A 72089-nucleotide genomic window follows, 5' to 3' on the forward strand; every position below is an offset into this window, starting at 1 on the left:
CACCATTTTTTCGAATTGCATTTTTTTTTTACTTTTGCAATCCATTTTGTTTACAATTGTATCCTTTTTTACTATGGGTCCTTTCACACAGGCGTTCCGTATGTCCGTTTTTCCTCCCATCCGTTTGCGGATGAAAAACTGACATAATGTATGACCATCTGCTGATATCCGTTTTGCGTCCATTCCGTTCAGTTCCATTTTTTGAGATGGAAGAGAACCCTATTTTTCTTCCGTTTAAAAAAAACGTAATGGACGCAAAAACAGATGTCAGCGGTGTCATCCGCTAACGTTCGCAATCCCATAGACATACATTATGTCCGTTTTTCATCTGGATGGATGAAAAACGGACATACAGAAAAGACCCTACAAAAGTGTCATCCGTGTCCGTTTAAAAAAAAAAGTGCCTGAGCGGGAAAAAAAACTGACGGTGCCGTGTAAAAGGACCCTATTGCAATCTATTTTGTTTACAATTGTATCTTTTTTTAATTATTGCAATCTATTTTGTTTACAATTGTATCTTTTTTTAATTATTGCAATCTATTTTGTTTACAATTGTATATTTTTTTAATTATTACAATCTATTTTGTTTACAATTGTATCTTTTTTTACTATTGCAATCTATTTTGTTTACAATTGTATTCTTTTTTTTACTATTACAATCTATTTTGTTTATAATTGTATCTTTTTTTTACTATTACAATCTATTTTGTTTATAATTGTATCTTTTTTTTACTATTACAATCTATTTTGTTTATAATTGTATCTTTTTTTACTATTGAAATCTATTTTGTTTACAATTGTATTCTTTTTTTTTACTATTACAATCTATTTTGTTTATAATTGTATCTTTTTTTACTATTGCAATCTATTTTCTTTACAATTGTATTCTATTTTTTTACTATTACAATCTATTTTGTTTAAAATTGTATCCTTTTTTACTATTACAATTTATTTTCTTTACAATTGTATCCATTTTTTTACTAATACAATCTATTTTGTTTACAATTGTATTTTTTTTTTCAGTTGCAATCTATTTTGTAACATTCAACCAAAATGTTACATATTAAATCTCTCAACAAGAATGGTCACTATAGGATTATATACTTGTCAATATTTTTACTTTCCATCCTCGTCAAGACCATGGGCTTTGTGTGCTGATTCGGGGAAAGGGTTAATGCTGTGTGTCAGTGGAAAATCCACCGAGGGGATTGTTTTAATCAGGCTAAGAGGTGACATCACAGCTCTGGATGGCTTGAATTCTCATTGGCTGGAGATGACATCAACCTGAGTTATTTTTAACACTCCCACAACCCCCCCTTCTCCTCCCTCCCTGCACATTACCTCATCCTCTCTCTCTGCTGGCTCCAGTCACCATAACAATATAGTACAGAGCACCTGGGATACTCTGCTGCTGCTTTCCCTGCGACTGTCAGTCTATCCGTCCGTGCCTGCCTGGGCTTGTGCAGGTGCTGCTGCTATTATATCTCCTTGGCATTGCTGCATTGGGGCTCAGCAGCTTCCAAAGACCCTGCAAGGTAAGAGATGAGTGCTGATCTGATTGCTGGTGTATGCTGATGCAGTAGATTGCCCCTAGGCTTCTGTGCAATAGGGCAATCTGGGGTTCTAGCTGGGTGATCCATTCTGCTTTTCTCAGACAAGCTGGCCATATTTCCATGGGAAAGCCAGAGTTAATCCCTCCCAGCAGCTGTTCCTATCCAGTCTTGGATTGCCTTTCTCACTGACAGGGGGTATGCATTCTGCAGGCAGCGTGTGCCCTGCTATTCATTGCAGTGTTCAGTGTTGTGACAGCAACCCCATTATTAGCTATTGAATATGTCTCTTTATTATTTCCTTTTTTTTTTTTTTTGTAATATTTTCTACATGCTTATTTTTTATTTTATTTTTTTTAATCTCCTCTTTCCTGTGCATGACTGATTATGTTGGAATTCCATTTCTTTTGCTATTACTAGAAATGCTATAAACCTGCCTTAATGGGATTGTGTTCACGATTGCGTAGTCTGTGTTGGCTGATCTGCTGTAAGAAGGCCAGAAACGCATTGCGGAGGGCTGGGGATGGCTAAAATCATAAATAGCGCATGCATCATCGCAAATGATGAGGGGGGGGGGGGGATTTATAAATGAAGGGGATCCTGAAATAGATGGAATGTTCTTATTGGTCATAGGATCATGGGTAGGTTTTTCATGCAATTTAGTAAATTGAAGATTGTGGAGGTTGGAAGCTGTAGTAGATTGGGGTGTTTTATTGTTGTTTTAGGTCATGTGATAATTGTATTAAAAGCAGTGTGTTTTTATATAAAGCAGTCATGGCTGAGTATGTTCAACGTAGGTGCATGTCTTTGTCAGCATTGATGTTGCTTTATTTTCATTTCAATACTCCTTTTGGATTAATTAAAAAAGAAAAAGATTGAAGTGGTCATCTAATGACGCAGACACAAGGGGTAATAAATAATAGAAAAGCTTTATATATCTTACCTAGTAGGTAAAAAGGAAGTTAAGCTTCTCAAGCATCAAACAGAAGAAATAAAGAAACAATTATGGTATTTGGGGTGATAAAAGAAAATCATGATGATATTGTAGAGCGTAGAGTGCATAGTAAGGGGTAATCATTTAATCCTGACATTCTCAGCTAGGTCTCTGTAGAACCCTAGGCTTCCCTCAAAGGTTGATGGGGTTCCTTTAGTTATGGCTAATTGACATCTCAATTGATGGTGCCCTCATAATTCTGGGGCCAATGTCATTTGGCAAAGCCAACAGCATCACACGGTAAATCTTTTAAGTGGCCTTGCACTGTAAAGCTGGATATACTCTATACCACTTTCTTTAGATTTACCAAAACCATATAATAGGAGGTCAAACCTAAACACTTTTTTAATTTGTATGCAATCAGGCAGGCCCTTGCACTACATAGTTGAAGGTAAATCTAAAGTAAATCTAACAACAAAAGTTGTATAGTGTGTATCCAGGGTTGGAATCTTCTTTTTGACCACCAACATAAGGCATACTTTTCTCATTGATCCTGATGAACTGACTTTAGTGAGGCTTCTCTGCTACCTGAAAATTATTTCACGGGGTTAAAAGGTTAAGAAAGACTGGTTTATTCTGTTCAGAGCCCTGTCTTATTGTGGCCATATGATAATGGCAGGCCAGTATTTGGGATGCTAGACTAGAAACCATTTTGGTGCTGGTTTAACAAAGTCCAAAAAAACAGAGGAAAAAAAAAACTGTATAGCCTCGTAGCCAATCCTAGGCTTTTACATTTCATTTTCTATGGGAGTTCTTGCATTTTAGTGGCTGTCACTGGGCAATGCTGATGACTCTAACTTCAGACATGTTGGGTTCATTCGTTTGACAACCAGAGACCTCATAAGGATGTGCGATTGCAATGTGATGAAATGGGGCCTTTGAGGAGCCTTCTCACCACACCTCTTAAAAATGCTTAATGCAGCAGTTTGTAAGCAGACGGTCAATTGTACTGTTACACTTGTGCAGCAGTAGGAGTAATTCCACTGACTGCAATCCAGATATGGTTTCTCATAAAAACCTATGGAAAGGTGATTGGGGACTAAAAACTTTTTATTTTTTTTGGGCCCTATGAGGTTAAACTTGGAGACAGATATTCTTGGAAAGATTTTCATCACCGGAGCCTAAAGATGAACAATTTTTGTTGCCTGAAAGCCCCTTTCTGCTAGGATCACTTCCTCTTTTATACAGAACATTTCCTTGTGGATTATATGGGGGTTGGCCAGTACAGGTAATTGTGCCATTTGCCGGTAAGCACAGGCCTACTTTGGCTAATGGTAAACCTGTGCTTGCAATACATCACCCCATGGCTTTGTGTAAGGAGTATTCTCTTTATGCACAGTGAAATTCCTGCCAATGAGTCTTTTTTAGAAGTTTAGGGAAAGAAAACTTTATGAGCCAATATTGGCTAATGACAGATGTGCTGGAAGGCAGAGGTGACAATGAGCTGAAAATAGTGCATCACACAGTTTTTTTGTTGTGAAAACTTTATTAAAATGTCACAAAGTTGACTGCAGCATGGTGGGATGAGGTGGATTGCTTTGCACCACCCATGCGATGAAAATAAGTACTGCAAACTAGGGATCGACAGATTATCGGCAATGCCGATATATCGGAGGCCGATATGCACTTTCCCCGATATATCGGAATCGGCCCCTGAGGTTACCGATATTTCAGGAGAGTGCTATACCAGAGTGATGCCTGCAGCTAGAGGCATCACCCCGGTACTGGCGTCCATAGCTGACGGTCGGCTGTCTTGTAATGACAACCGATGCGGCTGAAAAGCCACATTCGGCTCTGATCGGGTCTCCATGTAAAAACCCGGAAGTGATGTCATGACATCACTTCCAGGTACTCGGCGCCAAATTCAAAAAAATGACAGCATTCAAAACAGCCAAACAACAAAACCCCCCAGATTCCTCCACAACAGTACCTGTCAAGAAAAAATTTTTTTTTTTAAATGTACAGAAATATCGGCCGATACCAATATTCAATGGCCAAAATATCGGTATTGGCTTTAAAAAAAATTATTTTGGTCGATCACTAGTGCAAACCATACTTTTTTTAGCATAGCGGTGTGAACTGTCATGATAGGGAACTAAGCTTTTTGCCTTTTCTAGATGATGGAACAAGGTTGCCCACTGCAGCCCAACAGTGTGAACAGACGCTAAAGATGGCTCAAAATTGTTGGCAATGGTCTAGTGAACTTAACACCATACAGTTTAACCATAAAAAAACAATGATCATAGAGTGAAAAATCTATTATAATAGGGTATTTTCTAACTCTATATGACTCCAAAATTGTGTTTCTGTTGGTTTTTTGTTTTGTTTTACGTTTTTACATATTTAAAAATTACAGAGCATTTAAAAAAAAAAAAAAAGTTAAAATAAAACAAACCCAAAAATAGAACTTGGGTATGCTCGGTCAACCGGACTTGTCCTGCTAAATATTGCAAATCATTTAAAGTGTAAAATAACTAGTTAAAAGCATGCTAAACCTAAAAACAATCTGACTTCTAGTTTGATTTAAAGAGTAGATAAGGAGAAACTAGCAAAGCAAAATGTTTTTGTTCAAGAAGATCCTGAAATTCTTTTTTTCCTTTTATATAAAACCACATTGTAGAATCTGGATTCTAGAGGTAGACCTTAACGTCTAAGTAGCTGATTCATATTGAACTACTGTAGCAAAGCTTATTTACAGCTATAACTCACCACTTTGGTATCCCATTACATCACAAGTAGCATGCCCAGCTTTCTGCATGACCTCACCCACATCCAGAGCTCAAGTGTGACCTAATAGGCACTCCAAAGAAGGCTGTTGCTGGGCAGTAACTTATGTATAGTACTTCTAATCACACAGTAGAAAATAGCTGGTCATTATGAGCGAATAACTTTAACGACTGAATAAGTTGACAAGGCAGCCATACAGGTTGAGATCAGCTGCATTGAATGATGTGCTTGGCAGTGCCACTTTCAGAGCCATGTGCTTTATTTGTCTGGTCTATTGTAAGAAATCCTGTATACCTTCAGACCACAATAGATTCAGTTCCGTAAGCTCACACACCAGGATGATATTAGAATTTTATAGTATAGAAAGATCGTTCTCCTGAAATCTTTGTGAATTGGCCTAATAGTGACTGCATCTGCATACACTTGTGTCTATGTCCATTACCGTTTGCTTTCAATTCCACAGAAGTACTAATTGGAATAATAATATAAATAGTGTTTTTTTTCTCTCTCTGTGTTGTGCATTTATATGAATCACATGTGGACATGTGCGTGCTCCAGCATTAAATAACATGCATGTACTGTATGCTGGCTACTTGTAGTGTGACCTCAGGAGAGCGCAGGAAAGGGTGACAACACCTCCAGTTAAACAAGTATGCCTGGTGTTCCTAGTAAAGGAAGTGAAAATACATGCACATTTTTAGCCATTTGGATCACTGGAAATTATTTTAATTGAAAGAAGAAAATACTGTATATAAAACAAACTTTTTGACGTTCCATGAACATATACAATATATATCTGCTTTATGTGCAGGTTTAAATACACTTTGTAGCCTAAGTTTGGTTATATCTTGTTTTTTTTTTTTTGTTTTTTTTTGTTTTGTTTTTTTAACACTTAAGGGACAGTCCTTACATTGAACCAGAAGTGTGCCTAGTGCTGGTGGCTGCATTTAGTTTTCATTCTCTATCTTCTGCCAACACCCTTGCAGCGTTAATCTTCTAGTGGGGTTAATATGAACCAGACCTGTCATAGGCACTCCTTTTTAATAAAAAAAAAAAGCCATGTTTGCCCGCCCTTTCCACCCCCCTTCTCCATTCATAGAAGCTGTACTATAGCTTCCAGGCAATGAAAAGTGCTTTATGAATGGAGGAGGTGGACCTTTCATTAATATGCTCGTCCTCCATAGAGCTCTTTTTATAGAAAATTTTAACTGGTTTTGTAATTTATTTTTATTTTTTTTCCAAAAACAGAAAGTTTTTTTTTTTTTTTTTTTTTTTTTTTATCCGTTTTTGCATTGGTAGTGGCTGTAAAAAAAAAAAAAAAAAGGGATACATTTTGACGTGACTGAACTGATGAACTGAACGGTCCGAATGTGTGAAAGGGGCCTAAAGCAGAGCTAAAGTATCTGTTATTAAAGTATTTTAACAGTATTTATCTTGTATTATACTTTTTTTAGTTCCAATTTAAAAATAGTGCATGCATTCTTGCAAATCTGTTTTAATTTTTGTTTTATCCATATTTAATGTTAGTCATGCCATCTTAAGGGCTGTACACACTTGACGGAAATCTGACTAAATATCCTCCGATTTTTCTCTGTCTTCTCAGCGTTCATTACCGTTTTTTAGTCGTTTTTTTTTTTTTTTTTTTGGCACATTTGTTCCTAGACTTCCGGGTTGTCAGCAACTTCAGATCATGCGCGGCCTTTCGTATCCGATTTTTCACGGACGTACTGCATACACATTAAACGAAAATCGGTCGTCTGGGGACACACTAGGCGAAAATCGGACGATTTCACATCGGGTGGGAATTTTCGGCAGATTTTCTACTAGTGTGTGCCCCATTTTAGTCTGTTCCATTACCTCTATTGGGAGGTGATGAAGACCATTGTCTTAGTTTCTACAGAGAACTTTCTGTAAAGGAATAATTATTTTAATTTTTTCCAGGAACTAGGCATGTGATGGGGTGGTTATATCCCAGACCTTATCTTCCCACCATCCTTCTCTTTTATCAGTCACTTGTTTTTTAAATGTAAAACCAATGAGAAGGCGGGACTGGGAGGAATTGCACTGTTCTGTGAAGTTAGGTGCTCTAATTCTTATGCAAATGTAGGTGCATAATGACACCAGCAGAGATCAAACCAAAAAGTCACAGAGAATCCTAGGTTCTATGCACCAGCACCTGGGAAGCACCTAAAAAACCTATTGAGAAAGATTTAATTCACATAGGGGTCTTTGTGTGTATGTATGTGTATGTGTGTGTGTGTGTATGTGTGTGTGTGTGTGTGTGTGTATATATATATATATATATATATATATATATATATATATATATATATATATATATATATATATATATATATATATATATATATATATATATATATATATATATATATATATATATATATATTATAAAGAAAAATGTGCTGATGGTGACTTAAGCACCAATGATTACCATATTTTTTGGTTATCCCTTATGATCATCGGCTTCATCTGTTAGCTACCATGTGCTTTTATTTTTTGGGCATTTTTTACTGTTAAAGTTTTACTATTCAACAAATTTTTCTTGTATTTACCCTAATTTTGTTAGATTTTTTTTCATAGCATAACTATTATAAAAATTGCATGGGCAAGGTGTATAAAAAAAAAAAAATACAAAAAACATTGACATAATGAAATATTATTTTGGAGTCAAAATAAATGGGACAGATAGCAGATTGAAACTAGCAATCAATATTTATAACACTTGATATTTTAAAATCACTGGTCAAAGATGGGAAAACGTGTATTTTTTCCTAAAGCTACATTTGTCTCAAAAATGCTTACCCTCTCCAATTGTAAGTAATAATAAAGTTATTGCTGAATAAATAGAACTGTAGCTAAAGAGGGAAAATGGCTCTGAAGCTGAACTGGTTATCGTTTTAAACGTTTAAGGTTAAAAACTTTTTTTTTTTTTCGATACATGTGGACCCTATCTCTAAACTATTTCCAGCTTGGGATATATATATATATATATATATATATATATATATATATATATATATATATATATATATATATATATATATATATATATATATATATATATATATATAGCAATGAATAAATTGAAAGCAGCCTTGGGTATTAGCAATCATATCTCAAACATCGAGTCCCTGTTAAAGTGCATGCAAACCCTAATAATGACCTTCTTTTATTTGCTAATTTTTGTCTGGTAAATATACCCTAGAAAGTGCTTTTTTCTGTTTAATAAAGTGCAAAAAATGTTATGAGCAAATAACTTCCTGTGTTCTCTGTCTGCGCTTTGCTCTTATCAGAATAATTGTTCCTGCCTTCAATCCAATCTCCCCCATGTGATAGGAGATAGGGGAGATGTATATTTCTGTCCTGGGGCGACAACTCTGCTTTTCTTTAAATACAGTGGGAGTGAGTGAGCGTTGTCACCCTGGGACAGGTAATGTGTTCCTGGCAAGATAATCTGTTGGAAATAAAGAAAAAGTAATAGAGCTACCACCTAAAAACTTGGTAAGATACTATACAATACATTTTTGTTCTTGGCTTTTGACAGTGTATACTCTATACTCTGTACTTACTCTTTCTGCAGTTTGCTATGCAGAGAGTATTTCCCCTATAAAATATTATATTTTAATTTCAGACACCATCCACTATGCAGGAAGCGGAAACCCTGCTTTTCTTTATTTGAGTACAAACTATTGTGCAACACACAAATTTGCAACATATATTAAAAATTGGCTATACTTTTTTGGTTTAAATTAGAGATCGACCGATTATCTGCAACACTGATATATCGGGGGCAGATATGCACTTTCCCCGATATATTGAAATCGGACTTTTGATTTTCTGATATTGCCGATATTTTGGGAAAGTGCTTGTACCGGGGTGATGCCTGCAGCTAGAGGCATCACCCCGGTACCGGTGTCCATAGCCGACGGTCGGCTGACTTGTAATGACAACCGATGTGGCTGAGAAGCCGCTCGGCTGTCATTACAAGGTGCGGGAGGGGACGTTCCTCCTTCCGCGGCTCGCCCCGGGTCTCCCGTCCCACCACCGCTGCCCAAGAGAAGACCCGGGTCTCTGGAAGTGATGTCATGACATCACTTCCAGATACTCTGCGCCAAATTAAAAAAACTGACCGCATTCAAAACAGCCAAACTTGGCGTTTTGAATGCTTTTCGGTGCTGAGGAGGGGTTTGGGGTCTTTTAGACCCCCAGATCCCTCCACAAAGAGTACCTGTAGAAAAAAAGAATAAAAAAGAAAAAATCTTTTTACATGTGTAAAAATATCGGCCGATACCGATATCCGTTGACCAAAGTATAAAAAACTATATCGGTCGATCACTAGTTTAAATCACCATTTTTATTATGATAAAAGAGAACCCTAGGAATTCAGTAATTCAAATTTTGTGCCAACTGGAGATTAAAATTGAACATCTGGCTTAATTCTAAATAAAAAGCTTTAATTTGTATACATGTAAAGTGTTGCTATTGGAGATTTTATCTGACTTCCTGTCTGGTTAAGCGTTGTTAGCAGAACAAGCAGTGAGTAAATCTCTCTAAGGCAAGCCATAGATTCGATTTTTCTTTCCCTTCACCATGCTAGATTTCCCAATCAACACAATCAGTATTGATAGGGGAATCCCACCTGCAGTGCTGTCGGCGGCTATGGTCGCTGGCAGTAAAATCATGTAAAGAAAATCAACCAACCAAAAAAAACTGCCTATGGAGATACGGGGTGCCTGTCGATAAAAACAAACTGAGCATTCTGACTAAAGTTGAATAATGCCTATACTATAGATGTAGGCCATTTACAGTATTTCACAAGTGAGTACACCCCTCACATTTTTGTAAAACTTTTTATTCTATCTTTTCATGTGACATCACTGAAGAAATGACACTTTGCTGCAATGTAAAGTAGTGACTGTACAGCTTGCATAACAGTGTAAATTTGCTGTCCCCTCAAAAATACCTCAACACACAGCTATGATGTCTAAATTGCTGGCAACAAAAGTGAGTAAACCCCTAAATGAAAATGTCAAAATTGGGCCCAAAGTGTCAATATTTTGTGTGGTCACCATTATTTTCCAGTGCTGCCTTAACCCTCTTGGGCATGGAGTTCTCCAGACCTTCACAGGTTGCCACTGGAGTCCTCTTCCACTCCTCCATGACAACATCACGGAGCTGGTGGATGTTAGAGACCTTGCGCTCCTTCACCTTCTGTTTTGAGGATGCCCCACAGATGCTTAATAGGGCTTGGGTCTGGAGACTTGCTTTTCCAGTCCATCGCCTTACCTTCCGCTTCTTGAGCAAGGCAGTGGACATCTTGGAGGTGTGTTTGGGGGCGTTATGTTGGAATACTGCCCTGCAGCCCAGTCTCCGAAAGGAGGGGATCATGCTCTGCTTCAGTATGTCACTGTACATGCTGGCATTCATGGTTCCCTTAATCAACTGTAGCTCCCCAGTGCCAGCAGCACATGTGTAGCCCCAGACAATGACACTCCGACCACAATGCTTGACTGTTGGACAGACACACTTGTTGCACTCAACTTCTTTGGTTGACTATGGACCACGGACTGTTCTGAGTGGAACCTGTCCTGTTAAACTGCTGTATGGTCTTGGCCACTGTGCTGAAGCTCAGTTTCAGGGTCTTGGCAATCTTTTTATAGCATAGGCCATCTTATGTAGCGCAACAATAATTTTTTTTTTTTTGATCCTCAGAGTTCTTTGACATGAGGTGTCATGTTGAACTTCCAGTGACCGATATGAGCGATTGACAGCGATTAATACTACATTTTTACACACCTGCTCCCCATTCACACCTGAAACCTTGTAACACTAATGAGTTGCATGACACCAGGGAGGGAGAATGACAACTTGGTCCCAATCTGGACATTTTCACTTAGGAGTGTATTCACTTTTGTTGCCAGCAGTTTAGACATTAATGGCTGTGTAATGGGTTATTTTGATGGGACAGCAAATTTACACGGTTATACAAGCTGTACACTCACTACTTTACATTGTAGCAAAGTGTCATTTCTTCAGTGTTGTCACATGAAAAGGTATAATAAAATATTTACAAAAATGTAAGGGATGTACACACTTTTGTGAGATACTATATGTACCTCCTGAAACACTCCCACATATGGCATCGTCCTATTCTGCCTCCTGCTAGGATTTTGCCAAGACACTTCCAGCTGTTACTTCTCAACCCCATCATCACAGAAGTGTGCTCTCAAACCCCTCCCACATGTGTAGTCCACAATTTCCTCCATCGTAGCATCGCTGAGCTCACAGCTACTGTCACAGGGGAGAGCAATATAGGAGGGAGCTTGAATCATCTGGGAGTGTCTTAGTAGCAATGCACTAGCAACAAGGCAGAATGGGATGCTTTTTCTGGGAGTTTTTTGCCTAGGGTGCGTGATGACCGACCCCCCCCCCCCCCCCTAAATGACCTACACCTATTTTTAAGGACATTATTTACTTTTGGTCAAAGCTACACAGTTTCTATATATATAATATATATATATATATATATATACCCCCCTTACCTGCATGGACTTTTTTTTTTTTTTAAAGGTTGACCAAACTCTTAAATGTTTGTCCTTCGGGTGAGTGCTTCTCTACCATTCAGGAGAGCCTTGTCATTTTACCAGTGAATGCAGGGCTGCTTCTGCTTGGCCATGGTGAGACATATGGATGACCTCACGATTTCCACCTCAGCCAAGTAAAGGAAGCCTTGTATTCAATGATAAAAATACAAGGCTTCTCCTGATCGTCAGAGAAGCACTCAGCTTGCCTATTTAGTTTCAGCAGCAACATGGCTGTGCTCACTATTGGTATCTAATGATGCTACAGTCCATTACAGCACATACAACGGCTGCCTTGTTCCTTATTAGTTACGATTGTTTGAGTCAGCTTGGCCCACACAAATTAAAGTGAAAATAATTCTGGAATTCTTCTAACTACATTTTACACTACCCTGTGCACTAGGTGACAACACAATTGTGTAATTTTACAGCAGAGCTAACAGCATTGTCACCCTGTAAGAAAATAATTTCCTGACCGGAGCAATAGGTAATAAAGCTGTTACAGGGAAATTCAGACAACAGAGACCCCTACACAAGTTTCACATTTTCTTTATTAAATGTATTTCTATCTGTCCATGGGTCAAAATACAGCTATGAAAATGAGAGCTGCTTATGCTTCTTGTCCCCCCTGCCACCAGCTCACAATTGCACAAATATATTTATGTCAAATTAGTAGAAAAAAAAGAAATTGAAAAGTGAGCCTGCCCCGTGTAGCAGTCATGTATTTGCATTATCAACACATCAGAGCTTCTTGTGTGATTGGAAAATAGACAGGTGAAAAACTTGGCGTATATAATTATGGCTACACTCCTCTACACCTCCAGGTCCCTTGTTGGGCGCTGACCTATTTTCCTCAGACTTTCTTTGGGTGTCGGTCCTTGGACGTCTTGATTGGCTGTCGGGAAATTATGTGAGCCAGCACACCGGCGCCATGCTGACATTTTTTTTTTTTATTTATTTATATATTTTTTTGGTTGAACCAGATGGACTTTTTCTTTTTTTTTTCAACCTGACTATGTAACTATGTCATGTATGCTGATCTACACATGCGCAGCTCAGTGTACATTCAGTAGAAGACTGGGGAACAGGCAGGTAAGTTCGTTTTATCACAGAAGTTTTTTAAAGTGTAGGCTTAGATTCCACTTTGAAACAGTTTGCTCTGTCTTAAGTAGCTTGGCTGCCTGCTCAAGATCTTTATGCTGAAAGTTTCTGTAGAGTTAACAACAGGAATCTGTTTGGGTTTGGCAAATACCTGTCAGCTTTATTGCTTTAGGTTTGCTCAAAATCCTGAACAGCAAGTCTGTTGCTGCATTATGTACAATTGTACAATGCAGAATTGCTAAGAAAAGAAGTGTAATGGTTTTGGAGTTCATTCACGCTTGTACGCTATGCGCATTAGTCCTGTGGCCATTCACTCTGAATAGCACCTCAACACAACTTGCAAAGTAATGCACTGGCCTGTTCAAATGAATGGCCTGTCCTGACACAGTGCACATTAACTGAAATTAACTGCTCTGCAGCATGTCCTGATGGTGTAAATCGTTTCTTTGGACCTTTCCAAGAAGCTAGGATAATACAGCGATGTGCATCAGCTGTCCTAAAGCCAGAACACATTATTTTCATGCTGTGGATGTTTGTGGGCTTAGCCCTAAAAACATTCTAACAATTTTTTTGTTCTTAATCCTTGCCAATTAGTTTTCAATGAATATACTGTCCTGGGGTCAAGTTGTCAACTTGTAAAACAATCAGTAAGTAGCAAACTAGAGGTTTTATCCTTCGAAAATTGGCAGAATTGGTGAACTAGCTTGAAAATGTATGTTGAAATTGGTAAACAAAGGCAAAACCGCTTGGAGAGAAAAAAGTAACATTTGGCAACAGGGTCTTGTAATTGTGATATTGGTTTTCTCATCTAAGAATAAACAGTCAACATCATCAATTGACTGGAAAAAGCTATACCACATACTTATTCAGCGGTAAAGCTTCACTGCAGTCTGGAACAAATATCCTTGCAGTTAGATCCGACTCACTAAAATATCGGCAATATCGGTAACATCTGGGGCCGATTCCGATATATTGGGGACATTTCATATTGGCCCTCGATATATCGGTGTTGTCGATAATCGGTCGATCCCTAGTTAATATTAGCTCTACACATTCTGTATATGTCTAATATTAAGCAACTTCCTATACTGTGAAGAGCTAATAACTAGGGATCGACCGATTTATCAGCAACACTGATCTATCGAGGGACGATATGAACTTTTACCGATATTGCCATTCTTTCAGAAACTGCTTGTACCGGAGTGATTCCTGCAGCTAGAGGTACCGGCATCCATAGTCTTGGACGCCGGTCTGAGAAGCCGCTCGGCTGTCATTACAAGGAGCGGGAGGGGACGTTCCCCCACGCCGCCTTCCGCAGCTTGCCTGGGTCTCCCGTCCCACTGGTAGACCCGGGCAACTAGCCTGCACAGCCGCCAAAGACCTGATCAAAGCCGCATTCGACTCTGATCGGGTCTCCATGCAAAAACCTAGAAGTGATGTCATGACATAACTTCTGGGTACTGGCGCCAGATTAAAAAAAATGACAGCATTCAAACAGCCAAACTTGGCTTTTTTTTTTTTTTTTTTTTAAATGTACAAAAATATCGTCTGATACCGATACGCGATGACCAAAATATCGGTATTGGCAGTGAAAAAAACGATATCGGCCAATCACTAATATTACCACTGATGCGAGCTGTCCCAATTGCCCTTACATTTTTCAGTGGCACTGCATCATTAGTAAAGCAATCCTCTCTGGCAATGAAAATGGCATCCGACATCCTTTTTTCTATTAAGAAGTCCATAAAAAAAGCTTGATCAAAATGGTGTTCTTTTTGCACTTCATAAGCCAAGATGGATCCCCTTCCTTTTTTTGTGTGTTTTTGACTGTTGCTTTCATCTAGGGGTTGATATTTGTTGTGGTGAACGGTTTGCTGTCTAAAGCCAAGTCCTAAAAGGCTGTTACATTTGGGTAGTTAGAACATTCTGAATAAACGCCCGGCATGTTTTGATTCACAATTCTGCTGTGGAGGCTGAGTGCTAGATAGTTTGAATCCTTTCTTGTTTTAAGCTGAAACAAGACCAGGCGTTAAAAGGTTCAAGTTCGTTCTTTCCAGGTAAATGTTTGCAAGAGGATACTATTTTGCATGTGGGATAGAAACCTGTCAGAGACAAATGGACGTTGTTATACATACCGGGCAATCAGCCAATGACTCAAAGAAAAAGTAAGATGTTCTTCAACCTTAAGTCAGAATAACAGGTCCTCTTCTTATACAGAAAATACTTCAGACATTTGGCAGGGAGGGTAAAGCATTCTATGACTTGTTTGCTTTTCTTTTTTTGGGATCAGTATCAGCAGTTCTGCAGCAGATTCACAGTAGTTCTTGAAAGTTTACAAGTAATCTAATTTTTCAGGTTAAAAAGCAACCTGTAGAAGATAAAAATAGAAGCTGTTCTACAGACCCTGGGAGAACAGCCACATGAGGAAGTAAGATGTTGTATTCACCTGTATTTCAGGCCCTCTTTTCATATACAGGAAAAAAGTCTTGTTGTTCAACATGCTACTTAGTGTACAGACCTGAATTTCATAGTTTCTACCAGTGGCGGCTGGTGCTCAAAATATTTGGGGGGGGGGCGCAAACAGAAAAATGTAATAGGCATTGCTTTGCGGCAAAAAAACGCTGTAAAAAATTGCGTGACTTTGAGGTCGCAAAAGTGTGAAAGGGGCCTTCAGTAAATAAGGTATAGTGTGCCCCCTTTCAATGCAGAGTGACCAGCGTACATGCCCCCTTTCAATGCAGAGTGACCAGCGTACATGCCCCCTTTCAATGCAGAGAGACCAGCGTACATGCCCCCTTTCAATGCAGAGAGACCAGCGTACATGCCCCCTTTCAATGCAGAGAGACCAGCATACATGCCCCCTTTCAATGCAGTGACCAGCGTACATGCCCCCGATGCAGAGATCAGCGTGCGTGCCCCCTTCAATGCAGTGACCAGCATACATTCCCCCAATGCAGAGATCAGCGTGCGTGCCCCCTTCATTCGCTATTGTCACACAATGGGTGGGCTCGGGGCGCACTGCTCTGCGCCTCGTTTCCACCCATTGCATCACCCTATTAGAGCCTCTGGCTCTAATCAGATGATTTAAAAAAAAAAAAACCCCATTAAGCTCCATGCGTCCGGCGCCCCTGCATGCAGATTAGGGGGCCGGACGCATGGATGGGGGGGCGGCGCCCCTGCGCCCTCAATACACCGGCCGCCACTGGTTGCTACAGTGACAATCAAAATGGTGCCAACGCCAATGGTAAATCTCCAATATTGCAAAGAATCAGCAGCATACTGTGATTAACTAAAGATTACTGTTGCCTGGAAGAGACTTTTTTTCTGAGGCCTTAACACCTTTAAGGACCACTTTTGCTAACCATGGCTTGATGGTAACGTCTCATACAGGAAACACATCACAGGCTGCTAGTGGAGAAGGCAAAGCTTTAGACCACTGGAGTTCACCTTTCTTTTTTGGGACCTGGCATGGTGGGACTGGGAGAGGTAGCTCAACTTGAAGGACAAGTTTAACTTGAGTATTTATTTGCCGATTCCAAAATTCCCTGTTGGGATACCCCATGATTGGCAGGCAAAATAAAGTAATGAGAGTGCATTTTTACTAACAATGCAAAATAATCTTTTTAGGATGGTCAAGTGGCAGATATCAATAAATATTTATAACATTTTCAGGCTTGACTGTGACAATATAATCTATTTGGATTGCAGCCCACTGGCCCAGGTCCCAAGGCAGGCAGGGCAAATACATATATAGTGATATGTAAAATAAAAATGGACTGACCAATACAGTACTAATATGAGGATGACCAGTGCCAGATACCTGCTCAGTAATTTACTCACTTTATGTCGTTGAAGAATGGCTAGATTTCCACTTAAACTTGACAACTGGATGCCAATTTAATCTATAGTCTTGATCTTAGTCTGGCGGGAAAAAAGCTTTTCCATGTAGATTAATCACCTAACCTGGTACCCCTGGCATATTCACCTTGCAATTCCTGTTGGAAAAAAACAAGCCAGAGTGAGTGGTTGTCTGTCAAACAATATTAAAAAGGGAACATAATTGATAGATGCCTTGGGGTGTGTGACTGTCTTTTAGTTTGCTGTTCCATTGTGACTATAAATACTACTTTATTGGTTGAACTACAGTAGATGGTCTTGTGTCTTATTTCAACCTGACTATGTAACTTTAATTTTTAAATCCATGATTTGGGTTTTTTTGTGTAACATGTCTACTTTTCATGGTGGTTAAACTCATGTGTTTTTTATTTTTTATTTCATATAGAATACAGAACAGGGAGTTCAGCAATTTCACATTTTATTTGGAATTATTTTTTTTTTCTGCTTGTAAATAGATGATCTAAATTAATGTTTTGATTATGTAAAGGTATATGGATGTAGTAGTATTGTAAAACTGTTTAAATTGAAACCTTTTCTATGGGTATTTTATAAACCTGATTTGACTTTAATTCTTCAAGTGGTATTAAACCCTAAAACAAACACTTACTATATTGCAGATTAACAATTCTTAGATGAGAGTGCCTATTATTCATGTAAAACCTTGATCCCAAAAGGAAAAATACTGTTTGCTGTAACTGCAGTGTGAGCTGGAGTTTGGGTGCTATATGTTGTAACTAAATTTGCTAGTACATCTAACATTCCCTTCTTCCCCTAGTCGGACAATGCTGCTGTTCAAATATGCACTCTATGCTCCTTCATCCAGAGTGGGGGCACTTTAATATAGGAGGTGTTTGGTAGCCAGATCACCAGGGGAAGTAATGGAGTCACCACATCTAAAGCTTGGTAAACAGCAATATATTACATTTTGGGTTTAATATCGCTTTATTTTGAGATTATATTTTAAAACACAGCATGAACTGCAAAGTGTTCCTAAAAATGGTTTTAAGAGTTTGGCAAAAAAAGCTTGCTATATTCCATATTTTTTTTTTTTTTTTAATCTTTGAACAGACTGTTCAAAATGGGGGGAGAGAAGAAGCCACCCCAGGCGATACAGGCCCAGAAACTGGCTGGAATCTTACGAGAGGACAGTGAAGGGGTCCTAGTAATTGACTGCCGATCGCTCTCAGAGTACAACAATCTCCATGTGATGGGTTCTGTTAATCTCTGCGGATCCAAACTGGCCAGGAAACGTCTTCTAAAAGAGCTTCTTGTCCTACCTCATCACCCTAAGGTTAGTAGTATATTTAATAGTGGTTCGTAAAGCCTCAAGGCTTCTTAGGGGACATTTCTTTTGATTCTAAACCAAGGCACTGTACTTCACTGGAAGCCAGGACCATACACCTTTTAAGTATGCTTAAGCTTGCATGCAGTACTTATGAGCTTTAAGTAGAGATGCCTTTGTTCATATTTGATAGTGCCACCAGAGTAGTTTGAAACGCTCTTCGAGTTGGATGCAGTGGTATGCCTAACTGTAGCTTTACAAAATGTTCAAATAAATCAGGCTGTGCTCTTGTTAGCACTACAGTAAACCCCCCTCCATTGCGGGGGTTACGTTCCGGACCCAGCCGCGAAAAGTGAAATTCCGCGAAATAGAAAAACCCTATTAAAATGCATCGTAGGCATGATTTTTTTACTGTCACTGTACGTGTAACAGCATTTTAAGGTCTTTAAACACACTTTTAAAACAATAGAAACTAATTTAAACACATAAAAGATACTTAGAGACAGAGCAAGAGCTATGAAAAACACAAAAATCTTTCATTTTTAATGATTTATATAGTAAAATAACATTACAAAAAAAAAACGCGAATTACCGGGACCGCAAAAACTGAACCGCGATGTAGCAGGGGATTACTGTATTGGTTATTTTTTTGTTTTGCTGGCAGGTGCACTGCTAGCTTAAAGAGGAAGTAAACCCTCCTCAGGAAGTTGTACCTATAGGTAAGCCTATGATAAGGCTTACCTATAGGTACTGTAAATATCTCCTAAACATGTACGGTTTAGGAGATATTTACCTTTAATGCGGCCAGTGACGTCACTGGCGCATGCGCTCTGAAGGAACGGCTGATCGTGCCGTTCCTTCAGAGCCCCGTGCCGTGACCGTCGGCTCCCGCGCGCGTGCGCAGGAGTGACGTCACCGCGGCTCCGGCCAATCAGATGGCCGGATGCCGCGATCCCGGAAGACGGGCGACTGAACATGTCGCTCGTCATACAGGTAAGAGAGCGGCACGGCGGGGGCTCGTTCTAAGGTAAGTATTTCATAATGAGCTAGTATGCGATGCATACTAGCTCATTATGTCTTTCTCTTGCAGGTTGCAAAAGAAAAAAAAAAACTTTTATCGAGTTTACAACCTCTTTAAGTAATCTTTCCCTCATTAGATTTTCTTCATGCCCCTGAGGGAGCATGGTCTCTAGGTCCACACCCCCAAGATGGAACATTGTCCCATACTCGTGTAACTCATGGTTATTTCTGATCAAATTCCACAGAACATTAATTGCTGTGTCCTCTCTACCCAAAAATGATAAACCCTATTTGAGGACACTTCACCAGTTGGTTAACAGAAGCCCTGCTTGCAAAACTATATCAGGGTTGGAGCAATAAAGTTATAAGGCTTTTAGTCCCACAAAAAAAGTTACCATTTACAGTTCTCCAAGTAAACAGTACATTTTGATAACTGCCTTCTTTTAAATGACTATGAATCATCTATCCTTAATATAGGCTAAGGCTAGCTAATTTAAAAATTGTTGTGGATTAAACACAGGGAACAAGATGACTTGAGTTCTGTTTAGGATCATGATCACTTTTCTATTTGTGGTATAAAATTGAATCGGTTTTTGTCCACCCAGGGCAATGCAACAGGCTCACATTAAAGCAGACCTTGCAGTAAAAAATAAGTCCCAATTTTCTTAAACTGTTTTTTTTTTTTTTTCTGTCTTAAAAATACGCTTGCCTTACCCCCGGCTTCCACCTGTGAGGTTTAGGTGATGTTCCAGGGCTTACGATGAGATCTCAGGGAATGCAGAGTATCCAAAACATCACAAGTAGGCTGTGTGCTGGAAGTGTATTCTTGCTGTATTTGAGATGTTCTGCATTCTAAGGGATCTTGCTGGAAGGATCACGATTTCACACTGTGCAGTACAGATGCTGAGGATGAGTGTGTATGTATAAATGTTTTCATTACCCTTTTTTCCATACATTTATTTTTTTTAAATTGTTTTATTACTTTAAAGTTACTATCAATGGAGGAGGAAGATGCCATGGTTCTTTTACTGTACCTGCTTAACTTGATCTTTCCCAGCAGAATACATTTTCCTGTGTATACTACAAGTCACTGGAGTCTAATCTTTCACAGGGCTATGGAATCCCTTTGTGACAGTACGGATTGTCCCAGTGCTGTACCAAGTGTTTGTGTGGGCTCCTGGTGCTAAAGAGTGCAGCAAGGGGAGCAAAGTAAGGGTTAAGCTGGCCAAACATGGCTTGAATTGCAGCTAAAATCTGAATCGGCCACAAATTAGGCCTTGGTTTGCCTTGTCAGCACCATTTGGCTCAAAAAAAACTTGATTAAAAAATAGAAGGAACTGGGCCTAAAATTGTCAGTTAACCCCTTACCGACCGCCGCTGCAGATATACTGCGGCAGGCTGGCTCGGCTGCGTGAACCGCCGTATTTGCGTGTGCCCGCCTCTTTGGGAAGCCGATCCACTGGACCGGCGGCCGTGGATTGCCGCTGGGCACCTGCGATCGCTCCTTGCAGAGAAAGAACGATGATCTGCTGTTGCTTTTATGTTCTGCCTGCTATTTTTCAAAGTTATAACACTTGTTTGTTAGTATCTACATAGGTTTTTTTTTTGTTTCAACTTTCTTTTTGGTTCATCTAAACAGATTGACCCTTCTTTTGAGAAGCAAGTTGTGGTATATGATCAAGGCAGTCAAGAGCTATCTGCTGGACATTTTGTCTCATTGGTTGTAGGGAAACTGGAGAAAAAATACAGCTCGGTTTCTCTTCTAGAAGGTAAGAAGTTTCTAAAGCCGTCTTTTTTAATTACAGTAATAAAATGCTAGTGATGGAGATATAAGATAAAGTCTATTACAATGTCCTTTTTTTTTTAAATCCAAAATGACTTGTAAGACATGCTATGGATGGTCAATATATACTAGGGCACAGCTCTCCTCTGGAGTGAAGCCGACTCTGGATATAGCTTAAAAAGGAAGACAGCAGAGCGCCTCTAAGTGTAATATTTTAATGTACATAAATGGAGCAACCTGCCAAATAAAAACTCACATGGGGTACAAAAATATAGGCTCATCTAAGAGTGACAATCCAGCAGTGGGGAGATCCGTGCATCCAGTCCAGAAGGTTTAAAGCCGCGGTGTAGCGTGTACTCGCCAGCGAGGATGGAGTAATTCCTTGTGAGAGAGAAAGGAGTCTTGGGGCAAGTAGAGATATATAATCTATAATTATAACAGATTATGTATACACTACTGACTGGTACCTTGATCTGTTATGAAGCAATAGCTGCTGCTTTCTCCATGGAGAGCTTTCCGTATCAGAACACTGAGATTACACCAGGTGGTTATAACGCGCCTGACCCTCCCAATCAGAGTGGAAAAGACATGGAGAAAGCGGCAGCTATTGCTTCATAACAGATCAAGGTACCGGTCAGAAGTATATACATAATCTGTTTATAATTCTAGATTATAAATCTTTGCTTGCCCCAAGACTCCTTTCTCTCTCGCCAGGAATTACTTCATCCTCGCTGGCGAGTACACGCTACATCAAGGCTTTAAACCTTCTGGACTGGACACATAGATCTCCCTGCTGCTGGATTGTCCTCCTTAGATGAGCCTTTATTTATGTACCCCATGTGAGTTTCTATTTGACTGATTGCTCCATTTATGTACCATAAAATATTACGCTCACCTGTGTTCGTTCTTCCTTCTTCTTTTTTTTTTTTTTTTTTTTTTTTTTTTATCATAGTGAGAGTACATAAAAAGTATCCTTTGCAGGCTGTATTTAGGTCATTTTTGGGCTTGATCTGCCTCCAAAGCTTCAAAAAGTTAGCATTACTGTGGTGTAAACCCTACCAGACTTGAGTACTGTAACATGGAGGCAGGGGGAAAGTGTGTAAAACTAGCATACAGGAATTTATGGGCAATCTTGACAGTGGTGTGCACAGAAGGTACATACAGTCTGCTATGGGGTCTACTAGGCACCAATTCTGTTATTTTGCTTAGTATATGCAAAGCACAGGTTAACTTTAGAGTGTCCGCTCTCTTTGACATGTTTAGTTATTGTGTGTGTATGTATATAGATGGGCTGAGTGACCCACCAGCCTGTGAGATCTCTGCGCTGGTGTTCTCAGCCTTTCCTACATTCAACAGCTGCAAGAAGGGTGGTCATTCTCTCCTTTTGTGGAATTACACCATATTGTTCAACACAGAGAATGCAGAGTCAGCAACCAAAATACACAGGAGCAATCAGATTCTAGTGGTTAATGCTACCCACTGGTATCCACCCAAAAATATAACTTTTAAATGGCTAAACCATCTTAAGTTTCTCTTATTCTGGATAATAACTTTTAGGTGCTGAACAAAAGCTTAGCCAAAAGTGTAGCCATTGTGAATTCACAAAATTTGGCATTTTGTAGCGCTTGCAATTTAATTAAAAAATTTTGAAACCCCAAGCACTTTATAAGTAATTTTCTTTTCTTAGATTTTGCTTTCTGTAATGCAAATACACTATCATTTTCATGTTACTGCCTAATAACTTTCATGACAATATTAGGCAATATTTAAATGCAGTTACATAAAGGTTTATGAATGTACCATTCCAATTGAAGCACTGGAAGAATTGGATAAGTATTACATTACAATGCATTTTTTTTTTTTTTTGAATGGTGGTGATACAATGAGTAGAATGACCTAAGTTACATTAAGAAAATGGTCTCTTATTGATTTTTTCTTTTTCCATTCATCTTAAAATTGGTCGACTGACGAATTAATCTATTTCTGAGTTATATCATGTTCTAAAAAGCTCAGCAACTATGTGGTTACTGGATTTCAATGTATGATGCATGATCCTATGTCTGTGGCTTAGGTCATTGCCCTAGAGAAAAACCACAGTGAGGCTGCTGAATGGGAATGGTGTTGAGGAAGTAATAGGATGATTTCAGCATGAATCATCTCTAATATTAATAAAATCATCACCTGTGTATGAGCATAGGATTTTTTTTTTTTTTGGGTCACTGAAGCCAGTTTTTTTGTTACCAGGCATTCAATCTTGTATGACTGGTAAAATAAAAATGGCCTAAAATAATGGTTTAGCATGTAAAAAAACAGAACAGTCTTAACCGTTTATGTGAGTTAAAGAAGTTTGGTGGAAGTTTTATGGATGACACTATTTTACAACTTGTATCAGACTTCCCTTTAACTAAAAGAAATGAGGTGCATTGCAGGTAGCTTTTCTCCGATTGAAATGTCTGACTACGTGCAAGTTGATTTGCTTTTTTCTTGGCAATTTGATATTATAAAGGACAGATAAAAAAAATTCCACTTTTGGTAATCGTATTTAGGATTCATTTTCTCTTCTTTTGTATAAAACAAGGTTTTCTTTTGAAATGAATCAGTTTTTTTCTCTTGCCATTGAACAATACACACAAAGGGGGGATCTTTTTAAGAACTGGAGAAAATGAAATGGCCCATATTGACAAGTTGAAATGCTGTTTTTTATTTTCTCAGATAAGGGCACATGCACACAGGTGTGGTGCGTTAGCACATGCAGGTTAATGAACATTATGCCACCTGTTAACCAGGGCCGTCTTTATGTTTGGCCCCTGGGCAAATATTTTCTTGGGCCCTCCCAAAACCCACTAGTTGCAGCCAGTGCAGGCTCAAGGGACAGCTGCTTTGGGCCCCACAACAATGACTGGACCCAGGGCAGCTGCCCCTTTTGCCCTTTGTTAAAGACTGCCCTGCTGTTAACATGCGTTGGGTTATGGCAGCCTGTTCATTTAAATGTGCAGTCTAATTCACCAAGAAGATGCATATATAATTTCTGTAAAAACAGTGCATGTCCATCAGCAAGGTGCTATTCAGCGTGACTAGCACCGTATTATAACAATTGTAACCCGTGCAATAGTGGGAAATGGGCCCTGAGTAGTCGCTATGGGTAGCAGAGGGGCAATAAAATGTTTACACCAACTCTTGCAATCTCTCTCAGCAGTACATCAGCTTGGCTGAAATTTTGCATCATAAATTAGGAACTGTCTCTAGGCTTTTGAATGTCCTTGGAAATCAAAATATTTCCTCCTCCAAATTCATCTTGTCCCAAGCAAACTATATATTTCTATTGCAGCCACCCTTCTTTTTAAATGGCATATGCATATTTCTCAACCTCCCCTGAACCAAACTGGGTAACTTTTCAAAAATACCTTTTTTTATAGACCAATTGATGTAAATCTGGAATAATAATAATTTTAAAATGGGAAGTTGTATAAAATTACAAAATCCTGAAAACAATCACTTTCTATTTGCAGTGGCAGTAGTTAATATGCAAACTGGCAACAATCTAGTAACATCCGCATATATTACAACCTAAAACCAACAAATTGATTTCTAGCACTGATGGGGAGATGGTGTAGTTGATGGCTATTAACACAGACAATGCTTTAAGACCGCTCTTTCCAAAAGAGGCTTTGAGAAATGGACCCCTGTTGTAATTTTTTTTAACCTATACATTTACCTCTGCTTTGTTCCACAGGAGGGTTTGCAAGCTTCTCTTCACAGTTCCCGAATTTGTGTGAAGGGCGAACCTCTAACATTTTGCACACCAGCATATCACAGCCCTGCCTCTCCACCTCAACAGTCTCTGTTACCCGTATCCTGCCACACCTTTACCTTGGTTCCCAGAATGATGTCATGGATCAGGTATGAACAATAAACATAATACACAGATCGTTACAGGAAGCTTCCTCTAATCTACATGGTTGTTAACCTTTAACCATGACTGTACAAGTTGAAAAGGATAGCTGGAATCTCGTTGGTTGCCAAAAGTAACAGACCCTTTTCTTTTTGGACACTTTCTAAGCCTCTTATTCCTTGCTATTGCCAAGGTCTCATTCAGGAATCTTCAAAATACAAGGGCAAAGTTGGGGGGAAAAAAACCTAAGCAAAATGCACATAATTTTCACGTTCGCCCAGCGTTCCTGATGAACCGGAAATAACTTTCTCTGTAGGTGGCCCTCTCGCCTTACTACCTTACTATATGTTGCTATACTATATGGGGCTATACAGTTGATTTTATAGTGTTCACATGTCTTGACTTTTGCTTGAATCAACCAGCTGATAGGGTTTGAGAAACCAGCTACTTTGACAACATAGTTTAATGTCACAGTAGTAATATGTACATGACTGTAACTAATAGCCACCAATCAGATTTAAGTTTACTGTAAACGCTCTATTCAGTGCAATAAAAAAACATTTCTGTATTTCGGAAATATCCTGAACCTTTGACTAATCTTGCGTGCCTTTGTATTGTATTTTGTATGTTACCATGGCACCACTTGGATTTTTTTTTTAGCGTTGTAGGCAAAGCTATATTTCAGGATGCTTTTTAGGTAGGTGAGAGAGAAGGAGAAATAGTAAAGTTTTGGATCCTTTCTGCTTACCAGAAGGATTGCCAGGTAAATCTATATTCTCTGCCTACCAGAGGGCAGGATCTGCTAGTGAGGTCTGCTCATTGTGCTCAGGTGCAGCTCAGTTTGTCTGAAGTGTTTCACACTGGTCCAATAGGGAGGCATATTGGACAGTGGGACCTGACAAATGAGTGCACAGGCATTTAGTACAGCCCTGGTAAATGACAGAGGAAAGTGTCTTGGTGCATGCTGGAATACTGTATAAATGGCAAGCGCACATGTGCTCTGGATCTTTAAGCTGGAGAGCAGAGTCCCGGACGGCAGGAGCGGCTGCCTCCTTTTCTGTAGAAGTTGCCATGCGGCCTTAGGTGGTCAAACTGAGGGCCTAAAGAGCTATAGAGGAAATAAACCCTGGAGGTCCTGTAGAACTGACTAGAAGGGAGACACTGGATCTGATTCTGCATATAGTGAGTACAGATCTGAGTCAAGGGGCCTGACCCGAAGGGGGCCATCCCTGCAGCTAGAAGAGTCAGTGGTTGGGTGTCGGTAAAGGGGATGCTAGAGAGTATCCTGAAGAAAATGTAGTTTATCAAGTCTGTTTTTGGAGAAAGAGCAAGGAGACTTAACCCTTTCCCTACACATGGCAGTATGGCCAAAGCAGTGTGACTGCTTCCACAGGTAACCTAGTGAGGCCAAGTGAGATTTGTCCTTATCAACTGTAAACAGTTCCAGTTAGAGTATCCCACTATTCTCTTCTCCCGTCCAAGTTCCACAATAAATACCAAAACCGACACCCCTGGGCTGTTTGATTAACAAGCCATTGGGAGTAAGGATGAATGGTGTGAACGGTACCTTAAGTGACTGTCTGCAGGTAATCAGAGGAGGCCCAACAGTCATCACACAGCAAGCCCTGTGGGGACAGTGCTACATCAGTATCAGTATTTTTTTTTTTTTTTTTTTATGAAGTAGTATTAAGCATTTCTGCATGAATAGAGCATTACTGATATTCTTTTAAGATATGCTAATGTCTTCATAATTTATTTTGCTACTTAAATATAATTATATAATGTTTTTATAGGAGGTGATAAATCAGAATGGTATTACTCATGTTCTGAATGTCAGCTACAGCTGTCCAAAGCCAGCCTTCATCTCCGATAACCACTTTCTTCGAATCCCCATCAATGACAGTTACTGTGAGAAGATCCTGCCCTGGCTGAGTGCAGCTGTTGAGTTCATAGGTACAATATTTTTTATTCTTAGTAGTAATATATTTATTATTATATCCTGCTTTGAAATATTTAAATGACTTTGTTCAGGTTACATCTGTCCCTGAAAGTTTCCTCACATTGGGAGAGAGATTCCCCACCCTCCGTTTTTATAAGCGTCTCAAAAAAACATTTCAATAATTTTGAAATCCTCTTTAGCCAAATGGCTAAATACCTAGTCTTTACCTGCCAAGATTTCTAGACAAATATACAAATTCGAAATATGCAAATCTTTACTTCTTCCCTTTCAGTAGAGTATCTGCCTGTACCACGGCCCCAGGAAAAGTTTTTAGGCTTCTCCCCCCATTCTTTCTTTGTTTCCCTTTAGTCCTCTACTATTTGATCTATCTATTATTATTATTATTATTATTATTATTATTATTATTATTATTATTATTATTAATAAAATATATATATATATATATATATATATATATATATATATATATATATATATATATATATATATATATATATATATATATATATATATATACTTTCCATTGCTGCCGAAGACATGCCACAGCATATTGCCAGTGTTTGTAGCCAGTTGGGGTTGTATTATATACTGATATAAAACCATGATGGAAGCTGTACCTTACTAGGTCTTTGTGTGTTTACAGGAAAAGTGGAGCTGATTAATGGCAGAGTATTAGTCCATTGCCTTGCTGGTATCTCACGCTCTGCAGCAGTAGCGATTGCTTATATCATGAGGTCAATGGGGCTTTCTCTTGACGATGCCTACAGGTAAGGAGCAACAATATATCATATGCAGTCACCATCTTTATTGCAGAAGTTTTGAGGGACACCAGTTTTTCATTCTTTTTAACATGGATAATTAGAGTTAATGTAAAACTTGGGTGACCTTTTTTAAAATGTTATAGTTTCTCATTGGAGTTTTTAAAAAGTTGTCAGATGACCAAGGTGGAGATGAAATACATTTCCCCATAGAGCAATATGCAGTTCTTACACATAGATAATTTCGTAACTGAATGACTATTCAGATTTCTCCTGGATGTTTTAGTGTGTTTGTTTTAAGGCAGCAAATTACAACATATGCCATGTGCGTTTGGCGCTTTAGTAGTTTTGGGTGTTTTTACAGCCATCGTAACAGTGTAAAATACAAAATGAATGGCACTGCAACACAATGTACTGTGGTGTACGTTGCAGTAACGTGCTAAAACGTGGATTGCCTTAAGGCAATGCATGAATCCATGCTATAAAGTTTTGGTATCTGTTGATTTTCTAGTAATCTTACTATAGCCAAGCAGCAGCAATGAGCGGGAGTCCATGGGTTTTTAGGGCCCTCGTGGAAGAAATGTTTTCCCCATGTATTTGCTTTGCATACAACAAGATTATAAGTTAGTTGAACAAGCATTATTAGCTTGCTGTTTTTATTCATTGTTTTAACATCCAGTTTAGAATATCAGTCAAAAAAACATGGAAATCCAATGTTACAAGAAGTATGGCCAATGTTTTCTGGCAATACTTCTCTTGAAGGTTGCAGGAGTGCACTTGTGCTCTAGTGTGACCCAGAATTAGTCAAAATTGGGCTAAAGCCTGCTTTTAGCTGACATCACAGAGCTGCTCTAGAAGGATCCCAACTGTATGGTTGGAAACCACCCAGATGTCTGGTTGGCAGCTGGTTAAGCCTCGTAGGATGTGGCACTGCAGTGAGAGCTGAAGGGGCACAGCAAAGAGCAGTGACTGACAGTCATCCCAGTAATGTGATTGCTTAATTCTCATGATAAGAGCAAGCTGGGGACAGTTGCAGCATCACACCGATACTGCAGCATGGAGGGGAGTATGGAGGGTTTTTTCTACAAGTCCACACCTCTCCAGAAATTGAACAGTTACATGCGTTTGTCTTACAAAAATGTTATTTTAACTACAGGTAAAGGTACTCTTATGTCCTTGAAGGGTGTTTGATGCATGATTTGCTCACCAATTGTTATCTTTTTAACTACAGGTATTCACTTCTTGTCTTAACAGGTTTGTCAAAGAAAAAAGGCCCACTATTTCTCCAAATTTTAACTTTTTGGGACAACTTCTTGAATATGAGATGAGTCTTGCCAACTCTCAACAATCACACCTCCCTAGTCCGGTTCAGTTAGAAAGCCCCACAGATAGAGCATGCTCTGATCAGCCTTCAAATTGTAAGCCAATAAACAAGGAGCAGAGTTGCCAAAATTATCATGTCATCTCTACATCACAGGAAATAGAGGTGGCCATCGATGCTACTAAACTGGACGATAACTTGGCAAAAGAGGAGTCTGAAACCACTTTGACTGGCAGGTTTACATCCATGGGGATCTCCTCATACCAGCGGCATGAAATCAGTAGCTTAAAGCGCTCTTTCTCCCTGGACATTAAATCTGTATATACTTCCTTCTCCTCGACCGAAGCAAACAAAAATTTGTATCAGCCTTCCAGGTCACAGCTTGTTCCCACAAAACCCATCTCCTCTAAACCAGTAGGACTGTGGGATCGTTTCCTTGGTTTTGGACTTAATTTCCTTTACTTCTATTCTGAAGAAGAAGCCGCAGCAGCACAAGAAAACCAAACGCTAGGTCACAAGATAAGACCAAGGGGGAACTGTGAACAACAGGATGTTCCAGAAAACTTAAAAAAGAGGAGAGCAAACACAAAAACCCTTGATGAAGGACCTTCTCGTCCATTTACTCTCAATATTCCCAGCTGTAAAAGCCAAACGTTCTTGAAGGAAAAGACTTTGGAGGTTGGCTCACAAGTAAGGACAATCTCTCCAGTTCCTCTGTGAGGAACTCCCCACTTTTTTTGAAAATGACATTTGGGATCTAACAAATGAACAGAACATTGTAGGTCTTGCTGTTTTTTTTTTTTTTGCCCAGATTCTTTCTTTACCGCATGTTCAAGACCCATGACAGAACTAAATAGCATGCTAAGAAATTTAATGTATTTTCAAATGTTTCTTCATATTGAATGAGCAAAACATTTTTTTTTTTTGGGCTACAAACAGGACTTTGGTTTAGGTGATTGTGGTATTGCCAAAACTGGAGATCTGGCCCCATTTTTATTTTTTGTTTTTATTTTTTTTTTATTTTATTTTTATAGCCTTAGGCTTTTGAAGGCTTTGGCTAAATGCTTTTGTGTGCAATTCTCTAAACTGACCTGAAGGGGTAGCATCGCTGCTGCTGTACAGCCTTTTTAAAGCTGAAACAAAAAACTTAAGCCTCATACACACGCAACGAATTTCCGCCGACTGGTCATCCGTCTTTTGTCCAGAGTGGTGTCTGTTGGTTGGAATGTGCTCTAGACTGCACACGAATTTTCCCGCACGACAGACTTCTACTTCAGAAGTGATGTCATGTGTTGGATTGCTTTCTATGTGTTCTTTCATCTCTGAGCATGCCTAGTCTTGCTCATAAGAGCTTTCCCCATCGAAATCTGTACTGACTGCACGAAAATCTGATGTGTTTTGACGGACAAAAATTTTATAGCCTGCACACCAGGAATTTTTCGGCCGAAAAGTCGGAGGTCGGTTGTCGGAAGCACCATACTAACAAGCCGAAAATCGGCAGATCGGTCTTCGGACGAAAATTCCCGGCCGAATTTCGACTCGCGTGTACGGGGCTTAAGAGTGAACATTTTCTTTTTTGTTACTTTTTTCTATACCAAACATACCAAACAAAAGGGGTGGAAAATGCTTTACCTTGTGTTTCATCCTTTTTGTTTGGGTAACGTGGTGTGTTCTGACCTTACAGCTAGGGACTCTCTAATCCAGCTTGGTCCACTTGTCAAAATTACTGAATTATCTCAGACTGGTCCATGCAATTTCACTCTTGGTGTAATGTAGAAAAGTATTAAGGGTAGTTCTGAAAAATATATATCTTTTTAATTCCCCTAGGTCCTACTTGAATGTAAGCCCTAGAAGCCAAACTGTGTCTGTGACAATACTTTGCTGCCCTTTTACCTCAGTTTATTGCTGTGAAATTTATTTAATGATACCCAGCATGCTTGGGGTGTGCTCTCCTGCATACAGCTACAGAATGTCCCCCCACCTCTCAGGACCCGAGGACATATTTTTGTCCTTTTTTTTTTTTTTTTTTTTTACCAGCAGGTGGTAAGAGCATACTTTATTGTTTGTTATTCATAATTTATTTATATATGTGTTGTCTTTTTATTATTATTATTATTGCTTAAGTTAATACTCATTGGAGCCGCCAGTACTGACTTGAGGTGGAACGGTCACCTTTACTTGTCAGAAGCAGCCATTTTGTGAACTGGTATTCAGCCTGTTAATTCACAAAGAACTTGAGGCAGACATTTTGCTCTGCTTGACCAATATTAAACTTTTACATGACTGAAGAGACATGACTAGTTCCCAGTGAATTGAAATATTTCCACAGACCACAAAATGGCAGTCTGTACTGTGCATGAATGACAGATTTGCATTAATACCTGTACCAAAGGCTTTGTAACCAGATGAAGTATAGTGGAGGAAGACAAGGCAAGCAGATACAACGTGGGCATTCACAGCACATTTTAACCTGACTTTTTCCTTTTTGATGTATGTTGATTTCATTTTTCTATTTTTTTTTTCTTACCTGGAAAAAAATAATAAAATGGCTATTTTCAGATATAGCTATTTTATTTAAAAAAACGATTGTGCTGGTTCTAGGCTGAGCGTCTGTTGCATGGTGTCTTTGTAGGACAATTTTTCTCCATACTCATGTCTTATATTGATCTTAGCTAAGACTTTCTCATCCCTTCTACAATATTTAAACTGTTTTAACAGCCACCTAATGTACCTTCCCTCAGCCTGATGTCACTTAATTTATTTACTGCACTGAGTGATGCACAGATAGGCATCCTGTAGGATTGATGTCCTATAAAGAACACCATAAACTCCTCTCTCTGCCTAGAGTCAGACCAACTGTGCCAATGGAAAGGCTAGCCCTGAAAACAGCCATGTTTGGCACATAATGTACAGTATATTTTAGAAATTTCATGAACTTGAATCAAACTGATTCTTGAACAAGACATTTAAAAAGGTTGATGTGTTTTTTAAGTGGCTGTAGTGAATATTTTTAAACCAAAATAAAGTATGGGAAAACAAGCATCTGTCATTGCATAGGATTTGATAGAAAGTATCCAATCATTGTTGGCATTGTGAGCGGGATCAAAAGATGATTATGTAAAATCCATGGATTTCTTAACTGCGTCCACAGCCACCAGTTAGCATGAGAAAAATGAAAAACTACCGCTGTCTAAAGCAGCCAGAAAGCTTTTTATAGTAAACACTACAAAAATAAAAGCTAGGGTATGAATGGTTGCCAAGGGCAATCAACTTGCATACTGTCCCTTGGATTATATCTAATACATGAGGCCTAATTACCTTGAATTACTTAAATGTTTTGGAACTACATGTCCAATGATGCTCATGCACTCTGCAGTGTAGTTTAGCATCATGGGAAATATAGTTCCAAATCTGGAGTGCCAAGGTTCGCCATCACTGATATAAATGGTAAAGATACATGCATGTAATATTTTTACTCTACGGTTTGTTACCCTTCGATAAAGCAAAAAGATACAGATATAGTAATTCATACAAACCATAGGCAAAAAAAAAAACCTAGAAGAAAAAAGTTCAATGGTAACTAGACAAAGAACAATTGACCTTTCCCCCCAGCAGGGGCGTAACTACAGGGGTTGCAGGGGTTGCAATCGCTACCGGGCCCCATGCTCCAGGGGGCCCGGTAGCAAAACAGTGGGTGAACTTCTAGGATCTCAAAGGTCACACTTGCGACCGGGCCCTGGCATTTCACCACTGTGGGGAGGCCCCAAGATTGCAGGAAGGGGGCCCACTGCAGAACTTGTGAAAGGATCCTGATGCGGTACCATAATAAAAGGCCATGCAATGAGAGTAAAGAGCCCCAGGATTAGTGGGAAGAGCCCCGGGCTTGAAGGGAAGGGCCCCGGCCAGGGGTCTGGGGGGCCCTTCATGGTTTCTTGCATCGGGGCCCTGAAGGTTCTAGTTACGCCTCTGCCCCCCAGCTGATGAATATAACATCACATGTCCCGTGTACATGGAGCCTTAGCAGCCAGGTTTGCGGGTGATATAGGGACATAATGCATGTCTATGGGATTGCGGATAACCATCCCCAGATTAATAGAGGAAGCTCAATTGACCACAGTGAAATTATAGCCAAGCTAGTTAAGGCCCAGCAAACTAAATTTAACAGCAACCTTGCATTAAGACAAGGGCGCTACACATATTTTTCTTGGTCTCAGGGACGCCCTGCTAAAAATTACTGATACATTACCATGATGGTCAGTGGGAAGAGTGCTTTTACCTTTTGTTGTCAGTGGGAAAATCCCTCTCTTGCAGATGGCTAAAACAATCACTTACATCAGTGGTTACTTATCTGAGGCAGACATTACTAATTGATCAAGAAACCCTGGTTGAGATAAGCTGCTGTACGAGGATGAACCTGGTGGTTTAGGAATGCTTCTGGTAGCTACTAACTGCATAGCAAGGCCCTTTACAGCGATTGTGCTCATAATGAAAATATTGTGCAGAAAAGATTATCCCTGGTGGATATATCTAACTGAAGTAAGGACTTACATCTAACGACTTTTTAAAGAAAAAAAAAGAATTTGCCAAGCTGTTAAACTAGACTAAAGACCCGTACACACGTAGCGATTGTCGGCCGTAAATATTCGGCCAACGTCCGATCGGCCGATTGTGGGCTTGTTAGTATGATGCTTCCGACACCTGACTGCGACTTTTCGGCCAAACAGAATCTGGTGTGCAGGCTTTAAAATTTTTGTTGGCCAACACCAGAACGGCCGATTGTTCCTCAGTCAGTACAGATTTCGGCCGACAAACAGCAGATGAGCAAGACTGGGCATGCTCAGAGAAGAAAAAACACACGGAAAGTAAACCATCACATGACATCACTTCTGCAGTCAGCTGTTGTTGGCCGACAAAATTCGTGTGCAGTCTTTAGCACTTTTCAACCGACAGGACAGCACCGGACAAAAGACGGCCGATCGTTCGGCCGACATTCGGTGCGTGTGTACGGGGCTTTAGTCATACGGTAATCAGAGACGTTATTTTGAAGACTGTGTGCAAGATTTTTTTTTTTCAACAATCTTTTAGTCAAAGAAAGGGTTTGTGCTTTAAGACTAACCATCTTTTCTAAAGCAATGGCCAAAGAATTTTGTAATTCAGTGTAAATGTGTTTTAAACAAAGTGCATTTATTTTATTCATACTTTGTTAGAGAGCTACAGTCCTTGGTGCACTGGGCGCCATATAAAAGCAGTTCATCATCAACTGAGTGATGGGTCATCCTATTTTTAGGCAGAGTAGCTAATTGGTACTCCATAGACCCGGCAGGGGTCCCTTTTTATCAACCCCTTTCTCCACACTCCATATCAAATCTATTTTAAAGTAGAATTCAGCTTGAATATTGGTACAAAAAACACGGATACTCAAATGCCAGTCTGACGCTATTCTGTTGATACATGAAAATATTTATTTGTTGTATTTTATTCCTGTGTGCAGGTACAAAAATGCTCTGATGTTTTAGCAGTTGAATGCATTGCTCCCTAGTGCTCTATGGTTGATGATAATAAAGAAGTGAATCTTTTTTTATTCTTGTGTGTTTACTGTGCTGCTAATAAACAGCAGGCTATGTTTGGCAAGAGAAGGTGAATTCCGATCACAGCTGTTGTTGGCTTTGAGTCCCTGTGCAGCCAACAAGAAAAAGCACATTGGAAACCAATGCACACGGCGCTGGGGCCTTTGCACTGTCTTGGGGTCAATAAGTACAGTTTTGCTAGGCTAATGTTGACAAAATAAAAGATGGATTGTCAGATTTGAGGGGAGAATGTTTTAACCACTTCATTACCAGACACTCTTACCCCCCCCCCCCCTTCCTGCACATGCCAATTTTCAGCTTTCGATGCTGTCATATTTTGAATGACAATTGTGCGGTCATGCAACACTGGACCCATATGAAATTTTTATCCTTTTTTCCATATCAATAGAGCTTACTTTTTGTGGTATTTAATTACTGCTGGGTTTTTAACCACTTTACCACTAGAGCATTTTGCTGTCTTACGTCTAGGCCACTTTTTGCGATTCGGCGCTGTGCGAACTTAACTGACAATTGCGCGGTCGTGCGACACTGTACCCAAACGAATTTCACGTCCTTTTTTTTCCCACAAACAGAGCTTTCTTTTGATGGTATTTGATCACCTGTGCAATTTTAACTTTTTGCGCTATAAACAAAAAAATAGGGTTTATTTTGAAAAAATAACAATATTTTTAACATTTTTTTATATGAAATTCCCCCCCCCCCCCCCAAAAAAAATGTAAACTATTTTTTTTTAAATTTTTGGCCAATTTGTTTTCTGCTACCTATGTTTGGTAAAAAAAAGCACAATAAGCGTATTTTGATTGGTTTGCGCAAAAGTTATTGCGTTTACTAACTAAGGGAAAGATTTATGTCATTTTTGGTGGGGTTTTTTTTTTTTTTTAACGCGTAATGGCGGCGATCTGCGATTTTTTTTTTTTTTTTTTTTTTTTTTTTTTTTTTTTTTTTTTTTTTTTTTGGCGGCGGACAGATCGGACCCTTGACTGACATTTTTGACACTTTTGGGGGTACCAGTGACATTTCTACAGTAATCAGTGCTATATATATATATATATATATATATATATATATATATATATATATATATATATATATATATATATATATATATGCACTGTTACTGTAAAAATGACACTGGCTGGGAAGGGGTTAATTTTATTGGAGAGGGAGGGGTTAATGTATGCCTGGTGCTTACTAATGTGTGTGGGGGGGGGGGGAGGTGACTGTGTGACACAAGGACAGATCCAGGGTTCAGCTATGCTGAACCCTGCAATCTGTCACTCCCTGTCACTTAGGAGATCCGCCCGCTCTGTTTACACAGGCGGGCGGATCTCCAAACTAGATTCCCCAACGATCGGGGAGGAGCGGCCGCGATCGCCGCCGCTCCTCCCCTGGCCCGACTCCCGCTGTGACTGAAAACAGCGGGAGCGAGCCTCTGGTGGCGCACGCGCGCGCTGCGGAGAGAGGGGAATGTCTGGTGACGTAGACCTACGTCGCCAGACGATAACGAGCCACTGTGCTGCAGTAGCAGCACAGTGAGCAGTGGTAAAGCGGTTAAACAAAGAAGACCAGAAATTTTGAAAAAAAGTTTTTACTTTCCTTGAATGTCTATCCAGGGTTAGTGTTTTGGATTTGGACCAAAACAGTCTGAGATATCTGTCCCTGGCCTAATTTCAGAATATAAAGAGTCCGCACAAAAAGGGCCCTTAGGTAGTTCAAGTTGCAGAAGAGCCCCATGTGTGCTGGCCCACCATCTCCTCATTACGCTCATCTCCTTGTATAACTCTTTGGGCTCACTTACACAAGTGTTGCCCTCTGAAGAGCAATCTGCAGTTATTGCTTTTTAGAGGGAATTTGGCAGGCAATGTGAATATAATCGCAAAACATTAGTGCAGCGCTAAGATAAATGTAAGTGCAATGCAAATATATCAAACTATTATGTGTCACCACAAATTGAAACAAGTAAAACAAAGAAATCCAAATGTGAAGCCAAAAACTGTGAATTCAGCGATTCTTCGATTATGCAGCAAATGACAGATGTAGATACCAAACACCCCCAAACTCATAGGCGGCTCTCTAATTAGGCAAATTAGGCGGTTGCCTAAGGCCTCGCACCTACAGGGGCCTCGCGGCCAGTGGCGGAGCGACAACATTTAGAAGGGCGCAGTCAGGGAAATCTCCCAAGTAAAAAGTGGTTTTAAATTCTCGGATATAAAAGTGGCAGCAGTGTGCTGCAGTCCCTTCACTGCGGCTGCCAGGTGTCTGTTGTCTGCTGACACTTACCCCGCCTTCTCTGCCTGGGGATTGGCCGTCTGATCATGTAATCCTAAGATGTGGAGGAATCGGTGGGCGTGTACCTGCATCAGTAGGAAGTGACTGCCGGTCAGCTCATTCTGCTATCATCAGTTGTTGCTCTGGGAGGAGAGCTCTGCCCTGGCCCAGGAACATACAGGTAACCAGGCCCCGACTTGTCACTCTGCAGGCTGGTCATAGATTTGTGGTGTCTACTACGCAAAGGGGGTGAGTAGCCCCAGGGAAGTTGGAAGAGTCTTAGAATGGTTGGTGGAGGAGGAGGAGAAGAAGAAGGCCCTGGGTGGCTGGGGGAGGAGAGGGTGGCTGGAAGAGAAGGAGAGGGTCCCTGGGTGGCTAGGGGAAAAGGAGAGGGTCCCTGGGTGGCTAGAGGAAAAGGAGAGGGCCCCTGGATGGCTAGGGGAAAAGGAGAGGGCCCCTGGGTGGCTAGGGGAAAAGGCTAGGGCCCCTAGGTGGCTAGGGAAAGAGGAAAGGGCCCCTGGGTGGCTGAGGAGAGGGCACCTGGGTGGCTAAGGGAGGAGAGGGCCCCTGGGTGGCTGAAGGAGAAGGAGAGGGCCCCTGGGTGGCTGAAGGAGAAGGAGAGGGCCCCTGGGTGGCTGAGGGAGAAGGAGAGGGCCCCCTGGGTGGCTGAGGGAAGAGGAGAGAGCTCCTGGGTGGCTGGGGGAGAAGGAGATGGCCCCTGGGTGGCTGGGGGAGAAGGAGATGGCCCCTGGGTGGCTGGGGGAGAAGGAGAGGGCCCCTGTGTGGCTGTAGGGGAGAAGGAGAGGGCCGCTGGGTGGCTGTAGGGGAGAAGGAGAGGGCCCCTGGGTGGCTGTAGGGGAGAAGGAGAGGGCCCCTGGGTGGCTGGGGGAGAAGGAGAGGGCCCCTGGGTGGCTGAGGGAGAAGGAGAGGGCCCCTGGGTGGCTGGGGGAGAAGGAGAGAGCCCCTGGGTGGCTGGGGGAGAAGGAGAGGGCCCCTGGGTGGCTGGAGGAGAAGGACCCTGGGTGGTTGAAGGAGGAGAAGGAGAGGGACCCTGGGTGGCTGGAGAAGGAGAGGGACCCTGGGTGGCTGGAGGAGAAGAAGGAGAGGGCCCCTCGGTGGCTGGAGAAGAAGGAGAGGGCCCCTTGGTGGCTGGAGGAGAAGGAGAGAGCCCCTGGATGGCTGGGGGAGGAGGAGAGGCCCCCCGTGACGCCAGAGTCAGTTGCCAGGGAAGAGAGTGGAGCTGAGCCAGTCCTGCATATCTTTGCCCTACACAATGACAGCACCCGAGGTGGAAGGTGAGGGGTAGCGGGGCTGTGACATTATATAGCATATGGACTCTGTACATGATTGGTAGCTTTGGTTGGAGTTGTCCTTTAGATGTTTAACTCTGTTGTTTTTCCGCCCCAGCTGTGAGGGACTGACGAATGACAGCCCACTATGCTGGGACTTATAATGCCCTAGAATGTGGAGGACTGAGGAATCCCCAGTCCCTCACAGAGGGCACTACAAGTTTCAGAATGGCAGGCTGCCATGCCTTAGTCCCCACAGAGAGCAGTACAAGTCCAAGCATAGCAGGCTTTCATTCCTTGAGGGAGGAATGGCAGTGCACTATACTGGAATTTACAGTGCCCTCTGTGGAGACTCAGGTATGGCAGCCTTCTGTAGTGGGACTTGTCATGCCCTAGACTGTGGCGGACTGGTGAAGGGAAGTGTAATGGGGTCTCTGGAAACTCTGATGCAGGGGGGAGCTTTGGTGACCACAGAGTTCCCTTTTACACCAGAGTCCCTAGCTTTCCCCCTCAAATTAGGGTTCCCAGAACTCTCCTTACATCAGAGTCTCCAGCATTCCCCCTTAAATCTGGGTTTCTCTGAACTCCCCTTACTTCAGAGTCCCCAACATTCCCCCACATTCCCCCTAAATCAGGGTTCCCAGAACTCCTCTTACATCAGAGTCTTCAGATTCCCCTCTTAAAGTGTAAGGGGGAAACTCTGGAGACTCTGATGTAAAGGGGACTCTGTGAAATTTGATTTAAGAGGGGGACTCTGATTTAAGGAGGAGATGATGGGGGAATCTGATTTAAGGGGACTCTTATGTAAGGGGGGACACTGAACTCTTATGTAAGGGGGGACACTGAATTCTGATGTAAGGAGGGACTCAGGGAATCATGACCTATAGGGAAATGCTGGGGACTGTGATGTAAGAGCAGACATATATATATATATATATACATACATACCAGATGCTTAATAATCTTTGATTAAAGAAGAATTGGTTAGAGAAAATTCTAGAAACTGTGAATTCATAGTACAAAGGTTAAGGCTCTTAATATATGCAATTTATACAGTTCATTTTTATCGCTTGAATTATTTTTCCCATTATGGGCATGAGTGGGGCCTCATGTCCAAGTTTTGCCTTAGGCCTCACAAAGCCTAGAGCCGCCTCTGCCCAAACTTCTTATGATAAATCACAGAGCACCTCAGTGTGCAACAGCGGGAGGCTTACCAGAATAATATGACTCTCAATTAGAAGTGGTCAACCAGTGCTTGTGCATCAATCCAAGATATCCAGCTTTCCTCAAAACTACATGTCAATAATGGTACTGCTGACTTGTAAAAGATCGCTGTGCATATATACTCAGTTGGACATAGTATCATGAAAAAGAAAAAAGGCACGCTCTCCAAAGCGTAATCCTGATTAAAAACATCAATTTAATGTGGTAAATGCACTTACAACGAGGAGATGACAACCAGGCACTTCATATATCATATATAAAGAACTCAAATTCCAGAATCAAAGATGGCCGTGGGAGGATCGCATATGCGTAGTGGCATGTGTTCCATCGCTGCCTTACTAATGTTTGTCAAAGATGATGTCATTGCAGGAGCAGGAAATGTATTGCCTTCTAAACCCCTAAACCCCTCTTTTAACCCCTAAAAGCCAGCACCAACACACTGCAGCTCTGTGCTTTGCCAAGTGGTTACAACTTACGATGTGGCCCCATTGACTTGAATGGGTTGCATTCGGTGGGCGGCACTGCCCTGCAATCGATACAAGGGTGAACATTTTTGCATGCCACAATGCAAAGTATCACAGCTGTGGCATGTGTGCACCCCCATAAGGTGCCTTTGCACCTTAGGAGGAGTGGTAAAAACAGGCAGTTGAAAACAGGCTTTTTTACAGTGCAAGTGTAAATTAAGTCCCAATGTAGATGCCGGGGGGATGTCAGAAGTGGAATGCTATAGAATTTGCAAAGGAAGAAGGAGATTTGGGGACTTTAAATGAGGCAATGGGACTGGGTGCCTCCATCCCTATTCATTGGAAATTAAGAAAAAAGAGTTGGGACTTTAAATGAGATATGTAGCTACCAGTGGATATTACATAAGTATCTCTAATTATGTGACTAATTCATATACAGTATCTCACAAATGAGAGTACACCCCTCACATTTTTGTAAATATTTTATTCTATCTTTTCATGTGACAACACTGAAGAAATTACACTTTGCTACAATGTAAAGTGGTAAGTGTACAGCTTGTATAACAGTGTAAATTTGCTGTCCCCTCAAAATAACTCCACACACAGCCATTATTGTCTAAACCGTTGGCAACAAAAGTGAGTACACCCCTAATTGAAAATGTCCGAATTGGGCCCAAAGTGTCAATATTTTGTGTGACCACCATTATTTTCCAGCACTGCCTTAGCCCCCCTTGGCCATGGAGTTCACCAGAGCTTCGCAGGTTGCCACTGGAGTCCTCTTCCACTCCTCTATGACGACATCACGGAGCTGGTGGATGTTAGAGAACTTGCGTTCCTCCACCTTCCATTTGAGGATGCCCCACAGATGCTCAATAGGGTTTAGGTGTGGCGCTTGGCCAGTCCATCACCTTTAACCCCAGCTTCTTTAGCAAGGCAGTGGTCGTCTTGAAGGTGTGTTTGGGGTCGTTATCATGTTGGAATAGTGCCCTGCGCCCCAGTCTCCAAAGGGAGGGGATCATGCTCTGCTTCAGTATGTCACAGTACATGTTGGCATTCATGGATTTCCCAAATGAACTGTAGTTCCCCAGTGTCGGCAGCACTCATGCAGCCCCAGACTTTGACACTCCCACCATCATGCTTGACTGTAGGCAAGACAAACTTTTCTTTGTACTCCTCATCTGGTTGGCGCCACACACGCTTCACACCATCTAAACCAAACAAAGTTTATCTTGGTATCATCAGGTCCCAGTAATCCATGTTCTCGGCAAACTGTTTGCGGGCTTTCTTCTGCATCATCTTTAGAAGAGGCTTCCTTCTGGGATGACAGCCATGCGGACCAATTTGATGCAGTGTGCCACGTATGGTCTGAGCACTGACAGGCTGACCCCCCCCCCCCCACCCCTTCAACCACTGATGCAATGCTGGCTGCACTCATACGTTTATTTCCCGAAGACAATCTCTGGGTATGATGCTAAGCACGTGCATTCAACTTCTTTGGTCGACCATGGGGAGGCCTGTTCTGAGTGGAACCTGTCCTGTTAAACTGCTGTATGGTCTTGGCCACTGTGCTGCAGCTCAGTTTCAGGGTCTTGGCAATCTTCTTATAGCCTAGACCAGTGATGGTGAACCTTGGCACCCCAGATGTTTTGGAACTATATTTCCCATGATATTCATGCACTCTGCTTTCATGGGAAATGTAGTACCAAAACATCTGGGGTGCCTAGGTTCACCATTACTGGCCTAGGCCATCTTTATGTAGAGCAGCAATTCTTTTTTTTCAGATCCTCAAAGAGTTCTTTGCCATGAGGTGCCATGTTGAACTTACAGTGACCAGTATGAGTGAGTGAGAGAGAAAACAGCAAATTTAACACACCTGCTCCCCATTCACACCTGAGACCTTGTAACACTAATGAGTCACATGACACTGGGGAGGGAAAATGGCTAAATGTCATACTAAACGATTTAAGGCCATACATGGCCACACTAGCACATATAGAAAGGAAGATAGCTGTCAGATATTCCCTGGGTGACAAGTTTATCTGAGATATTTTGTGCCTAGTATCCCTGGATGCAAAAATACATGCTGAACGATAAACTATCAGTTTAAAGAATGTAACTGGTACATATTTGAGGATATGAATAGTGGTAAAAAACTGTCCAAAGAGGAGGGACCTGTCAGGGAGGCTCTGCCAGAAGACAAGGTAATACCCACAGGCGAGTTCCTGTTCCTCGAACCTCCCAAAGAAAAGGTGCATGAGCACATGCTAATGTGCACGCGCGTGCATCTGTATGCACACAGGTGAACTAATATGCGCGTACAATTGTGCGCGGCGCATCCGGTGACAGATGAAGGCGCCAAACAGGCTATTTAAGCTGGATCTGCACCTAGGATCAGTGCTGTCTTTGATTGTCCTGTTACCTGCATCTGCTCTTGAAATAATGACCCTGCTTGCCTCTGACTATTCCTGCTCTCTGCCTGCATCGACCCCAGCCTGTTCCTTGACCATTTTCCTGTCTCCCCGTCTGTACCTGATCTGATCGCTCTGTGTATGCCCCGGCTTGTCTAACTCTGCTTATCTTCATGTCCTCCTTGGAGCTACCAAGTTGCTACATCAGTCCATCTGCTACTGGGACATCTGCCTCCTTCTGGTGCTCCACTCAGCCAGCAGTTCTACAGCCTACACGTCCACTAGCACTCGTGCGACTCTGCACTCTTGCGCCACCTGTTTACTCTATCAGGGGCTCTGAGTCAGAGGTATTTCTCTGCATAACCAGGCTCTACCCACCAGGTACGGGACAGTACGAGAATGCTAAAAAACACTTTTTGCATTATCGTTGATATCTATATTGAGCCAGGCAATGCACTGACACCTTTGCCGCCATTGTGCGATGTGCCGGGTGTTCAGTGTGACCCTGTGCCTTTAAGGACGGGTGGGCTCCCTCTAGTCACCTGTCCTCCATCTATCCCATTAGATGCATGTGCTCTCATTGTAGAGACTCTTTTTAAATTGTAGAGTTAGGGACTGCAGATTACAGGGTGCCTTGCCGGGGCCTGCAGCTTATGCATGTATTTGCAAATGTGTGCAACAAAACCCCTGTTTTTAACTGTTAGACAGTTCAATTCGGTTGGTTGCTGGCTGATTGGTAAATGGTGACTGGAAATCTCTTAGTTTTTTTGATTTGACGTGACAGTACGAGACAGCAGTGGCGTACCAACGGGGGGGGGGGGGGGGGTGCCACGCACTGGAGGGTTGTCAGCCGGTGTCCTGCCCGGCGTTTTCTGACAGATCCTGTATCTCAGTTTGAAGGCAGCTCCTTCACTCCGCGCTGCTCGGGGGCGGAGCCTCTGTGGGAAGGGGGCGGAGCCATGATGGGGAGAAGGAGGCGGGGTCTTTGCGGGAAGGAGTGCCCAAGTGTGTGTGTGCTGGATAGGAGGGGGATGGGGCAGCTGCATATAGAGGAATTGATCTTTCCCTATTCTTCCTGCAGCTGCTGAATACCTGATTCTCCTCCTCTTCCTCCTGCAGGAAGAATATGGAAAGATCAATTCCTCTATATGCAGCTGCCCCATCCCCCTCCTATACAACTTCTTTTGCTGGCCCCCTAGTGCTCTCAACCCCCCCCCTCAGTGCTCTTAGCCCCCCCAGTGCCCTAGACCCCTGTGCTCTTTAGCCCCCCCCCTGCTCTTCAGCTCCCCACAGTGCTTTTCATCTCCCTCCCCCCTATGCTCTCTGGCCCCCCCAGTGCTCTCCACCCCCCTGGTTTTCCCTGCCCATCCCCCTAGTGCTCCCTGTCCCCCCCTCCCACTAGTGCTCTCCACCCCCTGCGCCTTCCAACTTCCCTACAGTGCTTTCCAAACCCCCTCTTAATTCTCTCCAGTCCCCCCCCCCTCCCTCGTGCCCTTCAGCTCCTCCAGTGCTCTCTGCTTCCCCTGTGCTGTTCTATCTTCTATCATGCCCTCAGTCTCTGACCATCTCTTGTATCATGTCTGCAGTCTCTGACCATCTCTTGTATCGTGTCCTCAGTCTCTGACCATATCTTGTATCACGTCCGCAGTCTCTGACCATCTCTTGTATCACGTCTGCAGCGTCTGACCATCTACTGTATCACGTCTGCAGTCTCTGACCATCTCTTGTATCACGTCTGCAGTCTCTGACCATCTCTTGTATCATGTCTGTAGTCTCTGACCATCTCTTGTATCATGTCTGTAGTCTCTGACCATCTCCTGTATCATGTCTACAGTCTCTGACCATCTCCTGTATCATGTCTACAGTCTCTGACCATCTACTGTATCATGTCCTCAGTCTCTGACCATCTCTTGTTTCGTGTCCTCAGTCTCTGATCATCTCTTGTATCATGTCCGCAGTCTCTGACCATCTCTTGTATCACGTCTGCAGTGTCTGACTATCTCTTGTATCATGTCCGCAGTCTCTGACCATCTCTTGTATCACGTCTGCAGTGTCTGACCATCTACTGTATCATGTCTGCAGTCTCTGACCATCTCTTGTATCATGTCCTCAGTCTCTGATCATCTCTTGTATCATGTCCGCAGTCTCTGACCATCTCTTGTATTACGTCTGCAGTGTCTGACCATCTACTGTATCATGTCTGCAGTCTCTGACCATCTCTTGTATCATGTCTGTAGTCTCTGACCATCTCTTGTATCATGTCTGTAGTCTCTGACCATCTCCTGTATCATGTCTACAGTCTCTGACCATCTCCTGTATCATGTCTACAGTCTCTGACCATCTACTGTATCATGTCCTCTAGTCTCTGACCATCTCTTGTTTCGTGTCCTCAGTCTCTGATCATCTCTTGTATCATGTCCGCAGTCTCTGACCATCTCTTGTATCACGTCTGCCGTGTCTGACTATCTCTTGTATCATGTCTGTGGTCTCTGACCATCTACTGTATCATGTCCTCAGTCTCTGACCATCTCTTGTTTCGTGTCCGCAGTCTCTGACCATCTTTTGTATCATGTCTGTAGTCTCTGACCATCTACTGTATCATGTCTGTAGTCTCTGACCATCTACTGTGTCATGTCTGCAGTCTCTTACAATCTTTTGTATCATGTCTGTAGTCTCTGACCATGTCCTGTATCAAGTCCGTAGTCTCTGACCATCTCTTTTATCATGTCTGTAGTCTCTGACCATGTTCTGTATCAAGTCCGTAGTCTCTGACCATCTCTTGTATCATGTCTGCAGTCTCTGACCATCTCTTGTATCATGTCTGCAGTCTCTGACCATCTCCTTTTAGCAAGTCTCCAATCTCTTACTCAAGCTTAAACACGTTGCTAATAATATTAGCTATCTGTTTATGCTGAAGGTAGGACTGTGCAGGGGAGGCAGAGAGTGCAAAAAGGGGGAATTGTGATTAGAGAGACGGGGGGGGGCAGACTGCAAGGGGCACTGTAATGGGGGGGGGCTGTGAAATGTGTGCAATAAATATTCTTGAAAACATTACACATTTTTGTGGGTGTTTTTACATTTTAAAGTTGGGGGGGGGGTGCCAGATATAGGATCCGCCCGGGTGCCAAATGCTCTAGGTACGCCACTGCGAGACAGCCATGTCTAAACCTGAGCGAGGAACCTCTCTCCTGGATGAATTGTTCCAACACTTGGTCAGCCTCACACAGGCTGTCAAGAACCTGCAGGAAGGTTATGTTCGGCTAGAGGAACGTGTCCAGATGTTATCAACACTATCCACAGCTCATAGTGTTCTGGCTCTAGGACAGAGAGCTAAACCTTCTTGCTCCATTAACTTCAGAAACCATATTTCTTTGATCTCAAATTTACTAGAACAAGCCAGGTGAAACTACAAATTGATAAAAATAAACATCAATCAGTACAATATTGCATACAATAAAGAAACAGGTGAAAGTTCATACACAAAAGTCTATCAAAGAGCAAGCAGCACACCCAGGAACAGGAAGATATTACAAACAAACAGGCATTGAGGAACAGGAAGTGCTGCTTTTTGAAAGCTGAGAAAATTGTACATTGATCACAGCTGGTTAAATTGTACATTGTTTGCAGCTGGCAGCAGGTGGAGCTAGTGAGTCCAAAAGTAAAGCATCAGGCTGGAAAATCACTGCACAAACTCCAGAGCTTCTTTGTGGCATAACAGATAAGGCTGCAAGCTATGGAACAGGGAAGCTCCCGGTTCAAGGACACCCAGGTACATGACAGGACCCCCTCTCCAATGGACCCCTCCGGGGGCCTAGCAAGGCTTGGCAGGAAAAGAGGCATGAAAGTCTCGGATGGGAGCAGGGGCATGCAAATCTTTAGCTGGAACGCAGGAACTGTCTGTGATGGGGTATCCTTTCCAATGAAGCAGATATTGTAGACCACGACCCCGCCTTCTAGAATTCAGAATCTTAGAGACTTCAAACTCATGTTGTCCATCAACAAGAACAGGAGGAGGTAGTTTTTGAGTTCTGGAGTAACGATTGAAGATTGCCCTTTTAAGGAGAGAAACATGGAACACAGGGTGTATCCGGAGTGAGGAGGGCAATTTCAACCGATAGGAGACTGGTCCGACTCTAGCAATTACCCTAAAAGGACCAATGAATCAAGGGCCCAATTTGGTAGAGGGTTGCTTCAGTCTTATGTATTTGGTAGACAGCCAAACTCTGTCCCCCACCGCATATGGAGGTATATGGCGTCGTCGTCTGTTGGAGAAACGTTCATATCTGCCTGCTGACTTCCGTAGCAATAAGCAAATCTTTTTCCAGTGTAGCAAGATATTCTTCACCCGTTGATCTGCTGCTGGTACACCAGATGAAGGCTGAAGTAGTGGAAAGGTCTGAGGGTGATAGCCCAATGCTGCGTACAAGGGTGTGGTATGCAGGGCACTGTGCCAACGAGAGTTAATGGCGAATTCAGCCAAGGGCAAATATTTAGACCAATTGGAGTGTAGCGAGTTGATGTAATGCCGAAGATAGGTTTCAAGGGTCTGATTCATGCGTTCGGTTTGACCATCTGTTTGCGGGTGATGTGAGGTAGAGAGTGAGAGCGTTACTCCCAGTTTCTTACAAAACGCTCTCCAGAATCGGGAAATGAACTGAGATCCGCGGTCTGAGACGATATTGGTAGGTATACCATGATGTTTCACAACATGAGAAAAGAAGAGGTTAGACAGAGCTTCCGCTGTAGGTAATGCAGAGAGTGGTACAAAATGAGACATCTTTGAAAAGCGATCCACTATAACCCATATAGCAGTCATGCCATCAGATTTGGGTAATTCTGTAATGAAGTCCATAGTTAAATGGGTCCAAAGCTGGCGAGGTGCAGGAAGCGGTTGTAATAGCCCAGCAGGCAATGTGCGAGGTACTTTATTAGCAGTAGCAGCACAGGTTGGACAGGCAGCTACATAGTCTGTAACATCTCTTTTCATATGAGGCCACCAAACATGACACTGCAAGGTCTTAACCTCCCTGGCGGTATGATTCTTTCGGATTTTAGGTGCTGAAAGCGGTACCATTATTTTACATGTAATTCTTGAGAATGAGCAGCCCAAACCAACTATTTATATATGATTTCTTTTTACTGTGTGTTCTTCTTTATAACATCCCGGGTATGATAAAGTTTGAAACACAAAATCCTAAATTATAATATAATAAATAACTATAAAATAATAATATAATAATAACACTTTTTTTTTTCCAAAAAAATAACACTTTTTATTCAATAAATTATAGTAAATAACAATCAAAAACACTGACATTTTTTTTTGTCAAACAAGGATGCAATATATTTATATTTTTTCCCAAAAAGGATGCAATATTACTGGTCATACTGCTTCAATAAACGTCCCGGGTGTGGAAAATTTTGAAACAGGGTACAGCGCAAAGTTCAACATCACAGTCTGGACAGTAGTACCGCGTTTCCTTTCTGATTTTCCGTCCCGTGTCGTCGCGCTTGGAACAGCAAACCACACACATCCATGTGGGGGATTCACAACACCAGCAGCACGCCGTCCGGATCTACTTACTGTTGGTGTCTGGTGCCCAGTGGTGGCTGGTGCTCAAAATTTTTTGGGGGGGGGCGCAAAAAGAAAAATGTAATAGATATTGCTTCGCGCCAAAAAACGCAGTAAAAAATTGCGTGACTTTGAAGTCATGGTACAGGCATGGCACAGGTGATGGTATAGGCATGGCATAGGTGATGGTACAGGAGATGGTATAGGCATGGCGCAGATATGGTATAGGCATGTCACGGGTCATGGTACAGGAGATGGTATATGCCCCCTTTTAATGCAGAGACCAGCGTACATGCCCCCTTTCAATGCAGAGACCAGCGTACATGCCTACTTTCAATGCAGAGACCAGCGTGTGTGCCCCCTTTAATGCAGAGATCAGCGTGCGTGCCCCGTTCAATGCATTGAACACTGTGCTGTGCCCCCTTCAATGCAATAAACACTGTGCTGTGCCCCCTTAAATGCAATAAACACTGTGCTGTGCCCCCACAATGCAGAGTTCAGCGTGGATGCCCCCTTCAATGCAACTGTGCTGTGCCCCCTTCAATGCAATGAACAATGTGCTGTGCCCCCTTCAATGCAATAAACACTGTGCTGTGACCCCTTCAATGCAATGAACACTGTGCTGTGACCCCACAATGCAGAGTTCAGCGTGCATGCCCCCTTCAATGCAACTGTGCTGTGCCCCCTTCAATGCAATGAACAATGTGCTGTGCCCCCTTCAATGCAATAAACACTGTGCTGTGCCCCCTTCAATGCAATGAACACTGTGCTGTGCCCCCACAATGCAGAGTTCAGCGTGCGTGCCCCCTTCAATGCAACTGTGCAGTGCCCCCTTCAATGCAATGAACACTGTTCCGTGCCCCCATCAATGCAGAGTTCAGCGTGCGTGCCCCTTTCAATGCAGAGCGACACAGCATTGTCCCCAATCACTGCAGAGCGCCACAGCATTGTCCCCAATGATTGCAGAGTGCCACAGCATTGTACCCCAATGATTGCAGAGTGCCCACAGCATTGTACCCCAATGATTGCAGAGTGCCACAGCATTGTACCCCAATGATTGCAGAGTGCCACAGCATCATACCCCAATGATTGCAGAGTGCCACAGAATTGTACCCCAATGATTGCAGAGTGCCACAGCATTGTACCCCAATGATTGCAGAGTGCCCACAGCATTGTACCCCAATGATTGCAGAGTGCAACAGAATTGCACCCCAATGATTGCAGAGTGCCACAGCATTGTACCCCAATGATTGCAGAGTGCCCACAGCATCGTACCCCAATGATTGCAGAGTGCCCACAGCATTGTCCCCCAATCAATGCAGAGACCAGCGTGCGTGTTCCCTTCAATTTAATGCACTTACCTAGCGGCGGCTCGGCTCCCGGCGGCGGGTTCTCCCCTCCTCGATCCTTCGTCCTCTTCTGCGGCGGCGGGAAGGTGAGCGTCTTCTCCCTCGTTCTCCGAGCGGCGGTGACGGTGAGTGACTGACGCACGCACGCACCGGCACCGCCCCCATTGCGACGTCAGCGATCGGATGTCCTGGATGATGATTGGTCCAGGCTGGAGACTGGACCAATCACAGCCAGGATATCACGAAGGTGGGGGTGGCCAAGCGCTCTTTCCTGCGCCCAGGTTACGCCCCCAGAAGGCAGCCAATCGGCGCCTTTCTGGGTCGTAAACCCCACCCCCCTTTAGCCACCACATAGGCCGGCGAACCAATTTTTTTTTTCTATAACTTTATTGTTCGCTTTTGTCATTTTTTTTTTCATTTTTTTTAAGGGGGGCGGCGTCCTGGCGCCCCCTATGCACGGGCCGCCACTGCTGGTGCCTGAGAAATATGAGCTCAGCAATTTTCCACACAAAGTCCGCATGGAGCACAAGCCTGTCACTCTTCTTTTTTAGGAGAATGAAAGCATTCCGAAAACACTGCTCCAGGAGGTGCCTGAATATTTTTTTATAATATTTTTTCTGCTGTTTCCGCATTGCCGGATAGAAAGTCATGGCCTGGTCAGCTCTGTCCACACCTCCCATGGTGTTGTTATAATCCAGGACCAGTTGCGGTTTCAGAACATCTTTTCCCCCTTTTGTATGTACCATGACAGTGGCGGTGTTATGGATGGTACTCATCAGGCAGACATCTTTTTTGTCACGCCATCTCAGTGCCAACATTTTTCCTTTCTGCCAGGCAACTAATTCTCCGGGCATCAGATTTTTGTTGGCAAAGCTGGGGGGCATGTCACGCCGGTTTGCTCTGTCGGTCCCATACGCATCTGTCTTATGTTGTAGGAGGAACTCAAACAGTTCTGCGGACGTATAGAAATTGTCTGTGGTGACACAGTACCCCTGATTCAGCAGAGGCTCAATCAGCGTCAGAACAGAAGCGGTTGCCATCCCATAGCTGCTGAACCTTTGGTTGAACTTCGTTCCTCTTCCGGTATATAGGACCGAATTCCAAATATATCCAGAGCTGGATTCACACAGCATAAATGATTTCATTCCAAAGCGTGCTCGCTTGGACGCAATATATTGTATCTAGCTCATTCTCCCTTTATAGGCCATTAGACTTTCGTCTATGCAAATGTCTCTTTCTGGGACATAGGACTCCTGGAAATTTTTCAAAATTCGTTGGTAAATGTCCCAGATCTTTTTGAGCTTCGGAGCTGGATGAGAAGACTCATCAAAATCGTCATTATTGGTAAAGTGCAAATACCTCATAATGAGGGAAAATTTGTACTCCGACATAACAGTGCCAAAAAAAGGAGTGGCCAATAATTTGTTTGTGTGGTCCAATACCACCTCTGCAGGGGTTTCCCCACCACTCCCTGCAGAATAATTAGGCCCAGGAATTTCCAGATATCCGCACTGGTCACGGGTTCCCACATCCTGCTCCTTGAAAACCGCCGATGCGCTGCGGCTTGTTGCTCCTGGTACCGATTGGTCTCCACAACAATTTTTTTGATAACCTCATCGGTCAAAAAAAGTTGCAGATACGCCAAGGGGTTATCCTCCTCAACATCGACTTTGATACCAGGTGCTCCGGTAAACGGGAACCTTGGGGGCGCTACGTGCTCCGTACCGCAGCCGATCACGCACCAAGTACGCACATCGCTCGGCACAGTCACAGCATCATCACTGAAGTCACTTTCTGCGTCAGATGATGAAGTTCCCCATGAATCGCTGTCACTCCACTCTGCAAGCGATTCAGTATCACTGTCGCTCTCGCCCAGCAGGTCATATGCCGCTTTTGAGGTTGCGGCGCGCTTGTTTGAGGCCATGGTCGCTCTGCAATGTCCAGATACCATGTATAGGAAAAATGCAGGAAGTGCAATGGAGAAAGCACTGGGGGGCAATCAAAGGTCAAATTATTTTATTTAGGGAATGTAATCCAATAGGATTACAGTGTATCAGTGTGTTTGTGTGTTATACTTTTTGAATTCGCCGCCGGTTCCACCCCCCTGCGGACGTCACGTCGCAGGAGACGGAAGCCGGGGCTCACAGACGATCGGGAGGAAGCTCCGCCGCCGCATACATCGCTGGATCCCAGTGACAAGGTAAGTAAAACCTCTACCAGCGATCTTCCTAGCGGTACCCCGAGTGTGGCTCGGGGTTACCGCTTTTGGCTCTAAAATGTAACCCCGAGTCACGCTCGGGAATACCGCTAGGAAGGTTAAGAGTGATTGTGATACCTGGATGACCAGATAACACTCCATCATGTGCCCAGAGGAGTACAGCTCTCCTGAGGCTGGGGGCTACAAAGAGGCGAACTGGTGGTACCTTCAGCCCTTGAGGAACACGATTCAGGGTTTCCTGTAACTGTTGGGAAAGAGCTGCAGAGATCTGTGCGACAATCTTGAAAGGTGGAATAATGTATTGTTCGGTAAGTTGATCTTCTTCAGAAGTAACAAACTGTCTGGAAAGAGCATCGGCCTTCCTGTTCTTATGACCAGGGACATAGGAAAGGACAAAATTAAAACGGGAAAAGAACAGAGCCCATCGAGCTTGACGTGAATTCAAACGTTTAGCAGTCTGAAGATACAGCAGATTTTTATGGTCGGTCACGATAGAAAAAGGCTTTAGAGCCCCTTCCAGAAGATGTCACCATTTGGTTAATGCAAGTTTTATAGCAAGTAGTTCTCGATTCCCAACATCATAATTCATTTCCGCCAGAGAAAACTTTTTAGAAAAAAACGCCACTGGATGAATCTTACTGGTCTTAGGTTGTCGCTGGGACAGCACGTCACCTGCTCCTACCTCAACAATGTATTGGAGATCAGGGTTTGGATGCTGAAGAATTGGAGCCTTGCTGAACATACCCTTTAAAAACTGGAAAGCTGATTCTGCTTCAGAGGGCCACAGTTTGCAATTGGTGCCTTTCCTAGTCATAGTAGTAAGGGGGGGCAGCTATGGAGGCAAAACCCTTGATGAAACGCCTTGTCAGTTACCTTGGTGGAGGCCGAAGTGCTGAGAGGGCTTCCCTTGCAGCTCGGTGCGGATCACCCCTGGTGGTGAAACAGGAGATGACACGTCCCAAGGAGCACTGGATGCGGATGGATCCCGGATGGATGGATGGTGATTCAGGACCGCTTCCAGGAGATCTATAGATGCTCAGAGAAAAGAGACAAAGGTTAATGCCAGGACGAGGGTCATACACAGATAATCAGTCCGAGGAGATGAAGGTACAGAGGGCCGCACAAGAGAGAGAGTCCGTGGGATCCAAGCCAAGGTCGGTACACAGGAGATCCAGCAGAGGTGTCTTTTAGAGTAAGGGGTGGTCAGGCAAGCCGAGGTCAAACGAAGGAGAGATGCAGGTAAGTCAAAGGAGCTAGCCGGGATAAACAGGAACAACAGGCAATCGAACAGGTCACGGGTACAGGAGCTGATGATAAACCAGCACTGAAGCACAGCCAGTGAGTGTCTTATATAGGGCCAGGGCTGGGGAGATGGGCGTGGTGACACACCTGCTCTGCATCCAGCATTCTATTGTTGCTGAATGCTGATTCCTTTCCTGACAGTGCCCCCCCCGAGGGGCAGCCTCTGGATGCCCTCTGACCATGTTTTTCCGGAAATTTGCTATGAAATTCTCTCAGAAGCTTAGGAGCATGGATATTATCCAATGGTTCCCAGGAATTGTCCTCCGGGGGGTATCCTTTCCATTTAATTAAGTATTGAGTGCGATTGCCTCTCCGTCGGCAATCTAAGATAGTCTCAATCTCAAATTCAGGCTCCCCTTCCACTGCAACTGGAGGAGGTGGTACCTCTTCTCTCCCCGGGTATGGGCTCGGTATTGCGGGCTTCAGTAGCGAGGCATGAAACACCGGGTGAATTTTGAAAGAACCGGGCAAGACTAATTCAAAGGCCACAGGGTTCACCACTCTCTTGACCTCGAAAGGACCAATGAATCTTGGCCCCAACTTCTTGGATGGGCAAGAAAGTTTTAAATTAGTTGACGAGAGCCAGACCTTATCTCCCACCTTGTGTGCAGGGTTCACCTTCCGTTTGAGGTCAAAGAATTTCTTATAATCCTGTTGGGCTTTCTGAATATTGTCCTGTAGTAACTGAAAATTAGCTTTAATGGCAGCCAGACGATCCAGGACTGCGGGAACCGTGATTTCCTGGTCCAAGTTGGGCAAGAAAGAAGGGTGGAAGCCATAATTAGCCCAAAACGGGGTTTGGTTGGTTGCGGAGTGTACAGAATTATTGTAAGCGAATTCTGCGCATGGGAGCAGGGAGACCCAGTTGTCCTGAGAGCTGGTGCAAAAGCATCGGAGGTACTGTTCTAGAGTTTGATTTGTTCTTTCCGTCTGCCCGTTGCTTTGTGGATGGTAGGCAGAGGACAGGGACACTCCAACCGCCAAGGCCTTGCAGAGCTCCTTCCAAAATCTAGAGGTAAATTGAACGCCTCGGTCTGATACTATATTATTCGGAAGTCCATGTAACCTGACCACCTCTTTGATGAATGCGTTGGCTGTTTCCAAGGCAGAAGGAGTGCCCACCATGGGCAGGAAATGAGCCATTTTTGAAAGTCGATCTACGACTACTAGGATGGTGGTAAACCCTTCTGAGGGTGGTAGCTCAACTATAAAGTCCATAGATAAACCTTTCCAGGGCTGCTCAGGAATCGGTAATGGCCTCAACAGGCCCCATGACTTGACTTTTGCCCCTTTGCTCCGTTGGCACGTAATGCAGGAATTCACATACATTCTGCAGTCCTGGTGCAGTTGAGGCCACCAAAAGCGGCGTTGAATAAGTTCGTAGGTTTTTCTCACCCCAAAATGTCCGGCAAGTTTGTGGTCATGAAAGGTTTTGAGGACCATCAATCTCACTTGTGCGGGAACAAAAATTTTTTCCTGGTACCAGAGGAGTCCATTCCGTTTCTTTAGAGACTCGGCTTCAAGTCCTGTACATTGGGTAGAGGCTTGTTGAATTGAGGTTTGTAGGTCAGCGTGGATCAGGAAAAAGTTTTGAGCTGACAAGATGGTATTGGGCTCCGTTGTGCTGGGAGAGTCTGGAAACATCCGGGACAGGGCATCCGCTTTTCCATTCTTCGACCCTGGCCTGTAGGTGATATGGAAATTGAAGCGTGAGAAAAATAAAGCCCACCGGGCTTGCCGAGGTCTTAGGCGTCTAGCGGCCCTGAGATATTCTAGATTTTTGTGATCCGTGAATATCATAATAGGGTGCATTGCACCTTCCAGCAGGTACCTCCATTCTTCTAAGGCACATTTAATGGCCAGGAGTTCCCGGTCCCCCACATCGTAATTCCTCTCTGGGGGTGACATTTTTCGAGAGAAGAACGCTACCGGATGTAGTAAGGCCTTTGGGCCTTGTCGCTGGGACAGGATAGCCCCTGTGGCTACTTCCGAGGCATCCACTTCGAGGATGTAGGGTAAAGCTGGGTCCGGATGTTGGAGAATAGGTGCGGTCACGAACAGGTTCTTTAACTCATCGAAGGCTGACTGAGCCTCCGGTGACCAGCGGAAGCGGATCTGCTGGCGCGTAAGTTGGGTGATGGGTGTAATAATTGTTGAAAACCCCTTCACAAACCTTCTGTAAAAGTTAGCGAAACCCACAAATCGCTGAACTCCTTTTTTGTCTGTGGGGGCTGGCCACTCCAGAATTGCTTTCACCTTCTGCGGATCCATAGATACACCCCCTGTTGAGATAATGAGCCCTAGGAACTGGATGGACTCTCTCTCAAATTCACACTTCTCCAGTTTCACATAGAGCCCATGTTTCCTCAGGGTGGCTAGTACTTTCTTAACGTGGATCCGGTGGAGTTCCAGAGTGGAAGAAAAGACCAGGATGTCATCTAGGTACACAATTAGGAAGTTGTCCAGAAACTCTCGAAAAATGTCATTCACCAAATGTTGAAAAGTGGCCGGGGCGTTACACAGCCCGAAGGGCATGACCATATATTCAAAGTGGCCAAACCGGGTCCTGAATGCTGTTTTCCACTCGTCCCCCTCTCGGATGCGGATAAGGTTGTATGCCCCTCGGAGGTCTAATTTAGTAAAGACCCGGGCAGTTCGGAAGCGCTGAAACAACTCTGGAATCAAAGGGAGAGGATAGCGGTTCTTGATGGTCACCTTGTTGAGCTCCCGGTAATCAACGCAGGGTCTTAATGTGCCATCTTTCTTCTCAACAAAGAAGATTCCAGCACCCGCTGGAGAGGATGACGGCCTGATGAACCCCTTTTCCAAGTTTTCATTGACATAGGTTCGAAGAGTTTCCAATTCCTTCTCAGACAGGGGAAATATTCTTCCGAAAGGGATCTCTGCCCCTGGGAGAAGTTCAATAGGGCAGTCGTAGGGCCTGTGAGGGGGTAAAACATCAGCCTTTTTCTTGTCAAATACATCCCTAAAGTCCCGATAAGCTTCAGGAAGGTCTTCAAGGGGGTCTGGGCCCGGCTGGACGGCTAGACAAGCGGCAGGGGCATTGGGTCCAGGAGGGAAGCAGTGATCCTGGCAGTATTTGGATGAGAAGGAGATCTTCTTCTTTACCCAATCAATTTGGGGATTGTGAGCCTGGAGCCAAGGTAGGCCTAGGATTACCGGGAATAAGGGAGAGGACAAGACATCGAAGCGGATGAACTCTTGATGGCCCGGGGTTGTGATAGTAAGAACCGGATAGGTCTCTTTGGTCACGGGTCCGGAGCTAGGCAAGGACCCGTCGGCCAGAAAGACTTGAAGCCGTTGCTCCTTAACTTGCAGGGGGACTCCTAGTTTCTTAGCTAGAGTGCAGTCCAGGAAACAACTACAAGCTCCGGAGTCAATAATTGCCGTCAGCTGGATCCTCTCTTCGGCTACCTGTAGGGAGACAGGAAGGGTAAGGTGAGCAGGGGACGGCTCAGAGACCTGACAGTTCAGAACAGACCGTGAATAGCACTTACTAGGCCTCACAGGACAGTTGCGGAGAAAATGGCCAGGAGCTCCACAGTATAGGCAGAGGTTCGCCTGGCGGCGACGTTGTCGCTCTTCGGGGGTTAGGGAGGAACGAATTAGCCCAATCTGCATGGGTTCACAATCTGCAGAGGCATTGACAGCTGGTCCAGGAAGAGGAGAGGCAGCAAATGGAACCTTAGGCATGACCCAAGTAGCTCGAGCCCCCTGGAGGCGTTCTGAGCGTCTTTCCCGGAGACGCCTGTCCATCTGGATGGCAAGGGAGATTAAATCTTCCAAGGATGCTGGTGTCTCTACTCGAGCAAGCTCGTCCTTTAGAGCTTCAGAGAGGCCATGTCGGTACTGATACTTCAACGCTGCCTCATTCCAGTCCGTGTCGGCTGCCCACCTACGGAAATCTACAGTGTAGTCCTCGGCCGGGCGTTTGTTCTGTTGTAGGGCATGTAAGGCAGACTCTGCGGTGACCGTGCGCTGGGGATCTTCATATAATTGGGCCATAGCCTCAAAGAAGGAGCTTACGGAATTTAGGATCGGGCTCTTCTGTTCCAGGAGGTTGTGTGCCCAAGTCTGAGGTTCGTCAGCCAATAGGGAAATTATAAACCCTACTTTAACGGATTCAGAGGAGAAGGTCCTGGGCTGGAGAGCCAGATATAACAAACAGGCATTCTTGAAGGCCCTGAACTTCCTTCGCTCCCCACGGAAGCGTTCTGGCGTGGGCACCCGTGGCTCTGGTGGCGGAGCTGAAACTGAATGGGCGGAGCTAGTTTGATCCGGTTGGGACGGAGCCGGTAGCGAGCTAGTGGCAGGCTGAGTAGGGTCCGTCGGGGAGGAGGAGCCGGCTAGGTTAAGTACCCGACCTTCCAGCTGGAAGTAACCATCTTGTAGTCTTTGTACGGCCTGGGTCAGGGCTGAAACCTGTTGGCACAGAGCCTCGAGCGGGGAAGCACCTCTGTCGGCCTCTGACATGGCTGGTTTATGCTGTCAGTTACCTTGGTGGAGGCCGAAGTGCTGAGAGGGCTTCCCTTGCAGCTCGGTGCGGATCACCCCTGGTGGTGAAACAGGAGATGACACGTCCCAAGGAGCACTGGATGCGGATGGATCCCGGATGGATGGATGGTGATTCAGGACCGCTTCCAGGAGATCTATAGATGCTCAGAGAAAAGAGACAAAGGTTAATGCCAGGCCGAGGGTCATACACAGATAATCAGTCCGAGGAGATGAAGGTACAGAGGGCCGCACAAGAGAGAGAGTCCGTGGGATCCAAGCCAAGGTCGGTACACAGGAGATCCAGCAGAGGTGTCTTTTAGAGTAAGGGGTGGTCAGGCAAGCCGAGGTCAAATGAAGGAGAGATGCAGGTAAGTCAAAGGAGCTAGCCGGGATAAACAGGAACAACAGGCAATCGAACAGGTCACGGGTACAGGAGCTGATGATAAACCAGCACTGAAGCACAGCCAGTGAGTGTCTTATATAGGGCCAGGGCTGGGGAGATGGGCGTGGTGACACACCTGCTCTGCATCCAGCATTCTATTGTTGCTGAATGCTGATTCCTTTCCTGACACGCCTGTAGTAATTTGCAAACCCCAGAAAGCTTTGGAGTCCCTTCAAAATGGTCAGTTGGGACCATTGCAAGACAGAAGAGAGTTTCTGTGGGTCCGTTTGGAAACCGACACTATTTATGATGTATCCAAGAAAAGATATCTGGTTTTGATGGAAACTGAATTTCTCAATCTTTGCATAAAGGTGGTTTTCTCTCTGTAATAATACTTGTCTTACATGTGAGCGGTGCTCAAGGTGAGTCTTGGAAAAAATTAAGATGTTATCCAGATATATTATCACAAAACAGTTACTGAAGTCATGAAAAATGTCATTCATGAAACGTTGGAAGACAGCAGGAGTCCAAATGGCATAACCAGATACTCATAGTGTCCATTGCGGGTGTTGAAAGCTGTCTTCCACTCGTCTCCCTCTCTAATTCGAACCAGATTATAAGCCCCTCTGAGGTCAAGTTTGGTGAAGAGAACGGCTCCCTTAAGCATATCAAATAACTCTAGAATAAGAGGCAATGGGTAGGAGTCCTTTACTGTGATCTGATTTAACCCTCGATAGTCTATGCATGGTCGGAGACCCCATCCTTCTTTTCGACAAAGAAGAAACCTGCCCCTACTGGAGAAGAAGAGGGTCGAATAAAACCTCTTTCCAAGTTGTCCTTTACATATTCCTCCATGGACTTTTGTTCAGTCAGAGACAGGGGATAGGTCCTTCCTTTGGGAACAGGGGCTCCAGGGATCAGATTAATCGCACAGTCAAAAGTACGATGTGGAGGTAAAACCTTGCAAAACACATCTGCAAATTCATGGTATTCATGAGGCAAGGTAGGAGGGATGGCCGCGGAAGCCAACAGACAACCAGAAAGTCTTGTGGGTCGAGATAAACAGTTCAAATAACAGGAAGACCCCCAAGAGGTTAATTCTCCCTTTACCCAATCAAAGGAAGGGTTGTGTTATTGTAACCAAGGGTAGCCAAGGATAACAGGCAGAAGTGAGGAATCAATAAGAGACAGAATGATTTCCTCTTTATGGAGTGCGCCTACCTGAAGAGTAATAGTGGTTGTATCAAACTTGACAAGGCCACCTCCCAATGGCTGTCCATTCAGGGGGGTAATACTCAGGGGTCTAGACTTTGAAACAAATGGGATGTTATTTTCTTTAGCAAAATTGTAATCCAAGAATATACCAGCGGCTACCGAATCTACAAAAGCCTCACAGGAGACAAGTTTAGAGGCTAAGTGGAAAGTTGCGGGTACAGTAATCTTGGTTTTGGAGGAAGTACTTGTAAGGTCTAACCCAGCTCCTCCGACGCTGGTTAGACCCTGCTTTTTACTGGACGGGCTGGACAACCAGATAGCAAATGTCCTTTAAGTCCACAGTATAAGCATAAGCCCAATGCACGCCACCTCTGTCTCTCCGATTCTGAGAAGTGGAGATGGCTGACTTCCATGGGTTCCACAGGAGACTTGGATTCAACAGAAATTTCAGGTTCAGTCTGAGGTGGTGCTTGGAAGTTAGGGGCCAAGCGATATACCAGCCTTGGAAGCTTACGAGTTCTGAGTCTCTCTGGCACCTTTCATGATACCGGAGATCCAGACGAACACACAACTCTATGAATTTTTCAAGATCTTCTGGGGAGTCCTTATAGACCAATTCATCCTTAATGCGATCTGTAAGACCTTTACGGAAAGCTGCACGTAATGCCCCTGAGTCCCATTTGGTCTCAGCCGCCAGGGTACAGAACTCAATAGCATACTGTGCCACAGTCATTTTACCTTTTTACCTTGTTGTATGTCTAAAAGTGAGCACTCGGCTGCAGAAGCTCTATCCAACTTGTCAAATACAGTCTGAAGAGAAGCCAGAAATCTATCAGCATCTTGCAGCACAGGATCATTGCGTTCCAGGTAAGGAGAGACCCATGCCAGGGCTTTCCCTTTTAACAATGAAATTACAAATGTCACTTTGGCAGAAGAAGTACTGAAAGCCCCAGGGTTGTTGCGGAAGTGCAAACGACAAACATTTAAAAAACCTCTGCAGTCCTTAGTGTCACCACCAAACTTTTCAGGTAAGGGACGTTTGAGGGGCACAGAAGAGGTGGGTTGGATTGGAGCAGGAGTCTGGACAGATACAGAGGAGCCAGGCAAACAGGATTTTAGCATAGCACAAAGTTCATCTAGCTTAACGTCCAGAGAAGAAATATGCTGTTTATGAGCTCCAATCAATTGTCCCTGATGCGTAAGCGTCTTAACAATCTCAGCAGGGTCCTCTGACATTATGGCCCGTTTGTTATGTTAGGTACCTGTTAGGTAAAGTCTGAAGTGGAGTTTGAGTGCTGAGTATTCAGGCGAAAACGTAGTCAGGGATCAGGCCGGCAACAGATCGGGCAAAGCGGTATCCAAACGTAATCCAAAGAATGGTCAGGCAGGCAGAGGTCATACACAAGCTGGCGGTGAAGTACAGATTCGGCAGGCTGAAGAGGGGTCAAGAATATAGACAAAAGTTCATACACGAAAGTCTATCAAAGAGCAAGCAGCACACCCAGGAACAGGAAGATATTCCAAACAAACGGGCATTGAGGAACAGGAAGTGCTGCTTTTTGAAAGCTGAGAAAATTGTACATTGATCACAGCTGGTTAAATTGTACATTGTTTGCAGCTGGCAACAGGTGGAGCTAGTGAGTCCAAAAGTAAAGCATCAGGCTGGAAAATCACTGCACAAGCTCCAGAGCTTCTTTGTGGCACAACAGATAAGGCTGCAAGCTATGGAACAGGGAAGCTCCCGGTTCAAGGACACCCAGGTACATGACAATAGGCTTCTACTGCTGTCAGTCAAACTCCTGTGAGGAGGGGTGGGGGTGAGACTTACTGGCACTGTGTATACACACACAACCTGGCTTGGAAGTGTGCCCCTATAGCACATGGCTAGTTAAGAAGGCACCTGGAAGAAGAAGGAGCAGGTAACTCATTTTTTTCATTTTGCCCTTATATTAACTTTACTAACCTTTCTAGCTACTGGTGCCCCAGATCTTTGCTCTGTTGAAGAGCTACACCCACTGGAAGAATCTTCAGTATGTGATCTCCCCCTGTGTTGGAAGTCTGTGTTCCCTGTTACACACTGTACTTCCTACTACTGTCCAGAATGTCACTTGTTTGCCCCAAAGGTGGCCAGGCACATTACAAAAAAAACTAAGTACTACATACTGTATGTGTTTACATAAAATGGTTGTAAAGGATACTTTTATGGTATTAAAATAATAAACATGGTATACTTACCTGCCCTGTACAATGATATTGCACAGAACGGCCCGAACCTCCTCTTCTGGGTCCCCAGCCGGGGGACTCAGCTCCTCCTTTTCTGTGTGTGCCCCCACATAAGCCACTTGCTATAGGGGCACACCTGCTGCCTTACTCCCGAGAGAATAGACACATACAGCCAGCAGTTCTACAGCCTGCACGTCCTCTGGAACTCGTACGACTCTGCACTCTAGCGCCACCTGTTTACTCTATCAGAGGCTCCGAGTCAGAGGTGTACGAGAGGCCTTCCTCTACATAACCAGGCTCTACCCACCAGGTACGTGACAGACCTGATATTGGCATAAACACGGGACAGCCCATGGACACTCAGTTTTATTGGTCAGGGGCATCTGTCAATACCGCTTTGATCCCAGAGAAAAATGGAGACCCCTAACCAGTGATGAGTTCTCATGGTAACATCAAAGCAGGAACATCTATCAAGTTTGAGAACCGATCACACCTGGCTCATTGACTGAACTCTGATAACACCCAGGACATTGACTGCAAGTATTCTTCCTCCACAACTTTACCTTATTTTTCTATTGCTGAATTATGTCTCTATTTCATTGAAACACCTTTTTTCTGTAATTTTTTTTTTCTTTTATTTGCATCAACTTTGACCTTTTCAATATTAAAACCTTATTTTCAAAAGTGTTAACCTCCCTGGCGGTATGATTATGTCAGGAATTATGTACCAAAAGCGGTACAATTTTTTGCATGGAAATTTGGCGTTATGTATTGTAGGCCTACAATTCTTAGTAAATACTTACTTAAACCTGACCAAAACAAGACTCTAGTAGACATCCCAGATGTGATAAATTTGAAACACAAACACATGAATTATAATCTAATCAATAATAGAATTTTATTCAATAATGCAATGAAAAATAATGAAATTTGTCAAACAAAGAAATTCAATACACATCCTGAGTGTGAAACAGTTTGAAGCATGGAACTAGACAAAGTCCAACGCAACGCAATCAGGACAATAGTACCTTGTTTCCTTTCGGACTTTTTTTCCATTGCCATCTCTCTTGGAACAGCAAACGATGCACATCCTGGTAGGCAGGGCCGGTGCTAGACTGTTTTACGCCCTAGGCAAGATCAGCTACATGTGCCCCCCCCCCCCCAAAAAAAAAATAATAAAAAGGGAAGGGGTTAAAAACTGCTCTATGTCATATCCAGTGACCCTGATCTGATGGTTCCTCCATGTAATGCTGTCATACCCAGTGATCCCAATGTTCCTCTATGTCACATCAGGGGTCCCTGATGTTCCTCCATGTCATACCCGGAGACCCTGATGTTCCTCCATGTCACACCTGGGGACCTCAATCCCCCATGGCACACCCAGGGATCCCAATTCCTCATGGCACACCTGGTGACCCCAAACCCCTGTTACACTTGTGACCCCTCTCCCCCATGTCACACCTGATGACTCCGATTCCCCATGGCATACCTGGTGACCGCAATTCTCTTTCACACCAGGGAATCTCCATGTCACACCCAGTGACCCTGATTCCTTGTTCTGGGGACACTTACTGGGCAGTATGAAGAGAGTGGCCTGCACTCTGCCCTCCTTCACCATGATCCTGCTTATTCCTTCTCCCAGGACGCTCCTCTCCTGGACCACAGTGCTCCCCACAGCTCCAACTGGCTCCTGGTGGAGGGAAAAGCAGCAGTCAGAGAGCTCCGCATCTTCTTCATCACCAACATCCTCAAACCATTCCGTTGCCTCGTCGCTTCTTGTCCAGTAAAGGTGCCGCCCTCCAGTGCCGAGCTCCGGCTCAGGTTCATCTCTCCTCCACTCCCTGCTTAATACCGACCCAGGGAAATGAACGGCTGCCCACCAGCTCAGATTAGAGATTCACTTCCAGCCCAGGGATTAGGTCGCTCAGCTCCAGATGAAGAGGATAATTATGCAGTTAGCACTCCAGTGGGCTCCTTTACTGCCCCTTGGGGCTCCCCCAACAATGGTGGAAAGCCAGGGCCTGGTAGTTCTGCCACTGCCACTGCCCCAGACACCTGGCATCTTCCTCTGTCCCTTCTTCCTCCCCCACTGCCACCCCTTTCCTCAGCTCACAAGGATCATTAATGACGGAGAGTGAGTGCTGACTCGTGGCTGCACCCCTAGATGGCAATGCACCCTAGGTGGCTGCCTAGTTTGCCTAGTGGAAGCACCGGCCCTGCTGGTAGGCACTAACTTTCTTCCGGTTGGCGGTACGAAGTCTACAAAATGACGACCTGTCAGGCGTTCTGGATTGCCAACGTCAACATCGCGTCGTCCGGGTCTGTTAGCAGATACTGATGGCGTTGGGTGGTTGACAAAAATCTGCTCAGCCACCTTCCAGATAAAGTCAGAATGAACAAGAGGTATGTTAGTGTTTGCTTTATAAAGGATATAGGCGTTCCAAAGGCATTGTTCAAGGAGATGCCTGAAAATCTTTTTGTAATATTTCTTCTGTTGCTTTCGCATCCCCGTGTAAAATGTCATTGCCTGATCGGCTCGGTCGACACCTCCCATTGTGTGATTATCGTCGATCACGACTTCAGCACATCTGTTCCGTGTTTTGTGCGGACCATGGCAGTGGAGGTGCTGTGCGCGGTGCTCATGAGACACACGTCCTTTTTGTCTCGCCACCGCATTGCCATCATTTTACCCTTTTGAAAGGCAACCATCTCTCCTTTTTTTAGTTTTTTCCTGCCAAACATTTATGGCATGTCACGCCGGTTTGGCCTAACAGTACCATACCCATCAGTTTTGTTTAGGAGCATAACCTCAAAGTTCCCGGAGATGTGTAAAAATTGTCCGTTGTCAGACAATATCCCTGGTTAAGCAATGGGTCCAGCAGTGAAAGGACAGAGGATGTGGCCATCCCATAGCCGCTGTACCTGGGATTGAACTTGGTACCTTTACCGGTGTAAATGACCGCATTCCAGATATATCCGGTGGATGATTCACAGAGCATATAAAATTTGATGCCAAACCGCGCTCTTTTGGATGCAATAAACTGTATCCAGCTCAGGCGTCCCTTGTAGGCCATCAGACTTTCGTCCACACTGACATCCCTTTCTGGCACGTAGGTCTGCTGGAAGTTGGTGAGAATCCTTTGGCACACCTCCCAGTTTTTTTTTGAGTTTGGGCGCAGGATGCGTGGCCTCATCAAACTCTTCATGATGAGTGAAAAACGCTATTCGGACATCACTGTGCCAAAAAATGGAGTGGCCAGCATCTTATTGGTGGGCCAATACCATTTCTGGAGCGGTTTCCCCACCACCCCCTGAAGGATGATCCCAGAAACTGCCAGATGTCCTCTTTAGTGACCGGTTCTGGAATCTGGAAAATCTGGCACGCAGCGTAGCGGATTGCTGCTCATGGTAGCGGTTGGTTTCTGTGACGATTTTTAAAATTACCTCCTCAGTAAGAAATAATTTCAGGTACGCCAGAGGGTTGTCACTCTCCACATCAACCTTCATCCCAGGAGATCCAGTGAATCGGAATCTCGTGGGGCGCTGCCTGGTCCGCATGGCTGTTTAGAGGGCACCAAGTGCCCACATCGCTTAGGACAGGTGCGGGATCATCGGCGTTGTCACTTTCTGGAACAGTGTCGGTGTCAGAGTCAGATGACAAATCTCCCCACGACTCACTGTCGCTCTGTTCTGTGAGCAGCTCTGTGTCGCTGCCGCTGTCGCAGTTGCTCAGCTGATCCAAAAGCGCATTTGTAGGACAGCGCTTTTTTGATGCCATTTTCAAACGGTTGTATTTGTCACAAATGACAATGGCAAGGGGCACTGAAAGGGCACTGTGTCTGATACTAAGGTGATACAGTCTAATCCTCTCAGATTACACTGTATCACCTCCTTTTTATGTGTTTGTGTTGGTGCAATTTTTGAATTTCCCTCCCAGTTCCGCTCCCATGCACCATTGCTGCTACAGGGAACGGAACCAGGAAGTCATAAGAGCGACGGACGAGCGGCAGGGATCTCGGCGGCGATCACAGCAATGGGAGATCATCGCTGGATCGCCAGGAGAAGGTAAGGAACCCCACTGCAGGCTCTGCACATCTACCCCGAGCGTGACTCAGGGATACCGATCCTAGCATATAGCCATTGCATGTTTGAGCAATATATGATTTAAGTGACAACTTTGTGTAAAAAAAAAAAACATTTTTGTAATTTTTCCGAAACTTGTGGCAAGTTACAAAATATTCTAAGAACTCAACATGCCTCTCAGCAAATAGCTTGAAATGTCTATTTTCCAAAATAGGGTTATTTGGGGGGGTTGTGCTAGCTTGACATTTCAGGGCCTCCGAAACTGTGATAGATAGTGAGGAAATAAAATAGGCAATTTACGCCCCTTAGAAAACCTGAAAGCGGTGATTGGTTTTCGGGGTCCCGTACAAGCTAGGCTTCCAAAAAGTCTTACACATGTGGTATCCCTGAACTTGGGAGAAGCAGCAGAATGTATTTTGGGGTGTCATTCTACATATACCCATGGCATGTGTGAGCAATATATCATTTAGTGACAACTTTGTGTAACAAAAAAAAAAAAAAAAAACATTGTAATTTCCCCGAAACTTGTGGCAAAATATAAAATATTCCATGGACTCAACATGCCTCTCAGCAAATAGCTTGGGGTGTTTACTTTCCAAAAAGGGGTCACTTGGGGAATGTTTGAACTGTCCTGGCATTTAATGCCCAATATTAGAAGCTTATGCCACACATCACCCACTCTTCTAACCACTTGAAGACCAAGCCTTTTCTGACACTTTTTGTTTACATGAAAAAAATTATTTTTTTTTACTAGAAAATTGCAATTTTAATTTTAATAATTACATTATATATTTTTTCAAGCAGAGGCCCTGCAAAACAAAATGGTGGGTGTTGCAATTTTTTTTGTCACACGGTATTTGCGCAGAGATTTTCCAAACATAATTTTTTGGGAAAAAAAACTTTTTTTAAATTTAATGCACAAATACACTGTATATTGCTCAATGGTTTGGTAAAATATAGAAAATAATCTTATGCCGAGTGCATAGATACCAAACACGACATGCTTTAAAATTGTGCATGCCCGTGCAGCGGCAACAAACTACGTACATTTTTAAAAGCCTTTACAGGTTACCACTTTCAGAGGAGGTCTACTGCAAGAATTACTGCCCTCAATCTGACATTTGTGACGATATCTCACATGCATGCCGCAAATGCTGTTTACATGTGACACCAGACCGATGCTTGCATTCGCCTTTGCATGGGGGGACAGAGGTGCTTGAATTTTTTTTTTCATTTCGTTTTTTTTTTTTTTTTTTCATTTTATTTTGACACCTTTCATTTTTTTTTTTTTTTTATCATTTTTATTGTTCTCACAGGGAACTTACATATCCCCTATGATAGTAATAAGTAGGAACAGGTACTCTTAAAAAAAAAAAAATTGGGGTCCATTAGACTCTAGATCTCTCTTCTGCTCTTAAAGCATCTGACCAAACCAAGATTAGTGTAATAAGATGCTTTCCCAATTTCCCAATGGCGTGGTTTATATCTGGCGAAACCAAAGTCATGAAATGCTTGTAGCTTCCAGTATCTTAGGCAATAGAGGTGATTGCAGCCATTCTCATCTCCAATCAGCTCTATGATCAGCTGACAGAATCACCGGCTGCAGTCTCGGGTTACCTGGTGGGATGGGAGAGCCCGAGAAAACCGTGGAAGGTGGAGGGGGAGTGCCCTCCGACAGCTTGTAAAAGCAGTCTAGTGGCTAATTATCTGCTAGGATTGCTTTTACATGAAAGCCGACCGCTGGCTGTAAAAAAACAATACCAGAAATTGTGTGATATGTCCACCATTAGACCTCCCAGCATCCACCCACTTCTAATGATGGGCATAGATGCAATTTTCTTTTTTTTTCGTTCAGCCCAAATGGGCTGAACGGAAAAAAAAAAACATAGCAGATTCCTCCACTTGCATTGATCGATGTGGATGAAGAAATCGCTACCAAGAAAAGTGTTTAAAAATATATGGCAAACCATAGGGGAGATCCGCCCTCTGTGTCCACCCCCTATGCTTCACCATATATGCTCTTTTTTTTAACTGTGGTGGTGAAATCATCTCCTACAGCACTGCAATCATTGATTTAAGTATATGCTGATACGCTGTTGCTGTCAGAATAAACAAATCAGTGCTGCAGCTGATGGGTGTACCTGCAAAGCAAACAATGGCTAACAATAAAACATTACAATATAACAGTATACAGTGCAGTAAAACAGTAGAATGGTGGTATCTACAATGAAAACTATGGTTAACAATAAAAAACACAGCAACAATAAAACATTACATTATAACAGTATATTATAGTACAGTAAACGTAGAAAGAGTAGAAAAGTAGAGTAAGAATAGAAAATTAACTCAATAAAAACGACAACTATTTTTGGCGCTTTTATTTTTTAATTTTTTTTTTTCTTTTAGTTGTAACTTGTTTTACACTTTTTTGTAACTGTAAAAAAAAAAAACGGTTCCAGGCTAGGGTCTCTCAAAATGGGAAAGCCATCTAACATCTTTCCAGACCCTGTGTGCCCTATACTAATACTCTACTAGTGTGTGGTAGCATCGGAAACAGTCCCTGATGCAGAGACCAGGTTGGTAAGGACAGGAGAGACAAAAATAATGGGTGTCACACCTATATCCGCGTTTTCTACAGACACAACATCTTCCTTGGGATGCTCTTTGGGTAGGGCTACAAGGGAGGACATTCGGAAAATGCCTCTCATGCACCTGGCTCACTGCATCTGGATTGTGAATTTGGGCCACAGCACCTTCTGGATACAGAAGGGCTGTGATGATCTCTTCCTGGAATTTTAGGAAGGATCCACTTCTTCCTGACGCTTTGAATAGCACATAAGCGTTCAGCAGAGCCAATTGGAATAAGTATAAAGGCAACTTTTTGTTCCAGTGCCTGGCCTTATGGGCAATTAAGTACAGCGCCATTATCTGGTCATTGAAGTCCACCCCTCCCATGTTAAGGTTGTATTCGTGGGCACAGAGGGGCTTCCCAATAACTCCAGTCACCGTTGCAATTTGGACTGTCGTATCTGCGGGAATGGAGGACAGAACGTAAGCATTCTGTGTGTCCCTTCACTTCACTGCAAACAATTCATTACATTTCAAGCAGGCTCTCTCCCCTCATCTAAGTCGGGATTCTACAAGCCGTTAGGGAAAGCCCCGGCGATTAGGGCACACAGTGCCACATGCGCCAATTCCAAAATCAAAAAGGTGACTAAAAAGTGGCACGCTTTTGTAATAATTGTCCATGTATAAATGGTACCCCTTTTCGAATAAGGGTGACACCAAGTCCTAAACAATCTTGCAACTGCTCCCCATGTAGTCTGGGCGGTTGTGGGGCTCCAAATTGCTATATTTTCCCTCCTAAATCCGGAAACTACATGTATTGACCTGTCACATACATCTTGACCCCATATCTGGCACGTTTGCTGGGGAGAAACAGTAAGAAAGCAAGGCGGATAGAAAATTGAATCAGGGATTCGTCAACGCTGACAGCTTGTTAGGGCATATACAAGGCTGCAAACTTCTGGTTGAAGTGATTTTCGAGGGGCTGAATTTTGTGGAGTTATATCCAGGGTCACCCCAAGGACGACAGAGTTCATTGTCACTGAAGTGCATGAACCGCAAGATTTGCTCGTATCTAGTCCTGGCCATGGCAGCAGAGAACATGGGCATATGATGAATTGGGTCAGTAGACCAATATGACCGCAACTCACTCTTTTTAGTAATGCCTATAATGAGAGATAGGCCCGGAAAGATTTAAATTTGGAAACAGTGATGCGTTTCCATGCAAATTCTCTAGCAAGGGTCAAATTTGGATTTGTGGCAATGAATTGATCAGCATATGAATTGCTTTGGTTCACAATAGATCTGTACAGATCTTCAAATCTTCCATGAAAAACAGCTCATAAAAACCAAGGAGCGTAAAATCAGCTGTTTCCACCTGAATTCCGGGTTGGCCAGTGAATTGGGGAAGTACTGGTGCTGCAGAAGTGGTGGGCTCCCAATCAGGATTTGCAAGCGCATCAGAAAGCACACTATGGGCTCTACAGGACTGTCTTCGAATTATTGGTGGCTGCGGGACACTACTTGTGCTAGCCACTGCACCAGCTTGAACTACACTTATGGGACTCGCCACGTCACCAAGTGTTACTGCAGTGCTGGTTTGACTATGACCAGGATGTACTAGGCCGCTGGTGCTTGCCAGTTCACCAGAAGGTTGAGCGGCACTAGTTACCGACACTCTGCTGCATATGAGAACCCTGTGGTTGTTGCATCTCAGCAACAGAAGAGCAGGGTCGGGTACGCCTGACCTTAGCAGGGACCACTGCTCTGTTGTCAGAGCCATCTGTTAGGTTGCCACTGCTCTCCACAGGTTCGAATACTGAGTCTGATTCTGATAGGGAGGCTTCCCCATCGCTCTCATCTGTCATGCTCTCAGCCTCGTGCAGGCCTCTTCACTAGTGTACCTTTGTTTTGACATTTTGACCAATAAATTTATAGGTACCTAGTGTGACTCAGAGGTAAAAAAGCACCTAGTTGTCTTGGACTGTTTGAACCGCTACCAAAAAATGTAACAGCTAGTGCTAGCAGAGATCAGGCCCGACTCTGCTAACGCTGCGGTTTAGTGTGCTGTGTATTGGAAGTGACAATAATCTGCTAATTCTGAACTTCCTGGGGAGGGCCGAGGGGATAAATGCAAGTGCTGGCAGGTGTCAGATATTGATCCGTTCAGACACTCTACTAGTAATTGGAGGTGTTTAGTGTGTGTGTCACTGGCAATCAAAGGGTTAAAATGTATTACTAAATATGTGGCGTGCAATCTGACGCTATCCTGTATTGACGCTAACTAACGTTAACGCTAACTGATGTCACCTGTGACACTAATATAGTGATCAGAAAAAAGATCTGTACACTATCATAGTGACACTATGGCAGGGCAATGAAGGGGTTAACTGGGGTGATCAGGGGGTTAAATCTTTACTAGGGAATATATGACGAGTACCCTAAACCTATCTGGGATTCCCTCTAACTACCACTAACTGTCTCTCACACTAACTGAAATCAGCTACTTCGGTTCGCGCAGCCGAGCCAAATTGCCGGTCGGCAACAGGTTAAGAGGGTTAAGCTGGAATGGAGCATTTGTCTTTAATGACACTGCAGTGAGAGGAGAGCCTCTGCGACGAGCCAGAACCGCAGGGGCGACACGTGAGGTGCACGGTGGGCCGATGAGAGACAGCAATAATACAGTTCATCGGTTTACTCACGGTTAGCAGAAAGCCTCCCTGGGCTGGTCGCACAGTGAAGAGGAAGACAGCACGAAATCCTCCGGGGCACGCTCTGTGATAGGGAAACGCCAGCCAAGATGGTGGTTGAGGTGCCCGTGATGACAGGGGTGTTTAGAGTGCTTGTGGTGGCTGGGTCCCTTGGTGGTATTTGTCGTGACGCCAGTACCGTTAATGGTGGTACAACCAGTTGTAGTAGCAATAGTGAAGAATGAGGTAGACAGTGGTAGGATACAACTCACAACTTTTACTGTGACTGGTTTTGATTGCAGTACAAACATCCAGATAGAATACAGTCTCTGGGTAAATAGAGGAATTCTGCTTATCCACTGTTAATAGGTTTTGGTAGGTCTTGACTCAGGCTGTGGTTCAGTATAATGCTTACTTGTTTGTGATCCCTTTTGAATCCAGTGAAATTGGTGAGCTTGCCAGTGGCTAAGAAATCCTTCACCTTTATTCTCAAAGGTCTTTTGCTGCCGTTTGGTGGCTTTTACCCTTTGATTTGAGCAGTTCCAATTTGTCCCTTCTTAGGACTGACCTTCACTAACCTTCTACATGGTGCTTCTCTCTGTACACTCACTTCCTGAACTGAACACTGACCACAGATAAACCTGAGCTGGGATAGATATCCCAAAGTGGTGCTATCCCCATCTTGTGGTGGGAAGTATGAAGCACACTTGACCAGCCTATGAACAGGGATTAACAAATGTCAAATGCAAAATGACATGCAATACAGCGATGACAAAGAAATAATACATTTGCAGTTCCCACGTGTCATGAGTGGGATGCTACATACCCCCATGGTAAAACGTGTGTCGACCTCGACACATTTTTGACTCGATGTTGTGTCTTCCTGTAAGATATAAGAGAAAGGGAAAAGCATGCATGCATAGGAAATAACAATATAACCCCATTCTTGTACTTCTTGTATCTGCAAGTAAAATGGGTTAGGCAAACATATCTCAGGCAACAACGAAATGTGTCAAAAAGGTGACAAAAAGGGGTGTAGTTTTTCCTCTGAAGACTGGTGATGTATGGCAAAACCAGAATAGTCCACGATGAGATGGAAAAAGGAAAAACAAAACAAAAATAACATCTCAGGAGGCTCACAGGGTATGAATCCGTTCCCTGGGCACAGGAAAATGTCAACAGACGAATATCACGGAGGCTCAGGTACGTGAAAGTCTATCTCCGGGTGCAGGCTTGAACGTTGCAAAACAGTAGGTAAGTAGTCCTTTTAAAAAGTCCTTTAAAGAAAATGAACATATCATCACAAGTAAGTCTTCTTCTCACTCTGGAACTCTAGACAATGTAAGGATGCACTCAATGATGAGATGGCAGGGCTGGTAGTTGTCTTCTTGGCTGCTGGTGCAGGAAATCCTTAAAACGGACAGGTGGTTGTCCTCTTGTAGTCCTGTCGGATCTTCGTAGCGGCTGAGTTTCTACAGGCCTTGTTTCAAGGGAACTTGGTGTCTCTTGAGCTGTAGTAGACACTTCTTGAGATAGCTCCTCTGGTTGATGTGCGGTTGTATTGGTCTTGGCAGGCACTAAGATATTGAGCCATGGTGTAAGGAACCATTGTAAAGGATCAGAGTCTAATAATGCTTTTCCAAAAGACTGTAGTGGACTCTCTGAATCAGATGATTTTGTAGGCTCTGGTTCTATGGATTGTGTTTCCTATTGGACAGTTTCTTCTTGAAGAGTTTCTTCTTGAGTACTTTCCTTGAGACATAACTTAAGGCGATTGCGATGTACTACACGTGATTTGTTTTCTTTGGTGATCTCATAAGTATGAGTCTCTGGATTGAGAATAGCTG

General features: G+C 43.5%; 1 protein-coding gene across 2 annotated transcripts; it reads left to right on the forward strand.

The window, feature by feature from the left end:
- The first annotated feature begins 1351 nt into the window (after positions 1-1351).
- LOC309568691 (dual specificity protein phosphatase 8-like) lies at positions 1352-29623 on the forward strand. 2 transcript variants are annotated; one of them, XM_082274431.1, is made up of 7 exons: positions 1352-1535; positions 17940-18162; positions 20813-20942; positions 24690-24856; positions 26642-26801; positions 27452-27575; positions 28821-29623. In XM_082274431.1, the coding sequence occupies exons 2-7, from the start codon at positions 17950-17952 to the stop codon at positions 29605-29607; spliced, it is 1581 nt and encodes a 526-aa protein (XP_082130557.1). In that variant the 5' UTR covers positions 1352-1535; positions 17940-17949; the 3' UTR covers positions 29608-29623. The 2 variants fall into 2 exon arrangements, with proteins under 2 accessions (XP_082130557.1, XP_082130558.1); XM_082274432.1 differs by lacking the exon at positions 1352-1535 and adding an exon at positions 2171-2191.
- Positions 29624-72089: the final 42466 nt, after the last annotated feature.

Source organism: Pelophylax lessonae (genome assembly GCF_965119305.1).
Source record: "Pelophylax lessonae genome assembly, chromosome: 12".
NCBI lineage: Eukaryota > Metazoa > Chordata > Amphibia > Anura > Ranidae > Pelophylax > Pelophylax lessonae.

Bases quoted from the DNA above. Each gene is read 5' to 3' on its own strand.
- LOC309568691 (XM_082274431.1), top strand. From the start codon at position 17,950: ATGGGGGGAGAGAAGAAGCCACCCCAGGCGATACAGGCCCAGAAACTG. The intron at 18,163-20,812 runs GTTAGTAGTATA...TCATCTAAACAG, and splicing joins TCCTACCTCATCACCCTAAG to ATTGACCCTTCTTTTGAGAA. The intron at 27,576-28,820 runs GTAAGGAGCAAC...TTGTCTTAACAG, and splicing joins TCTCTTGACGATGCCTACAG to GTTTGTCAAAGAAAAAAGGC.